Below are 72,089 nucleotides of genomic sequence, written 5' to 3' on the forward strand. Positions count from 1 at the left end.
ATTTTGACAAATTTATTCATTCTCCTCAGACAAACTTTTCTGACTGTGAATCTCCTTTTGTGAACTGTTGTTGCATAACCTAGGAATTCTAGTTCTAACATCTAACATGAACTAATAAGATAGCTCCCTGAGTCAGACCTACTTCTACATGTCATTTCTATAATATGATTTTATGGGACAGGTACTTTATTGATAAAATTAATGACATTTTGATATATTGAAATGTCATCTCCTCCTTATTATCAATCACTTTTGAATAAAATCAAAATACAATTTACCATGTTTCCTTTAATGTAATATAGGCATTCTAGAAGATATTTTGCCCTTCTTTTCTCTAAGCAATCACCTGCCCAGCGTATGGATTTCAATATAGAAAAATCAAAGATAGCAGTGATGGGTAACTTGTTAGGTATGTTATAGTTTCCTAGAGAATAGCATTACTATAATCCTACCTCCTTCAATATGTGAATTGTAAATTGAGGGGGATAGATAACCAACCTGGCAGCAAAGTCATTAACAATGGAATTTTACTGAAAAAGTAAGTTTTGCTGAGGAAAAGGGATTATGGAATGTATAACCAGTGGACTGATTTAAAGCACTGAGGAAAAAAACATTTGAGCTTCCAAGAATATTGATTTATTAAGCAATACATTCCAATAGCATAGCATATGAGACTAGGTCTCCTGAACTTGGGAACAAACACCAAATATAGGAGAGACGGAGTTTTATTCCTTAGAAGAAAGCAATTAACAGGAAAAGAGGTAATCTGAATTCTAATTGGAAGAAATATCGAGAGTTTTCTAAGAATGGAGATAGAGAGCGAATAGTTGTGATTCATTGAAATCTCATGCCACAGACCTCCAAGGGTCTGTATTCAATCAAAGGAATAAGGAAACTGTAAATGATTGTTTAGTAAGAAGTCAGTTTTCAGATATGGCATGTTTTGTGTGAGATGATAATTGTGAGAAAACTCCTTGCATTAGTCATTTTATCTGACTAGCTTTCGGTCAATATAATCTAGATGCTTAGTTAAAGGACCATAAGTAAGAGGTACAGGTGGTTCAGCTTCCTGGCCACCCTGGGCAAGGTTCAAACAATGCAGTAAAATCTTCTCACAATTCCTATCATTGAATAAAATTTCTAAAAAGACAGAAATCGGACTAGTCTCATAATTGAATAGAAAGATAATTGAGTAAGATACAGAATTGAGTTACAAGATGAATTTAGTGTAGTTCTTTTAATTTCCACACTTCTCTCAACTGTGAATGGGTCTAAGAGAACAACTTGAATGAGGGGGTTTTAGGACAATTGGCTAAATTGGAAACACTGAACTTATTAGGAGGTGTTTATATGAGAGGAAAGGAAGAAATGACACTGAGAGGGTATTTATAATATAATTCCAAGGTATAAAATAAACTCCTATCTATCTCTAGCATCTAATGCAGCATATTTTTGATGGTATGTAATTATTATTTGATGAATAAAAATTAAACACTCAAAGTCATGGCTTTACCTTCTTCCCAATATTTTCCAAAGCTCATTCTCATTTCATAGAAAATCCATTCCTTTTTTAGAAAAAGAAAATTAAGATAAATGCTGGCTTTTATTTTGCTTGATGCTACATAGACCTGTTATGCATTGTGCATCTCATAATTTTCTTTAGTACATCCTTAACATCCTTATTCCTCAGACTGTAGATTAGAGGATTCAACATGGGGATAACCGTGGTATAAAATACTGAGGCTACCTTCTCCTGAGTCATGTTACTGCTTGATGGTGGCTTGAGATACATGAAAATAATGGTGCCATAAAAGATAGCAACAGCTGCCAGGTGGGAGCTGCAGGTACTGAATGCTTTAGACCTTCCTTCAGCAGACTGAATGCTAAGGATGCTGGAAAGGATGAAAGCATAAGAAATGAAGATGGCAATAGCAGTTGAAAATACATTGAATATACCAATAACTACCAATAGTAGCTCATTGAGATAGGTACTAGAGCAGGAGAGCTTCAGAATGGGTACAATGTCACAGAAATAATGTTTAATAATATTAGGACCACAAAAAGACAATCTGACCATGCAACTCGCATGAACCAGAGTGGTAACAGAACCCATAGAATATACCCCTGTTGCCAAAAAGGAGCAGACACGTGGAGACATGATGACATTATAGAGCAGAGGGTTACAGATGGCAACATAACGGTCATAGGCCATGGCTGTCAGCATGAAGCATTCAGAAACAATAAAAAAACAGAAGAAAAACAGTTGTGTCATACACCCCATGTAGGAGATGATGTTTTTATCCTCTATAAAATTTACCAAGAGTTTGGGAGTAATGGCAGAGGAGTAGCAGAGATCCACAAAGGACAGGTTGCTGAGGAAGTAGTACATTGGAGATTTTAGCTGGGGACCAATGGCAATTAGTAGAATCATACCCAGGTTTCCCACCACAGTGACAACATAGATGCCCAGGAACAAGATAAAGAGGAAGACTTGGAGCCCTGGCTGGTCTGTTAATCCTTCTAAGATAAACATGGTTACTGTAGAGTGATTTAATGAAGCCATTGTTTTGCAGAGTATCAGAGAGGCTACCCTAAGGAGAAAAGAAGACACACAGTAGACAAAAAAGTATTTACCATTCTTTGACATTCTGGCATTTGAGATAGTAGAGGAAGGAAATAGATTGTTTGAAAATGATAAGTTTTACTGTGTACTCTATCAAATTATCTCATCTGATCCTCACAATAAAACTCATGGGTTCAATAGTGTAGTTATCATTAGTGAGCAACTTGAGAGCAGGGACTCTCTTTTGATTCTCTTTGTATACTAGCCAAAGTACTCACACACTGAATTATTTTTTATTATCTCCTACATCAATGAATGGTTTCTTTATATGTTTTATTTCTTTCTGTAACTCCTCTTGATATGTTAATATCCCAACAATGTTGGAAGACAAACATAGGTGCTTATTAATAGGAAAATGATAGGGAACTAGTCTTACTTATTCATTAGTCTCCCAAAGTTAAATTAGTTATTGCAAGGCTATGTACTTTGGTCATTCCTGTGCAGGATAAAAAGTTTTTTAAACTTGGAGAAAATAATAGAAAATAGACAAAAAGTTTCCTTGGATAACTTGTCTTGGGCCATTTACTATATTTTCTAAAATGTATTTTTCATATTTTCACCAATATTAATAGTAACTAGAAGGGCAAATGTTGGTGAGGATGTGGATAAATAGGTACAATAATGAAATATTAGTGAAGCTGTGAACTGGTTCAACCTTTCTGAGAACAACTTAGAAGTAAGTCCAATGACTATAATATTGTACATACATTGTATAAATGAACATTTATATTGGCTATTGACCTGCCAATACCACTACTAGGTCTATACCTCAAAGATGTCAAAGAAAAAGGAAAAAAGACTAATATGTGGAAAAATACTCATAGTATCACCTTTTGTGTTTGAGAAGATCAGGAAATTGAAGCAATGTCCATCAATTGGCTGAACAAGTTGTTTTATATAATTGCTATGGAATATGATAGTGGTATTAGAAATGAAGAATAGGATGGTATCATGAACACTTAGAAAGATTTATATTAATTGATGCAAAGCAAAGTGAGAAGAACTAGGAAACCATTTTGCACATTAACTGAAAGATTGTGATGGTGATTCACTGAGAAAGATTTATAGTTATACTTATCAAAAAGTTATACTGATCAAAACTGTAATCCAAAAGAATTCTAGTAGGATTCATGATGACTGCTTAAAAGAAACAAAATCCCAGACCTCTGTGAAAACCTTTCCACATCAATCAAAAACAAAGTTGTTTGAGGCGACAGAAAACCAAATCTAGCAACAGGACAAAGTTGGAGGATCCTTCTGCTTGATTCAATTTAAAAGCTACACAGAAAAGCCTGAATTCTCAGGTTTAAGAAAAACGAAGGAAGGTCTTTGGATCCCTCCCCCATCTGCTGATGCAATATCTCAGTTTCAGGAGTTTTCTATGACTGTTCTCCCATGCCCAAACTGTTCTCCTTCATCTTCTCCCACTGCTCACCTTCCTGGCTTTCAGAAAGTCCCAACTAAAATTGCATCTTTTACTTGAAGCCTTCTCTAACCTCTCCTAATTCTAGTGTCTTCCCTCTTGATAATATTTTCTTTCTTTTTTTCTTTTTTCTTTGTTTCTTTGTTACTTGGTTTCTTTTTTTCCTTGTTTCTTTCTTTTTTTCTTTGTTACTTTCTTTCTATGTATCTAATACATATTCATTTGCATGTTGTCTCCTTCATTAAGTTTTAAATTCCTTCAGAGTAGGACCCATTTTTTAATGTACAATGTTTAAAATTGTATCTGACACATAGTAAGTGTTTAAAAAATGTTTATTAAGTGATTGATTGAAAGAGATGGGAAAGTTATGTTGGGACCAGGTGGGATAAGTCTTTAAAAGGATAGGAGGGTTTTTATTTTTTCTTTTGGGCTAGAAGCAGTAGAGAGTCACTGCAGTTGATTGTAATGTGGAGTCACTTGGATATATTTGTGAGGAAGGTCAATCACTTTAGCTGAAGTGTGTAGGACTAGAACAGGAAAAGACTTGAGGAAGGATGAATGAATTAAGAGGTTATTGAAATGCTTTATGTGTTGAATGATAAGGGACTGAATTAAAATGATAGCTTTGTGAATATAGAAAATGGATTGGATTTGAGGTATGATGTGAAGGAAAAGATGACAGATTACACAGGTGATTATATCTATGGTATGAGGGAAGAGTGAAAAGTCTAGGAAAATGCCAAGAAGATGACATTGGAGACACTGTCAAGATAGTGGTCCCTTCAACAGGAAAAGGGAAGTTTGGAAAAAAATTATAGTTTAGAGGGAAAGAAAATGAACTTACTTTTAGATATGTTGAGTTTGAGATGTCCCCAGGATATCTAGTTTGAAACATACAATAGAAAATTAGTGATGAGACTGAAGCTGAGGTGAGAGAGAGAAGTTAGAAATCTAAAGACTACCTGCATAAAAATGATAGCTAAACCTATGGGAAAGGGGGATATCACTGGGGGAGTGAGTATTAAGGAAAAGAAAAACTCAAAATAGGATCACAGGAAAATCCCATAGTTAGAGTATGTGATATAGATGATAAACCATCAAATAAATTTGAAAAAAAGTAGTAACAGGGGTATGAGCTGAATGAGGACAGAGTATTAAAACAAAAACTCAGAAAGAAAATAATGTTCTGGTGGAAAGGGTAGTTAACATTATCAAATGCAGCAGATCCTGAAAAAGACGGACCAAGACTGAGAAAAAAGATGATATTTAGCAAAGAGATCATTGGTAACATTGCAAAGAGCAACCGAATGATGAGATTAGAAATTAGATGAAAAGAAATTAAGGAGTAAGTGAGTGCCTGTGAAGAAATGGAGTCAGTGAGTTTATATAGGACTTTTTCAAGGAGTTTGCCTAAGAAAGGGAGTTGTATAAAAAATATCTCAAAGAAATATCAAAGTCTAGTGAAGATTTCTACAGATATAGGAGAGAGAGAGGCAGGTTTGAAAGCAGTAAGAAGGCATAAAGTTGAATATTTAAGATAAATGATAGTTGATTAAGGATGCAATTAAATATGATGACATAGTATGTGACAGTTTATGAAATGTACACAACCATAGTGCATCACCTTTGCAAAGATGAAAGGGACATATATATATATATATATGTGTGTGTGTGTGTGTGTGTGTGTGTGTGTGTGTGTGTGTGTGTGTATAATCTATTTTCTCAGATCAAACTTGGTCTTTAAATCAAATTTTAACATTTTACTTTATATTATAATTGCTTATATCTGCACTATTTTCAATCCTAGATTTTAAAGTTCATGAAGATAGGTGGTATGTCTTATAAATATTAATTTCCTTTGTAGTAACTTGCATGTAATTTTACCTCAATAAATATCATTTGAATTACATTAAAATAAAGTATGTGAACTCAGGAAATATCCTGATTATATGTGAGTCTGAAACAAAATTGGAAACCACAATATGAACTTATTGGACAAGGCAATTCTATTTTTAAAATCATATATTTGAGTAGCATCAAAGCTAACCTCATTGACCTATAATCTTTTTTTCTTTACCTTCCTTTCTATCATTTCTCCCTATCTTCATTCTTTTCTGGAATGGTTGATCATTTTCTTTCCTCAATCAGTAGATTAGTCCTTCCCTGCCAAATGGATGAATAAAATATATACTTTCCTCCCTTAAAGTCAATTTCACTATCCCAAACTTCCATATGGCAACTCTCCTCAGAGGCTGGAAATCTGGATGTTAGAGATAAGAGGGATTTCCCCTCTTGCAATCAGTGGAGCTAATATGAAGTTAAAAAGAAGTCATGAAAAATTTTTTCATATGTTTAAAGGAACAATTAAAATCAGCTACAATCTGATGTTAGACAATGTCCTAGAAGTGAAAAAAAAATAGAACCATTTGTCATGATACTCTTTCCTTTATATGTTATCTTCCTACTCCTATAGCTTTTTAAAATTAAAATTATCTTCTTGCCATCATTTCCTTTCTCTAATATGTTTCCACTTAACTTGCATTCTTTCATATGTAACCCTGACAATTCCATATCTGTCTTCACGTTTCATCTATACACTACTGTCAGTAATGTAAGATGGCAGATGTATCAAAGAACTTAGACTAAAACCTACATTCAAGTTCTGCCAGCAACACTGACAAATTCATTCTTGATCCATCACTTGTCTTCTGTTTTTTCCACCTGTGAAAGCATCATAATTATAGCCAAAGTATCAAACTCACAGAGGAATTTTGCACCTTAAATGAGAATATATATGGGAAATACTTTACAAACTTTGAAGACACATTTCATTATCAGTTATTATTATTCTCATCATTCTTGGAATGTTGACAATATAGCAAATGATTGAGATGCGCTTAAATCCATTCAAATTTCCTGGTCATACTAGTTTTAGCTATGTTCTCCTGCCTGTTTGGTTACAATACATATTTGGGGATTTATAACTGGAAGATAATGTAGAAATTATCTCATTCAACCACTTCATTTCATGGATGAGTAAAATTCAGTTGAGGAGGGAAAAGACATAATTGGGTTTTCAGAATTAATCATAATTAAAATGCCTCATATCTCCATTAGCTCAAGATTACTTAAATAAAAGTGGAAAAGGGAAGATTTTCCCCCTATTAATGGATAGATTTGGGAATAGGAAAGTAAGAAGAGAATTCATAATGAACACAACTAATGTGTAGAAGTAAAAAAAGTTTCCAATCTATCTCCTCATCCTTAGAGCAAATTCCTTTAGGAACAGTATAGACAAAGAGTATTTCTAGTCTTATCTTGATAGACTCCCTATGACCACTTTGTGCATAAGGAGAAGCTCTGTTGAGGTTTGCTTTAAACTTCAGAATCCACAACTTGTTTTATTACAAATATTTCGTGAAGGAATTTGTTACTCACCTGAGTCCTCTCAAGATTAGAGGAGTCACTGTTCTGATATGACTACTAGGTAACCATGTGGCACAAAGGATAGAACTCTGAACTTGGAGTCAGGAAGACCTGTGTTAAAATCTATCCTCAAGTACTTAGTGCTCTTGGGAAAGCCACTCAAAAGCTGCCCACTTCAGTTTCTTTATCAGTAAAATGGGGGTGATCACAGCACCTATATCCCAAGGTTTTTGTGAGGATAAAAATGAGATAATACATGGAAAGTAAACTTTAAATGGTTATATAAATTTTAGTTATTAGGAGCTGATCTCATAAACATAATTAATATGTGGTCATTTCCACAGAAAATTGTCACTACCTATCATCTGGACAAATCATGCTTAGAGAATGGGATTGTTGTTGTTTGAAAATTAAAATATAAGAATCATTGTGAAAGAAAGAAAGGGAAAAGAAGAGGAACTTCTTACTCTCCCCATAGATACTAGACAAGAGGAAAGAATTGCAACTATAGCTATCGTGAGGAGCCTAATCTAGAAGAAGGGAATTTTTATTTATTTCTTGTTTGGAAATCTTTTGGTCCCAAGAACATTATTAAAGAAAGAGTCCCCTAGGATCTCATCACTTTAGATTGGAGTCCAAAGGGAAAAGGCACCATAGACAATGGTATTCCCATTGATATCTCAGATAAATTGGGTCACATTGAAACTCATCTTTCCCTGAAAACAGAGAACAACAATAATGCTGGAATGGAGGGAGTAAAGCTGACTTCCAGTACAATGATCTGATTTTCCTCATAATGAATTATAGACAATAAAATCACATCTGAAACAATTCTTGTGCTCTATGATTTAATTGTCCTCTGCCATCACCCCTCATTACTCTTCACCAATTCCTTCAATTTATAGTCTAGTGATCTTTACACCCTTAAAACACAATAAAATGCCTCTTGTTCCCATTCTCTCCATCTTGTGGCTAACATCTAGATGCAAACAAGAGGACTTTTGTTGTCAGAAGACCCTTCAAAGAATACCCACAACTTTTAAAATTAATTGCTTCTCCTTCCTAACAAGGTCTTTTTTTTGTGTGTGTTTTGTTTGCTTTAGTGGATGAAGGCTGATTGACTGATGTCAGGTGCTTTTCATGAATACTAATGAAGATACCACATGCCAAATCAAATAGGAGCCCTAAGACTACTTAGAGACAATGATGTATCTATATGTGTGTGTGACAGAAAGAAGACAGACATAGAAGTGTTTCTGTTCTTCCAATACATGAGAAGGTATTGTCTATGTCTCTCCCATCCCAGACCTTTTATCTGGAGTCTCAGGGAGTTCTCTTTTCATGTAGAGCAAGGAGCAGTTAGGTGGTACAGTAGATAGAGTGCCAAACTTGGAATGAGGAAGACATCATCTTGAGTTTAAATTTGACATCAGACACTAACTAGCTGTGTGATGCCGAGCAAGTCACTTAACCCAAACAAGATTTCAGTTTCCTCATTTATAAAATGAGCTGGAGGAAAAAATTGTGAATCACTGCAGTGTCTCTTCCAAGAAATCCTCAAATAGGGTCATGAAGAATCTTACATGACTGAAACAAATATCCCCCCTAAATCCAGTGACAAGGGAAAGGAGAAATCCTTTATGTTGCTTCTTTCCAGAAGACTTCCTGATTTACTTCTGACTTTAACATTCTAGTCTTTGATGAGGAATTAGGATTAACTGGTCAGTAACCAGAGACCAGTGTCTAGAACATGGTGTGAATATAATTTTGGCTAATGAAAGCCTGTTTTCTGTTAATATTAACCTCACTTAGCTAAAATCTGACTCCCAGAATGATCATTTTAAGGGAATGTTTTTTCTGATATTCTTTAGATTGGAAGCTAAGCAAGAATTTTGAATTATTCAAGGTGACTTAGCTATTTATGGATGGATTTTACTGTCTCTGACTTCGAAGTTATCTTTGAGATATGTGTATCAAGGGACAAAGAAGAGTGACAGAATGTTGTCTAGCAATAGCAAGATAAAATGTTTTTGATTATGTGATGAGGAATAACATAGAAGGAAGCTTGTAGGAAACAGGTTACAATGAACTTCTACTTTCCAAATTATGACATGTAGTTGGATCCATCAATATCTGGTTATCTGGACCAGATAGTACAGATGAACAAGAAGTTCAAATTATATTGGAGAAGCAGAGCAGGAAATTGTTTCCAGGAACTTGCAGCATTCCTTTGATGGCCCCAAACTTCTCCAAGAGACAGAAGCTATCTTTTCATATAAATATTCTGTTAAAGATGTTGTGTGACATACTTGTTAGAACATCAGTCTTTAGAGGAAGGAAAAACTAAGTCAAGTCTCTGACACACTCACTGTATGACTCTGGGAACTGAGACAAAATTGTATTGCAGTCCTAATGAATTATTGCTGTCAATCACTAATCAATGATGCATAAATAGAAGAGGAAACTCCAGTTTATTATGATCCAAGTGCAGGCTGCATTAGTCACTTACCAATCAGTCAACCCTGAGCATAAATTTCAGCATTCTTACATAGAAAGTAAATATGCCTTCAGGATGGGTTCAATGAAATTATATAGAAACCAAAAGGGAAAGTTAAGGATTTTCACATCAGAAAGCAGATAGGTGAGAGGATAGAAAAGGATACTTGTAACAAGATGGTAAGAGAACTAGCTTGTTAAAAATAAACATGTGGTTGATCTCTATAGCTTGAGTTTTGCACACCTTAGTAGCTTGCATGACTTGCTTGCTTCAAGCAAATAGTATTATGAAGTTCAAGATAGAAAGCAGTTTTTCTTAGCACTGTGGCTGCAAGGAACTTGGAGCCAAACATTCTTTTATTACCAAACTCTGCCTCTCTGTACCCTGAAACATGTTCTAAGACTTTATTTATTTATTTATTTTATTTTTTAAACCCTACCTTCTGTCTTAGAATACAATAATGTGTCAATCAATACTGTGTATTGATACTAACGCAGAAGAGTGGTAAGGGATAGGCAATGGGGGTCAAGTGACTTGCCCAAGGTCACACAGCTAGGAAGTGTCTGAGGCCAGATTTGAATCTATGACCTCCCATCTCTAGGTCTGACTCTCAATCCACTGAGCTACCCAGCTGCCTCCGTTCTACGACTTTAAATTGAAAATCAGGTGCCAATCTTCATTGGTAAATATGTTTTCTCATTCGAAGTTCCTCATGTCAAAGAAATCCATAGTCTGGTTCCCCTACTCCTTGTGAAAATATTGGTTAATACTGTTATATATGAGATAGGAAGCACAACAGGCTCAAATAAACTGAAAATGAGTATTATACAGAGAAATATGTAGAGTCACATGCTAAGTATCAGCAGACTGAAGCATATAAAAATAGGAATTTCAAAGAAAAGGATTAAAGGAAGTTATTGGGAAAATGTATGATAAAAGTATGGACTAGTAATGATATAAAAACAAGGAATTATAGGTAAACAGAATGAGTACTCTCTTGATATTTTCAAGAAACCAGCAGAAAATTGGGAAGAATTTCATTATGCTAAGTTAATAACTAATGGAATATAAAAAAGGACATGGGCAAGAGTTATGTTGGTGGAGTGAACTAGTCCAACTATCCAGGAGAACAATTTAGAACTATTCCCAAAGAACTCTAAAACTGTATATATCCTTTGACCAGGCAATATACTACTAAGTCTATATCCCAAAGAGATCAAAGGAAAAGGAAAAGAATCTACATGTATAGAGATATTATATCAGCTCTTTTTGTGATGGCAAAGATTTATAAATTGAGGGCATGCTCCTCAAATGGGGACTGTAATTCATTTGAGGAGAAATAGGAATTCTATGAAGTAGCAAATGTTTCAATATTTTATAATTAATATGTTCAGTGTAACTTTCACTATTATATATTCTATTCCAGTCTATCTTTTTCTTTCTTGACACTTTGGTTTAAGTGAAGTATATACTTGCCTGCTTATATTCCTTTTTATCCTCCAATGAAGCACATATTTGGATGCTGAAGGTTGGGGCACCTTTTGCAATTTCTTAAAATAGGACAATAATGAAGTTTACTTCCTTTCATGTGAACACTTAGAGGTCATTGTAAAGTTATTAACTGGCTTAGTTTCAATATTGTTGTGTATCAGGGAATATATGTAAGCAGATCAGTCATTGGAGCAGTCAGAATATACATAATATTTACTGATTAAATTCATCTTCTTATATGAGTGCAGCTAATGGTACCCTAAAACAATTACAGTTGTAACATCAAAGATCATTGATCACAGATCACCATAATAGATAGAGTAATAAGGAAAAAGTTTGAAATATTGTGAGAATTACCAAAATGTGACTGAGAAACAATGTGAGCACATGCTTTTGGAAAAAATGATACTGATAGACTTATTCAATGCGGGGTATCCATAAACCTTCAACTTGTTAAAAATGCAATATGTGGGGGAAGCTGTGTAGCTCAGTGGATTGAAAGCCAGGCCTAAAGACAGAAGGTCCTAGGTTCAAAACTGTCCTCAGACTCTTCCCAGCTGTGTGACCTTGGGCAAGTCACTTAACCCCCATTGCCTGGCCCTTACCACTCTTCTGCCTTAGAATCAAGAATCAATACACAGTATTGATTCCAAGATGGAAGGTAAGGATTTTATTTTTTAATATTTTTTCTTGTTTCCTGCCAATTTATTTTATTTTTTAAATTAATTTAGGAAGGTAAAGATTTTTTTAAAAAAATAAATAAATAAAATTAAAAGGCAATATCTGTGAAGTACAACAAAATGAAGTGAATAAATTGAGGTATGACTATATATACAAAGTACTTAGATGTTGAAGGCAAGGGAAAGTGAAAATAAAAATAAGATGGAATTCTACATTCAAGAAATTGAAATTTTGGAGGGTAGTTGAGATATAAATAAGAACAAATTTAAATATATGGTCATATATGTTTTTGCTTTTATATCTTTGAATTTTGAGAAGCAAATTTCAAAAGATGAAAAATGAAGTGAGCAGAGAAAGAAATGTATGATACATAGTAGTCAGGAGCCATCAACATTAAGATCCTCCACATGTAAAAAGATTATGATTCTCTTAAAGCTCAGATGATGGTTGACATTTTTAGCAATAAAGTATTTTTAGTTAAGTTACATATAGTTTTTTAGACATAGTAATATTATACACTCTATGGTCAACAATAGACTACAGCCAAGGTGGTGAACTTAAGGCACACATGCCAGAGGGGGCACTCAGAGCCCTCCCTAGGGGCACACACACCATCACCCCAGCACACTCCAGAATTTACTAGAAAGCCAGAGGGACTCAGGGGCAGGCTGATTCCCTTACCCCTCTCCCCAGATGTCTGAGGACATTTCTCACATCACCTGTCTCTCTAAAAATTTGCCATCGCTGGACTACAGCATAGTGTAAACATAACTTTTACATGCACTGGGGAAATCCCAAATTTCCTGTGCCTTGCTTTCTTGTGATATTTGCTTTATTGTGGTGCCAAACACATGATATCCCTAAGGTATCCCTAAAGAACTAATTTGAGAAAATTTGTCTTTATGTTATTGTTGATGATGATGACGATGATGATATTATGATGGAAAGGTGAATTCTATCTCACCTGCTTTATTAGGTAACCTTCAAAAGGTTACAGAGCCTTTTAGGAAATCTACAGAATGGGAATAATAATTCTTGTAGAGAAACATATTGTAAAGATAAAATGAAATGATAGAGGGGAAGGCATTTAAGAAAACCTAAATATGACCAAAAAAGAAGTCATTATTATAGGAAAATAGGGAAACAAACTCAGAGAGTCCCTCTTTTCACTTATATCCTGTAATAGTAAAAATCTTTTGTCAAAATTCTCTTTCTCTAAAAGATTTCCTTAATGCTTTCTTTACATCCTTATTTCTTAGACTGTAGATCAAGGGATTCAACATAGGAATCACAGTTGTATAAAATACTGATGATACCTTCTCCTGTTCCATAGACTTGCTAGAAGGTGGTTTGAAATACATGAACGTGATTGACCCAAAAAAGATAACCACAGCCATGAGGTGGGAGCTACAGGTACCAAAGGCTTTGGATCTGCCTTCTGTGGAATGGATACGGAGGATGCTTGCAAGAATGAAAGCATAAGAAATAAGCACTGCCAAGGTGGGCACTAAAGTATTAAATCCAGCAATGACATGCAGCAGTAACTCATTGATTTTAGTGCTTGAGCAGGAGAGGTTAAGTAGGGGAAGGACATCACAAAAGTAATGACTGATGATGTGGGATTTGCAGAAGGAGAGTTTCATCATGAAGCTCGTATGGGCCATGGCTGAGATGAAGCCCAAAGTGAAGGCAGCTGCCACCATGAGAGAGCAGACCTGGTAGGACATGATCGTGTTATATAGCAGTGGGTTACAAATAGCAACATAACGATCATAAGCCATGACTGTCAGAAGGTAGCCTTCTGCAACAACAAAGACCACAAAGAAAAAAAGCTGGGCCATACATTTGAAATAAGGAATAGTATTCCTCTTCCCTAAGAAGTTCACCAACATTTTAGGTGTAATGGCAGAAGAATAGCAGAAATCTACAAAGGACAGACTGCTGAGGAAATAGTACATTGGAGTATGAAGTGGAGGGCTAGCAATAATTAATAGAATCATGCCCACATTTCCCACCATAGTGACTATATAAATACACAGGAATAGGAAGAATAAAGGAAGTTGGAGCTCTGGACGATTTGTTAATCCCACAAGAACAAATTCAATCTCAGTGGAGAAATTTCCTGGAGTCATTTTCCTCAAGATAAATCTGTAGGAATGGAAGAGAAGAGTCACATTAGAAAATATCTCACCTCACCTAGGAAAGACAGAATTCTGCATTCTCTTGAAGGTCAAGGAGTATTTCTGTACCTCTAAGACCCCATGGAAGTCCTGACATTAAAGGTCCTATGTTGAAAGAAAAATCTTAGTTGTACAAAGTACAGTCATACTTCTCTAACTCAGTCACTTTAATTCTTTATGTGCATATGAATCACAGGACACTTTATTTTATTCTGACTCCTCTAGAAAATAAAATTGGAATTCATAAAATCTCAGAGATAGAATTGGCAAGGGGAAATTTTATTCTGCACATAGTTCTTTCCAACAGACAGAACTGGTTTGGAGAGGTGAAAATTATAGGCATTTCCTGAGGAAGTGACTATTATGCCATAATGACATGACAGAAAAAAAAAGTCAGATATAGAAAGATATCTTAGATTTAGAGAGAATTTTAAAGTTTCAGTTAAAGGACACATTGTGTGACCTAAAATTCTAAGGTGGCCAACAATTCAGGGATAATGGTAAATTCTCTAGATTGAAATTCTTTTTTTTTTAATCTTTACCATCTGTCTTAGAATGAATACTAAGTATTGATTCCAAACGAAAAGAGTAGTAAGGGCTAGACAGTTGGGATGAATTGACTGGCTCAGGGTCACATGGATTGGAAATGTCCATGGACAGATTTGAACCCAGGACATTCCATTTCCAAGTCTGGCTGTCTAGCCACTGAGCCACCTAGCTGCATCTCTGGACTGAATTTCTGAGGCCACTAAGACAAAGTTGTAATGAAAGAAAGGGGCAAGCTGAATTGTCTAAAGTGATTGATGTGATTGTACAGGAAACTCATCCACCAATATAGATTTTTAAAATATGTAGGAAGGAAGCTAGGTGTCTCAGGGAATTGAAAGCCTGGCATACCAACTGTAGATCCAGGGTTCAAATCTGACTTAGGTACTTGCTAGCTGTGTGACCCCAGGCAAGCCTCTGAACCACCTTGGGCTTCTAAGCCAAAAGATAAGAGTTATCTATCTATATAGCTATTTATCTATATCTCTTTATGTGTATACACACACACACACACACACACACACACACACACACACACACACACACACACACACCAAAGAGGGAAGATAATGGAAAATGATGAATACAAAAGTTTGGAATGTAATTCTTTGGGAAGAGTGTCAAGGAATGTGGAAAGAAAAGGAAGGGGTGGTCCTACTGCATTGACTTTATTTATGAAAAGGGAAAGATTGAGGAAGGGTGGTGAGGGAGTTATTATAGAAAAGCCCCAGGTAATTTTTCCTTTCAGTTGGCAGAACTTCCTTTTCCAGTTACTACTGTGAGTCATTCAACATAGCCACCTCAAAACACGTACCTTAACATACTGAAACCTCATTTGGCCCAGAGGATATTGCAGCAAACTGACTACCTTTTCTAATACTGAATATGCCTTTTTATCCTCTGCCAACATGCTTGGATAGAAGATGAAGCAGGCAAACTCCTTTTCACTGCTATTTCCAAATCATCCTTCTGTCACTGAAATTTAGGTACTTTTCTTTCTTTGACACCCTAACTTATTGATATCACCTGGATCCATATCCCATTTCCTTTATCTACTGACCCCAAGACCTTTTTCTTTTCTCCAGGAATTCATAAGCTGACTTACCACTCTCTGTTCCATCCCCACCTTGATACTGAAACTTTGGAGCTTCACCAAATATGTCTACCTCCTCTAATTCATCATCCTTCTCAGTTCCCATGATTGATACCTTAATTCCTCCTTAGGCATACCCAAAGATGGTGATACATTGGATTTCATTCTAACCTACAACAGGTTAACTTCTATGACCCTAAAATATGAAATTCTTACCTCAAATTATAATCTTTTATCCTTTCAACTATCCATTGTCTCAATACATATTATTTTCAGTTTTACTTTCAATCATTTGATTCCTTTCTAAGTTTACAAGTTGTTGTCCTCATTCTGACTTTATTTTCCTCCTTTCATAATATTGACCCTTTAATTACCAGATCAATAAACCCAATGCCACTTTTTCTTATAACCACTTTGAAAACATGGGGCCTAGATTACATACACACTTATCTTTTCCATATCTATTTGCTTGTTGCTGATTGTCATTAGAGGAAGTCACATAATTGATAGTCAAGTCCAAGTCCACTATAAATTTATATTATCTAATTTTTGGGAAGCCCTCACTGCTTTAAACTATTCTACTTTCTCTTCCCTCATTGAATTTCTATTATAGTTTTCAAACTGCTTGTTTTAAAATTTCTCTTTTCTCTCTAAGCCACAATCACTTCTTTCCCTCATCTCAACTGAGAACTTTACCTTCTAACTTAGTGAGAAAATAGTTAACATCTGTTATGAGGTCCCTTCTTTCTCTAGTTTTAGGCTTCAGATACTCTTAGGATTATCTGCCATTCTTTCATAATTTTGAGAAAGAGGTGACCCTTATCTTTGCTAAGGCCAATCTTTCTACTTCCATTCTTATTCCCACCCTTTCCAGTCTCTGGGAAATTTCCCCTTTAATCTTTATCTCTCTGTCTCTCAGGCTATTTCTCTGCTTGTTTATCTGTCTCTTAATAACTTCCTTCCAGGTTTCCTTAAAATACTACCTCCTATATTACATCTTTATTCCTTCAAATGTTTGTATTTCCTCCACTAAAGTAACTTTGTATTCTTGTGTTTGTTTGACTTGTTGAGTACATATTGTTTTCTCCAGATAGACTATTAAGTCCTAAAGAAAAGAGTTATTTTCATTTTTTTCCAATTCTATTGTACCTACTGGCTATCACTATTGTAAATAGAGCAATTATTTGAATGAATCTTATTGAATTGGATTGCATTGAATTAGGAGATATTGATTCACTGATGATGAAGAAAAACCTGTAAAAGATAAACAGTATGATGAGGCATAAATTATGGGTTTATTGCCTCAGGTTTTTAGGTCTGTCATATTTTGTTGAGTCTAGAGAACCTGACATTACTAAAAAAGGACTATAGGAAAATGTGATATTGATATTGACTGTAGGATAACTTGTTTCCTCTAGCCAGAACATAGAAAGGATTCTGTAGTTTGCTTGTACAATTTACTGCAATCAATTTTCCATTAATAATGAACTATTTTGTCTGAATATACCAAAGACACTTATCAGGTTCTAAGCCCCATTGATTAAGGCAAATATTTCCACTGACATTATCTATATTAATTAATATTCCAACTTTCTGTACATTATTTATGTCTGTCTTGCATTATTTTGCTTTGGAGGACATATAAGAACCAAAAATAGCAAACTGCTATTTAAAGACTTTTGGTCAAATGGTTATTATGACATGGTGTTCTTTTGCTCAAAAGATAATGATCTAAACTAGGCTGGGGATAGGGTGCCTCCATAAAATAGATTAGGAAGTATTCTAGGTTGGGACTTGGTAATTTTCCATTATTTGTAATTCTAATTATCTTCTGCTATTTTATTTGTAAATTTCTTGGTATGTTTAAATATTTCAGAGTAAACAATGTATACAACAAAGAATTACTTTTTCTTGTAAATAAATATGAGAACACCTATTCCTCCTGCCTTGGATGTGTAGGGTCCTATGGTGGTCCAGAGGAGTAAAAAAAAGCAGCAGCTGCCAGGATCGGCATAGAATTGTAATGGACAGAAGGGGAGGGAAGCTAATTAGATTTTTGTCAATCTTAGATCCCAAAGTGTGAAGCAAAGTCTGCAAATAAGGAATGTTGTGCCTGACAGAGTGGTTTAATCATCAGGGAAAATTTAAATAGTAGTGAAATACAAAAGTCAGAAGGCTCAAGGGAAGGCCTCCTTGCTCTGTTCTGGGAAGGAAGGGACATCTCAGAAAACTGATCAACATCAACAAAGTCTAAGGCTGAAGACTGCATCACTTACAAAAAGGAGAGTAAAAGAGGAATCCAGATACTTACCCTGCTCCCTCTACAGGGATCATCGATGTCATATCTACTTGTACTTTGCACATTAAATAGGGCCAGTCCTATCTATCCCTTTCTAGTTCTCCAAATTCTTTGGTGAGAGCTTTTTGCTGTTGTTAACCAATAAATAAAAATCCATGTGAACCTGGTCTTATGAGCTCCAGGGTCATACCGTAGAATCCTGTGATTTACCTCTAATAACCCCAGGGAAGGAAGATGCAGTGACATAGGTATTATCATTTTACCATCTTAGAGCTCAGGGACCTGATTAGAAAGAAATAAAGGCACCAATCCCTCCAGGATCTGTTGACGCCAGGGACAGATATCAAAGTAATAATGGAAGGATCTTTTTAGTCATTTAAATCAGGAGACAACATGATGTTGAAAAGCACAGGGCTCAATTTAGAAGGCACAAATTCAAACCTTGAATTTTCTACTGTTATCTGTACTTCAATAGGAAATCACCCCAAATTCTTTGGCACCCAGTTTCTTTAACTATAAAAATGAAGGGATTGCATTGAATCATCTTGAATGTTCCTTCCAACTCCAAGTCTACCAGGCTTACATTTTCATAGTCTTGCTTGAAAACATTTCTGGGCCACTCCTTTATTGATTGTTCAGAGTTTTCTATATATGTCTCCTATGTAGAAAATATCTGGAAATATTCTTGATCTTTTGATCCCGAGTTGAGAAGAGCCTCATTCCTCTGTCTTTTAATTTCCTGACTATTCATTGATTCCCTAATAGTTTGTGTTTATATTCTTTATCTTACTTTTGTGTTGCTTAAATGCTAATATTCCTTTGATGAATGATCTCATTAATATTCCTTCTAGTTTTAGATGCATGTTTCACTGGAAATAACTAAAAATATTATGTTATTTACACATTAGTGGAAAGTTTCAGAGATAGGATATGGAATAGTATAGGAACACTGGGCAGGCAATGGAAATAGAAATAGAAATACAGGCTTCTTTAACTAAGAAAGAATATGATTTAGGGTATGTCAGGTAACTTCCATGGATTTTAGTTTATTAATTAGTAAAATGAAAAAATTAGTTTCAAGTGTTGTAGCAGTTAAAATTAAGCTGGACCAAAGCACAAAGTTTCAAACAGAATCAAATTAGAAAAGTGCAAATTTACTAAAAAAAATAGGAATTCATTTCCCTCAGCAATGCTGATTCCAATGAGAAGGATAATTTTCTTTTATAGTTTTGAATAGTACAGAAAATAGGAAGGCTTGCATCATAGATAGAAGAAAATGTGATTGGATGGAACTTGGGAATCAGCACTAGAAATAAGTCCCTCTTTTCCTCCTGTGACTAAGAAATGTCCAAAACCTGGTCCATTTGCATCTGCAAGGATGGAGATAGCAAATCAAATTTTTTTGGGGATAATAAACCATTTCCTTTAAACCAAAATCCTGGAAGGATAGTTTGGTGTTTTAAAAGATACCTGAGCAAACTCTCTGATGTCCACCTGCATCCTTTAAGAGTAAAAGATTTCATTGACACAACACTAAAATAGTGACTAGCAGGAAAACTGGGTTTCTAAACTCATTTTATTATAGGACAGCTAAATTTCTGAACAAAGTTTGGAGGCAAAGAATCAAGAATTGAGGAGTTATAGGACAAAATCAATTAAATGTAAATAGGATCAATTAAAAAGAATCAATTAGATTACCTTAGTGTTCTTAACTCGAATTCAAGTCTGAACTTTTTCTTAATCTTTTGATTATTATATTTCAAAGAAATTTGTTTCTTTTGTCATTCTATGTATTTTATTTTTTTGTATTGAGAAATGTTTATTCTGAGGAAATGAGCATAGGCTTAACCAGCTACCAAAGGTGCTCATTGTACACAAAAATGTTAAGGACTGCTGGCTTCAATATTCGGCTTCAGTTCAGAATTCTTTATTTAAAGACCCTGGGTATAGTAATCAATGAAGACAATTTTAGATCACAATGACAACATACTATGAGTGACATTTTCTATCCATTTTTTCATATTGTATAAATGTATAACATAAAATAATATAATACATGTGATTTATTAAAATATGTAATAAATTATTATAAATATATTTATCCAAAAGAAAAATTCTCCCATTAGCTATGTCCAAAAAGCTATGTCTCATTCTTTTTTAATCCTCCATCCCATCCCACTCCAAGCAGACAGGTAATAAAAATAATACATTGTAGATTGTACATATATCATCATAAAAGACAAATTTCATTATTCATCATATTATGAAACATGAATATATTACTTATACTAGAAAAAATTCATGGAGGAAATAAAATGAAGACTGGTATGTTTTTATCTGTATCTGGACTCCAACTGTTCCTTCTTTGGCAATGGATGTCCCTTTTTATCATGAGTTTCTTAAAGTGATCCTTTATTCTTACGTTGTTGATAGTAGTTGTCATTTAAATTTGACCATCATACATTATTGTTACTCTGTACAACATTCTTCTAGTTCTGTTCACTTCATTGTACATCACTTCATGTAAGTCTTTTCAGGTTTTTTGTGATCATTTTGTTTGTCATTTATTATGACACAATTATATTCTATTACAAATATATGCCACAGCTTCTTCAGTCATTTCCCAGTTGATGGACATCCCTTCAGTTTCCAGTTCTTTGCTACCACAAAAGAGCTGCTATGAATATTTTAGAACATATAGTTTATTACTCTTTTTCCTTGATGACCTTTGGAAATAAACCTAATAGTGGTATTACTGGATGAAAGGTATACACAATTTTATAATTCTACACATCTTTTCACTGAAATTTCTAAAGTGGACTTTATTCCTTCCCTTTTTTCTTTATTCTAAGGTCAAGATGAATTGAAATTATCTTAAAATATTTTAATGAATGTTATTCAGACACAAAAAGGTACTGAGGATGTCCCCAAAGTCACAGAACTTAATGAAAAAGAGAAGTAAACATCAGTATCACAAAGTTTTACATCACTCATATGAATAAATCTAAGGGCTGCCTGTACATGTGAGGAAAAGGACTCTATAACTGAAGCTATAGTGGCCAAGGTGGTCAAACAAAGCCAATTTTTTAAAGGACAAAACCACAGGGGAAGGAAAAAAGGAAGAACCATTTATATACCACCTACATTTGCACTCTTAAAATATTATCTCATTTGATCCTCACAAAAACCTTACAAGGTTTTTATTGTCCCCTGTGGTGAACAAGTTAAATGACTTGCCCAGACAAGTAAACACTAGACAACTATGCCCAAACATAGTAAACACCTAAAGTAGATTTGAAGTCAGGTTTTCCTGACTTCAGGCCCAGCACTCTATTGACTATGCCACATAGCTTCCTTCTAGGAAGATGATACTGAAGTTTGAATGTATTGAGTTCATCTAAACATTTAAGAGGATACTGGCTCATAAGAGGTAAAAGTATTTTCAACTGGGAGAAAAGGAGAAATGGAAAGGTCAAATGAGTCAGTTCTCAGCATCATTTTTGTTTTCATAAAAATAATTTAAATATTCAAGTGTTTATGTTAATTTCCTTGGCCTCACACTGCTCTTTGGAGAGGGAAGAGCAAACATGAGTAAATTAAGCCATATTAAGTGAAATTTTTACCAGGTAGTGAAAGCTAGCAAATGTTTGAAAATATAGCTGAGTGTATAATCTAGAAACTGAATTAGATTCAAATGTGTTCCACATAAGTGTGTCTTAGTGAATTTTAGCTCAATGTTTTTTTGTTATTCACAAAGCTCAAGTGAGGAGTTCTGCAAATCCCTAACTACAAGTAATAGTGTTAAAAATCAGCTACTTATATTTATTTGTGTTTGAGATAGCCTCATGCATAGAGACTACTCCAACAAAAATCTAAAAGTTGAAAATAATTATGGTCAAGAATCTAATAAACCTGGAAGAAGGAATTTGCCCTATTCTGGGACGGTACAAGAAGCTTGCCGATTGCCTCTGGACAATAGGAAAGGGGTAACAGACCAAAGATAGTGCAATTAGTGGCAAACAACCCAACCATCTGGAAGCATGTATAACACATAAGGAGTTTGTATCTTTTGAAAATTAAAGTTGAAACTTCCCTGAGAAAGCATCAGGATGGTTAAGGAATTACATGAAGGACTCCGGAAGATGACAAAAACAGCTACAACTTGTGCAAGTATGGTTGGACTCAGAATGAGGGTTTAGAGCCAAAGAACTCTGAGTTTAGTCCTAATTTGTTCTGAGATGGCCCTGAAGAACCAGCTGAGCTTCAAAGATCCAAAAAGTTCTAACTCCAGAAGGTTAGATGATCTAGTTCAAGATCAAACAGAGGGGGCAGTTGGATGGCTCAGTGGATTGAGAGCCAGGCCTAGAGACAGGAGGTTCAAATCTGGCCTCAGACACTTCCCAGCTATGTGACCCTGGGCAACTCACTTGACCCCCATTGCCTAGCCCTTACCACTCTTCTGCCTTGGAGCCAATACATAGTATTGACTCCAAGATGGAAGGTAAGGGTTTAAAAAAAAAAAAAGACCAAACAGAGTCTGCAGCAACGCTCAAAGGTACCATAGAAAGAACACAGTGTTGTCACAAAAGCCCTTGTTCAAAAACTAATTCAATTAAACTTCATAAACATTTATTAATCACTTATTATCGACCAACCACTGAGCTAAATTCTGAGGTATATATGATACAAATAATAGAAAGAGAAAGCCCTGTCTTCAAAGAGCTCAGAGTCTAACAGTGCAGACAAAATTAAAAGGAAGCTGAAAAGTGGAGAGTATTTTTTTCATGTAGTCAAAGCCAAGAAGAGCTGCTAATGATCAGTAAAAGGAGTTAACCAGGAAGGTTGTGAGCCCTTTATAAAGGAAGGCTCTGGGAGGAGTTTAGTGCTCTGCCTGCCAGCCCTGCCTATGGAGAGGAGAAACAACTAAAGTTGATTTGATTTGATTTGAGATTATCAAACCCTAAATCATTCCTGCTGTTGATAAGATTTCAGATGATACTAAAGCTGGAGATTTGACTAAAGTGAAGATGCTGATCACTTTAAAGAATCATTGTATATCCAGAGAGATCTAAAATCTCATATAATGAGAGAAAACAATTTCATAACACTACAGAGATTCAAAGGAGGAAAAAAGGGCTACTTGAATAACTAGAAAAAATGAAGTTAGATTAAAAAATCAATAAAAAATCTGCAGGAAAGACTTAGAAGTACAGCTTAGAAAAGAAAGTTTTAAACACCATGCAAGTAATGGATCACCTGGAAATTTGAATATCTCAAACAAACCATTGACTCCATGAGACAACAAATATTAGAACAAAACCAAAAGATTAATCAAAAGAGAAGAAAATATAAGATATTTCATATGAAAAAGAATTTATTTTTAAATAGGCAGAAATGTTGTGAAGCTGAAATGAGATAATAGATGTAAGTACTTCACACACCCTGATACTCTAAATAAATATCAGTTATCAAAAAATCCAGCAATTTCCAGTGAAAAAGTACTATAAGAAGCTAAATATTTGAGTACTCAAAAATCACAGTCAAGATCATACAAAGCCTGAAAACTGCTAATAATGAGAGGAATTCTTTGGTATTTCAAAAAACAAAAAACAAAAACCTTACAAGCAAGACTACAAACCTGAGTATAAAAAAAAAATCACCAGGGAAAAATGACCTTTAATAAAACAAAGTGCTTAAGTAATGGAATGAGTCAGTTGACCCACAGTAAAATTGTAACACTAAACTTGTAGCTTTCTACTAAAAAAAGCCTTTCTTTTTGTCAAAAAAAAAATACAGTAAATCAAACCAAAAATGCATTTCAGATAAAGGAAATGATCTGTAAAAGGTAGAAGGTAGACCTTTGGTAATAAGGAGAAAAACATTCTACTCTAGTAGATACTCTAGTATCTCTTGAGAATTAACTAAAGAAACCCTTATGGAAGTAGGTGTAGGTGAATGTTATATAGTTATTGTGCTTAGCTTAGCAATTAATCAGAATGCCAATATTAAGAATTCTGGTTTGGCCAATCCAGCATAGACAATCCTTTGATTGAAGTAGAAGCATCAAATCATTATCCCAATCTGTAACTTCACAAAATCCAATTTTTAGATCTGATTTGCCATTCTTTCTCCAGATAGTAATATTGAAATATGTGGAGGACGTAATCTGTCATATTATGTTCCTCATCAAATATTTAGTGATGGATGGTTGGTTCTTTCTGTGTACCCTACAACTCTCTGGAGAGCTGCCCTAGGAGGGCACGACAAGCCCTCCATACCAGAGATACTACCCCTCCCTGAGCACCCCATACACCCCTTAATCATTTATCATCTCCAAACCATTGTGGACAGGTTCTCCACCGAAACAAAACTGTTTGGCCTGACTATCAGGCTCAGCAAAACAGAGGTGCTGTTCCAACCTGCACCAGGGAGGCCAACGAACCAGCCATGCGTTACAATCAAGGGCACGCTGCTTTCTAACGTCAACACTTTCAAGTACCTGGGCAGCACCATCGCCAACGACGGGTCCCTAGACTACGAGATTAATGCCAGGATCCAAAAGGCCAGCCAGGCACTCAGGCGGCTGCGCTCCAAAGTCCTCCAACACAGCGGTGTAAGCACTGCGACGAAGCTCAAAGTGTACAACGCAGTGGTCCTCAGCTCGCTCCTGTATGGCTGTGAGACATGGACACTGTACTGGAAGCACATGAAACAGCTGGAGCAATTCCACCAACGCTCCCTCCAGTCAATCATGAGGATCCAATGGCAGGACCGAATCACCAACCAGGAAGTCCTCGACAGAGCCAACTCCACCAGCATCGAAGTCCTGGTCCTCAAAACCCAGCTACGATGGTCTGGACACGTCATCCGCATGGACCCACAGCGAATACCAAGACAGGTATTCTATGGTGAACTGTCAGCTGGACTCGGGAAACAAGGCCGACCAAAGAAAAGATTCAAGGATCAGCTAAAGTCCAACTTGAAGTGGGCTGGCATCACACCAAAGCAACTAGAACTCGCTGCCTCTGTCAGAAGCAGCTGGCGAACCCACATTCACCATGCCGCCACCACCTTTGAAGATGAGCGACGTCGACGTCTTGCCGCGTGTGAACGCCGACACCAGGCCACACCCGCACCTCCCGTAACAACTGGCGTCCCATGCCCCATGTGCCACAAACTCTGCGCCTCAGTCTTTGGACTTCAAAGCCACATGAGGGTACATCAATAGATGATAATGCACAAAGACAATAGTCATTCTTGGTCACCGAGAGACTACCACTATTACAATTCTCTCAACACATTCATTATCTGAAGAAGTCTCTTCATTATTTGTAACAATTACTTTGGAGGAACTTAATGAATTTATGTTTTTCAGTTGTAAAAAAGTTTAAAGGTCATATTATATATATAAATAAATCATCTATCTTTAGGATACATAGCTGAAGTCTATACATGTCTATTGTAAGGGGGTGGAAAGGGGGGTCTTTATATAAAAGGTTGGACTGGATTATTTAAGAATAGGGCCGTCAGGAAAGAGTCAGCTCTTTTCACTCACTACGTGTCAGTCAAAGGAAGAGATTCAAGGACAGTCTCACTAAGTACAGGGTCTCAGATCCAGTCAGCAAATTCTTTACCAGCCTCCAACTTGAACTCAGAACTCCAGAAGAAGTCAAAGTCTGAAGTCCCAATCACAAAGAACTCCCAGAAGAAGCCCTCACAGGAAGTTGTAACTTCCTTTTAAAGATACTTTTCTTTTGTGTTTCCTCCTGTGCCTCCTCAACTTTTACATCTACCAATTATAATTGAAGCTTTGCTTAGGACTGCTGAGGGGGCAGTTGGTTTGATTCTGATTTGTCACCATGCACTATCACATAAGTGGGTCACAGACCTCCTCCCCCACTCAATGGTTAAGTGAAACCTTTACACTTTTGGTGATTAAATCTAAAACTGGCCAGGGGAGTTAATTTAATCTTCACACAATAAAGAACTTTCTGAGAAACAGACCTAAAGTTACTATCATAGGGCATTTCAGTTGAATGGAATTCAAAGACTTTTCATTAAGTGATACCTGTATCAATGATGACAGAGTTTAAAAGTGGACTCACTGGGTACTGGTGGAAAGTTCTTTGATGAACTTGGCAGCTGCTTTAGAAGATGTTCATAAGTTACAGCATCCAGTAATTGAAAGCTATTCTCTCCTGCTAAATTCTGCTGATATATTGAATTAGCTACTAAGCTGCAACTGAGGTGCAGTCTTTTCATTCCAATGTGTAGAAATTGAATAGGATGTCACTACTAACACTTTAAAAATTACTGTCATGCAAAACATACCCTCATATTGGTCGTTTTTGTAAGAGCACACTCATATATAACCAAAATAAGACCCAAAATAAGATCATAAATACATTGATGAGAAAGACAACTTCAATAATTCTTTCTCTTGAGGTGGATAGCATTCCCCATCATGTCTTTCAGGATTGTCCCAGATCTTTGCATTGCTGAGAGTAGTCAAGTTTTCTCAGATAATCATCATTCCCATAATTTCCAATTATTTGCCACAACAAGAGCTGCTTTAATTATTTTTGTACAGGTATGTCCTTTCCCCTTTTATATTTTCTTTGGGATGCAGATCCAAGAGTGTTATTACTGAATCAAAGGGTATGCACAAAACTAACACTTCTGAGCTAACTGAGGCCTTGGTTTTGGACTTGATAATAATCCTTTGTCAAGATACTCCAAGTTTATTGACAAGAGTACCTAAAATCAGGAAATCCTGTATCCTGAAGCCACCAACCCCCTTCTTAGTCTGGAGAAGCTCTGGGTTTTTTTTTTTACCGTTTTTTCCTGTTCTAGACAATGACTGGAGTCTTACTCTTTTGTGAGATTCTGAGGTTTCTCAGAAATATAAAGTTTGCTTTTCTCATTTTGTTAGCAAAGACTATCATAGTTCCTAAATAACAATGGGAAAGAAGAATTTGACTAACATTTAGTCCTTTGACAAATATATGTGAAGCATTTATATAAAAGCATATTATAAATACATATGTAAAATATATGTAAAGCCCTGCAAATAAATTGTTGAGATAGAATTTTTAAAAACTGTAAAAAACTTCCTAATGGAAAGACCTGAGTGAAGTAGGAACTTCAAAATGCAAAAATGAAAGTCAAGAGTTAAGAGAAAACTAGAAAGGTAAATTTAGTGGGGCAGTTTGCATGGATTGGATGATGATGTAATGTTAACAATTTAATAGGGGAGAAATAATAAGTGTCCCTTCAGAACCCTGATTTCTTCAGAGTTTTGATGAAGTTAAATAAGAAAAACAGTAGCTGGGTTGGGTTGGTTCTATTGTGAGGATTTGAAGAGTGGATAGAGAAGAAAATATATTAGTGTAAATAAAAGGAAGATGGGGCAGAACTTGCTATTTCTTAAAATTGATAAACATAAAATGTATATACATAATGATAGAAGGAGGAGGAAGAGAGGTGGGCAATAGACATACCTCACTTTTATCAACCAGACACACATGAACGCACAGACACACAAATAGTTTTGCATAGAAATGCGTCTAATTCAACAGGTAAATAAGAAGGGATAACAAGACTGAGTGATAATAACAAAGGGGAAGCAATAATCATAAGTAAAACCAAAGTCCTGTTCCTTAAGTGGACATAAAAGGAAAAGAAAATGAAAAGCCAAGGATGCCCACCAGTTAATTGAACAAACTGTAGTATATGAATGTGATATATTTCTGCACTGAAATTATGATAATTTCAGAGAATTCTGGGAGGGTTTTAGTGATGTAAAGTGAAGTAAGTAAAGTCATTTATACAAAGACAACAACATTATTGAAAGATGTATGAAATTTCCCCAAAGCAGTGACAAATTGTGTCTCCACAGCATCTTACCTTCCTCCTAAAAAAAAGATATGTAGGTTCAGGAGGAGACACAGTTATTGATATGGTCATCAAATCTATAGTGAATTAATTATATTTATGGATTACCCAGTTTCAAAATATTATCTTAATGAAATATTTACTTCTGTCTGTTACTTGGTTTATGTAATTCACTCTAGAGAACTACTTAATAGTGTCTAAAATGCTTGAAAGTAAGTTGTTAAAGTCACCTCTTAATTGAGAGAACTATTGATAGTCTTAATAAGTGATGAGGTGATTGAAATGATAACTCTTTTCAAAAGACAATTTGTAATAAGGAAGATATGTATTGAAGTCACATGCTATATAAGTTAGCTGTATATTATATAGTAGTTATTTGTGTTTTTGTAAGTATACTTGAATGGAAACCCCATAAGGGGTAGGATAATATCTACCCTAAATGTTGTTCTTTCCCCAGTGCCTAGCAAAGTGTCCTTCATATAGGAAATGCTTAATGAATATTTGCATTAAACATAAAAAAAGAGAAATGTATACGAGGAGGGAAGGAAGGAAATGCCTGGAAATGTTAATATATTAAACTAATTAAAAAATTAGAGATGACTTAGAAAATTCTTTTTCTTTTTTAATCTTTAGCTTCTTCAAAATTCAGATCAGGAAAGCAGATTTATTTTGCTACAGTGTTAATATTTCTTTTATTTACAAGAGTTTCTCTACTCCTTCCAAATGGACAAAAACTCAATAATGCAAGATTGTTTATGGTATAATTCTTTGTAGTACCGTGTGTTTCTTTGATTTCATTCTACCAATCTTCTGCTGTACCTGCACTACCATGAGGGTAGTAACTTTTTTTCAGTTAAAACTCTACAACTTGGCCCCTTTCTTCTTTTCTAGTCTTTGTGCAGATTTCTCTCCCCTTATTAACTCCATGATTCAGTTTTATATTCCTGAGATGGAACACTTCTCTATACCTCTGCACTGGCTATTCTTCAAACTTGAAATGCACACTCTCTTTATCTCTTAGAATCTCTGGCAATCTTTGAGACTTAGTTCAACTACCACCATTACCCTTGGCTATAAATGCCATTCCACTTATATTCATGTATGTACATATATTTTTCCATTAGAATTTAATCTCTTTGAGGACAGGAACTCTTCATTTTTGTCTCTGTATTCCTAACCCTTGGTGCAGTGCCCTGACACAAAGCAAGCGCTTGATCAATGTTTGTTTGATCAATTGGTTGATACTATAATTATTTTTATTTTAATAATGATTAAGTTGTGGTTCAAAGAGTTGAAACCCAGATGAATACTCATTCCAGAGCTAGGATGCTTTTTACTCTGTCATTGCTGTCTCAAGCAAAGTAAAAACAGAAAGAACACTAAAAATCAGCATATTAGATAATTACATTTCCTCTATATTTTCTTTGCCCCCCCCCCCGCAACAAAAATGAAAACAAATTTTTTGAGTCTCCTTTGTCTCTAATCGCCATCTCTACAATGACTTGAAAATTTGACAAAATGTATATATTTAAGAAGGAACTTGTTAGGAATACATTCTTGAACTCTAAAATTCACTCTGAACATTCATTTCCAGACCATAAGCCAGAAAGAGTCAATGGCTTATGAAAGAGAGGAACAGGACTTAATCTGCCAGCAGAAAAGAGAGAAACAAATCTGGCAAGCTGGAGAATTCTGCAGGAACAGAGGAAAGGCAGGAAGGAGAGAGAATTCTGGGAAAGGAGAGGAAGTGAGCTGATCTGAACAGTTGGAAAGATTCTCCTCTCTGAGAAGCTACCAGGAAGGTGGGCTGGGTGGATCTCTGAACCAGCACTCCTGTGAAAGCTTGACCCAATACCCCAAGAAGACAACTAAGTGAATAGGACTTTGACTGGAAGCTGTTCACTAGAAGAAAGATTTCCTCCAGATCCCCTAAAGTCCTGGACTGGTTATAGTTGCCAAGGCAGCTAAAGAGTCAGGGCTTCTTCACTAACTGACCCCAGGGGGGTCAGATCAGCAAAGACTGATCTGCCAGACTTTGGGGAAAAGGGGTTTCAGTTATTCTAGGGACTCCCTGCTCCCTGGTCCCTTCTGCTTCATTCCTAAACTCATCTGCCCTATCCCTTGCCTTGTTCCCTTAGAATAAAACAGTTTTAATAAGAACAAGTGACTGACTCCATCCCATCTAGAGAGAGACCTGGAAGTTGGGGGGAGGGAAGTGACATTCCTCTCCCCAGGGAGAAAGAAGCTAACCATATCAAGCCTGTTTAACCAAGGTCTCTGAGGGAACAGAAGTTAAAGTCCTGAAAGACAACCAGAATGGGGTTTGTCAGGGAGAGCTGAGAGGGAAGACAATCCATTCTCTCTCTCTCTCTCTCTGACTCTACACCATCTTTACCTCACTTTGATCCTGACCCAGCAGGGAGGAAAGACTCTATTCTCTCCCTGACCTCATTTTACAGTTATATTACACTTATCTTAATGAAGCCTATTAATCCCTATCACTGGGGAGCAGGCACCAATGGCTTCTTCCCAAAAGAGTTAAAATCCCTGGCGAGAATCTTCTTAAATCTTTTTTCAGTATTTCCAAACAGGTCCTAAGATTCTCTTCCCAGGAGATAACACTCATTTCATATATATCTGCAACTCTGGTGTCATTAATGGGTGATATTTTCTCCCCTAAATTTGGAGTGAACCTCCCAGAAATAGTTATAATCATAAAATTACTATAAGGGAAACATAGACAAGGAGATTCATACAATAGACCATGCTTAGCATTAAATGGAATGGAAGAGAGAGCACTAAAGATTATTACCATTGACCTTGTCAAATTAATTTCTCTTCTATGGTATTATGAGGGAAGAGCCATATATATATTCCGAAATTTAACGGTGAGTGCCTGACCAATCTGTCCTCTTTCTAAAACTACAGTCATGGGGTCTTAGGGCTCTGGGAAACATGGTCTCACCATCATATACTGTCCACAGTAGATCCTGACATGGATTAGTGAAGAGTCACAGTGCAATGGGAGAAAATTCAAAGGTAATGGTTGTCAAGGAGCCATTCTTTCCATTTCTCAAGATCCTCTCATTGAATAGAGGACCATAGTTCCACTGATATTTTTACTTTGTGACCTCAGGTGGTCTTTGAACAACTGTTTGTAAAATGTTTCTTTAATTTAGGAATCATGGCACCTGACTCAGTCTAGCTGCATTTGAAGGTCAGTAAATTCTTAGTAAGATTTTTAGAAAGATAAACAGGTCCTGGAGAATACCAAGGATGGGCCATCCTTTCCCCTGAATCGCAATCCTTCAAATCACTAGTTGTTGAACTCTGCCCCAAGAGCAAAGTCATTTCTAGCCTAATTTTAAAAAAGAAGGAAAAGGTCATTTTATTATGTAAGTCTAAATAATCCATATCCCAGGAAATCTGCCAACATTACTGAGTATCTAGGGGTGACGTTAACACATAAAAAAGAACCTGGAGGGGGCAGCTAGATTGATCAATGAATAGACAGCCAGATCTAAAGATGGGAAAACCTGGGTTCAAATATGGCCTCAAATTTTTCCTGTGTGATCCTGAGTAAGTTACTTAGGCTCAATTGCCTTAGCCCTTACTATTCTATCTTGTAACCAATCCTTAGAATTGATTCTAAGACAGAAGATAAGTGTTTTTAAAAAAAGAATATAGGGAACCATAAAATCAATCTCCTGTTCTTTATGTGACTCCTCTGGGTAAAAGAACTTACAAGAACTTTCTTTTATGTACTGTTTTGTTCTATCCCTACAGAGCCCAGAGAATGGACACAAGAAACAATTCTGCAATGACTGAGTTCATACTTGCAGGTCTAACATACTGGCCAGGGCTGCAGATTCCTCTCTTCCTACTATTCTTGAGTATTTATGTAGTTACCATGGTGGGAAATTTAAGCATGATAACACTGATTGGTGTCAGTTCTCACCTGCACACTCCCATGTACTATTTACTCAGCAGTTTATCTTTCATTGATCTCTGTCATTCCACTGTAATTATCCCCAAAATGTTGGTGAACTTTGTGTCAGAGAAGAACATTATCTCCTACAAGGGGTGCATGACTCAACTCTATTTTTTTCTCATTTTTGTAATTGCCGAGTGTCACATGTTGGCAGCTATGGCATATGATCGTTATGTTGCCATTTGTAGGCCTTTGTTATATAATGTTATCATGTCCAATCAGGTGTGTATTTGGTTGGTAATCGGGGTGTACATAATGGCCTTTGTTGGTGCCACAGCTCACACAGGCTGCATGCTTAGAGTGTTCTTCTGTAAGGACAATGTCATCAATCATTACTTCTGTGATCTCAATCCCCTCCTAGAGCTCTCTTGCTCCAGCATCTATATTAATGAAATGATGGTTGTTTGTCTCAGCGCATTTAATATTCTCACTCCAATTGTGACCATTCTTAGCTCTTATATTTTCATCATTGCTAGCATCCTCCGCATCCGTTCCACTGAAGGGAGGTTCAAAGCCTTTAGCACCTGTAGCTCCCACATGGCAGCAGTTGGTGTCTTCTTTGGTTCTGGTTCATTTATGTACCTACAACCATCTTCAGTCAGCTCAATGGAACAAGGGAAAGTGTCCTCTCTGTTTTATTCAATCATTGTCCCCATGTTGAACCCTCTCATCTACAGCCTGAGAAACAAGGATGTCAAAGTTGCCATGAAGAAATTCATAGAGAGGAGAATCTTCTGGTGAAGAAAAGAAATATCAGTGATAAAGCTGGATATTGTTCTGAATATTGTGTTACATTTTGTTAGAGCAATTATCCTTTCTCAGATGTTGGAATACACTGGTAATACTTCGCATTTCTCTTAAACCTTTTTCTATTATCTTTTACTATTATAGAATCCCCTTCCCTTCATTTTCTATTATAATGATTATCTTGGAGAAATCATAATGATTAGATCAAATAATGGGAAACATCCAAACTTCATGTCTCAGTTTTTATGGATTACTGTTTCTTTTAGAACTGATGTATGACATAATTGCCAGATTGCATATAGCTTAAAGATTTCCAATTCTCAAGAGCTCCATCTGCATATAATTCCCTTTAACCATTTGAATGGGATCCTTTTGTAGTTGCACTGTCTCTATTCTCTCTCTAGCTTAGCTTATATTAGGTTATTTCAATCCAATGTTTTTTCAATATGTATTTGGTCCATTTACAAAATACATTTAAATATTGGCTTTTGACCTAGACCATGCTTTTCCTATCATAGTGACCAGACATTTTCATATCATATGTAAATTTCTCACTTTTATTGAATATTGAATCCCCCCATTCTGTTTATTGTACTTGTCCTCACTCAGTCATCTTCAGATTTTTGTTGCTGTTCAGTCATTTTTCAGATATATCTAACTTTTAGTGGCTGCATTTGAAATTTTCTTGCAAAGATACTAGAGTGGTTTGTCATTTTCTTTTCTAGCTCATTTTTCATATGAAGAAACTGAGGCAAACTAAGTTAAGTGATTTGTCCTGGATGACACAGCTAGACCACATTTGGCCTTTGGAACATCAATCTTCCAGACTCCAAGCCCAGTACTCCACCCATTATGCCAGCTGGCTGCGCCTTACCCTCTGATAGCTTAGTAAAAAATTTCAGTTTCACAGCAACCCTATTTTTCCTAATATCCCACACAGGAGGTTGAAAGTAAGAATATAAATATTAGCTGAGGAATTATGGTTTAATTGGACAATATGCTTACTAGATGATAGCAGGGATATCAAAAAACAACTGTATTGTGTGAGGAGACTCCCACTTACTAGTTCTTATAAAGACATCTCATCACATCAACTTGAGGCTAGGATTCTAAACAAATTATCTCTTTGCATTTCAAATTGCAGCACAGTGGTATTGTCAGAGATTTGCTCCCAGGCCCCATAGCCATTCCTATAGCTGCTAAAATCTTTGAACTAGAAAATTGTCACCTCAGATTACCTGGAAAATACAAGAGGATTTCAAATGGTGACCTTTTTTATTGAGCAAGCAAATGTTGCAGAGGTGTTCCTTCCAGAAACAAAGAGGAGAATCATCAGGTGCAGTGAATTTGCTTCAAAACAAGGAAATAGAGTAAGTATAAAAGAGAGGCTAGCAGCCATCATTATAGAGGTGGATCTTTTCAAAGGTGCTCATTCTGGTGTTGGTTTATGCCAAACTTCTTCACAGTCAGGGTATGGAATCTACTAGATCAGATTGAACAGCAATAAGCACTGAAAAGCAGATTCAATCTCAAAAAGCATTACATAAATTAGGAGAACTGTTGGGATTTCCTTCATATTTTCCTTCCCGAATGAGAATAAATTAGAATGATTTGAGTGAGATGAGGGTTTAGATGATAAGAAGACTAACAAAGGAAGGGGAAAGTCATTCTGCACTCTTTCTTCAGATCAGAATGTTTAAAGGAGGATACTGACAAGTTGCAGCAATTTTAGGTCATGAGAACCAGAATGGTAAAAGTACTAAGTCTAGGTGGTATGAAACTTAGTTGAAGGAAATGAGGATTATTTTCCTTATGTCCAAAGAACTAAGTAGGGTGTGAGGGGGAATAAAACTTCCTAACAATTAGAATTATCCCAAAATAGAATTGCATAGCTACAAAAGTAAATTTCTCATCTCTGGATGTCTTCAAGAAGATGCTGAATAACACAATTTAAGTGTTACTGAGAGAGAATTCAATTCCTGTGTTAGCTATCAGCTGAACTACATTAGCTCTGAATTTCTATCCCACACTGTGACCTTTTTATTCTTGTTAGAAAATATATGGGCATGAGACTAGAAACCAATGCTGTACTGAGAAGATGGATTATGGAGTATTCTAATTAAAAATCTCCACTGTTTTCTCTGATAGGGTTTAGATTTAAAAAATACAAACAAGGATTTGTAGACCTATGAAATGGCAACCCAACTGCCTACCGCATCTCCCAAGATTTTACTTCCTTCAGAAATGAAGAACCTGTCTAAAGAATTCATATGATAAGGGGGTTTTACTATTGTTAAAGAAGTGGTCAGCATGTTGGCAGTCACTTGAGAAGTTAGATATTTATTATGTCTCCCTGCAGCTGTGTGCAAGAATGTTTTTAGAGAGGACACCTAAAGAGAAGAAAGGACTATTAAAGCTTACCAATAAATAGCCTGTTCATAGTTAAGCATGTAAACATATTTAATGTCATGTCAAGGTAAGACTTCTGAAGGAATTCCATTATTTGGAGGCACCAAATTAGTCTGATAAAGATCCTTGGCACGGTTATGGGTAGGAAGTTAGCAGCAAAGGGACATGTGCAGGTGTGTGTGTGTGTGTGTGTGTGTGTGTGTGATTCTGTGATTGTGTGTGTGTGTGTGTGAGAGAGAGAGAGAGACAGAGAGACAGAGAGACAGAGAGACAGAGACAGATACAGAGAGGAAGAAAGAGAGACAGGCAGAGTCAGAGACAGAGCTAGACAGAAATAGAGAGAGGAAAAAAAAAGAAAATTCCATGGCATTGAATAGTACTGTCCATGAGGTAAAGTATCAGTTTTCTGCTAAGGACTTGGACTCAATTTGTTTTTTTGTTTTTGTGTTTTTTTCAGTCATTATTCTTTAATCAAATCTTATATATTCACAGTAGCCTTGTATTTATACTAGATGGATTGTTTTTCTTTTTTTTAATTGAAAATTTTTATTTAATTAATTAATTTAGAACATTTTTCCATAGTTACATGATTCATGGTCTTTCTCTCCTCTCCTCCCCCAACCCTCCCCTTTGCTGTAGCTGATGCGTAATTCCACTGGGTTTTGTATGTGTCATTGATCTAGACCTCTTTCCATATTATTGATATTTGCACTAAGGTGATCTTTTAGGGTCTACATCTCTAATCATATCCTGATCAAGCAGTAGTTTTTCATCCTTGTTTCTATTCCCACAGTTCTTTCTCTGGATGTGGATAGTGTTCTTTCTCATAAGTTCCTCAGAATTGTAAGGACTCAATTTGTGACAAGACCGTGGTAACATTTCTGAAACATTGCTTGCTCTGAGACTGTATCTCACCCCATAACCTTAAGGATGTATTTGAGAGTCAAAATGTAACTGTTCTATTGGAATATAGGGCAAATCATGATTTCTATCATTATGACTCTTGAGCATCTAGTACATGTGGTTCACAGATTTAGAGAATAAGCTTAGAAGAAGCATACTATGAACAACAACAGGTTATTTTTTCAGTAAGAATAATCTATTTGTAATATAGTAGTTGTACCTTCAGTGTATCTATGTTCAGACAACCACCTTTTATCTTAGTTAATTATGATATCACATATCTATCTTTAAAGGGAAGCAGAAACAGATATTAGCTTCTCTGGACTAGTATGAACTTACATTTTAGTGTCATGTAATTACATTGAGTGTCATTTCTATTACACAATCAAGAATGAGTAATCATTTTCATAGGTAATTAAGAGAAGTTCTTCTGCATTGAATAATAACTGGTGGAAGAAAAGAGGCAACTAGTCAAAAGCAATCAGAAGTTTAGGACAAATGGAGATTTAGAAGTATTTTTATTCCTAACACTGTATAGCTATTTATTAGCTTATATAAATAAAAGTTACCAGTAGAGATCCATACGGAAATAAGAGAGCCATTAATATTGGAGTTATTTTATGAGAGTGTATATGAGAACTGGAAAAATAACCTTGAACATACATAGAAACTTGATGACCTCCAATGAGATGGCCATGTACTTTTCTGATTGCCTAGAGGATAGTAATGTGGATAAATCTCAGACTAAAAAATATTTTGTATTTATAGAGAAATTTGTTATTTGTAACGTGGTTTCATCACCAAAAACCTATGAGATTTTTTTTTTACAAATAGTGAAAGTGAGACCATAGGAGGTAAAGTGATTTGACAGTGGTCACAAAGTTAGTAAATGCCTGAGCCAGTATTCAAATCTATGATGCCCAATTCCAAGTCCATTACTCATGCTACTATACCACTTTCCTACCTAAAAACTAAGAATAGATAAATTCATTGGGGTGACCAGAAAGTTTCATAATCAAGTATACTATATATAGTCAGAAAATATAGCTCTGTTGAGTTAGAAGTACTATTATTTCCACAAATTTTGTTTTTAGAAAATATCCTTGATCATCTATCCAGTTCATACCACTATCTTAAGGACTATATAAAGAGACTATTAAGAAGAGAAGAGAGTCCTAAAACTGATTTGGGAGATAGTTATGGGACCTATGGCAAGTTGGAGAGACTACCAAGAGAAAGTCTTCTATAAGGTGTCATATCTTTATGGAAAAAATCATAGGTCCATTGTGGGGACCAGTCACTTAGCTACTAGTATATCATATCAAGGAGAAGAGATTCATTGGCATTATTGAAAGAAGCCCCAAGGGCATGGCAAAGTGGTTTTCCTGGTTATGCTGGATTAAGATTTTACAAAAGAACAGAGAGAAGAAATGATTAGACAAACTATCAAGGCTGGGTTGATAGGACATTAGATGTCTCACATTTCAACTGTAAAGTGGGATGTGCAACTCTGGAAGATTCTTCCATGGTGTTCATTAACACTTGAATAGATAATTCTGTAAAGAGAGTTGGTATGGCTGATAGCCATTCCGCCAAATTGACAGACAATGACTTTCTCTGGTTAGAAAGTTTGGGAAATAGTTAACATGGCACCTAGAGGAGTGTACAATTCCTTAGATGTTGATTAACTTAAGATTATGATAGACTGAGAAAGGAAAGACAAAGGAAGGAAATAAGCCCCTTTAAAGCAGTTACTATGTGCCAGGAACTCTCATAAGTGCTTTACAAAGATTACTTTCAATTGATATAGATGTAAAAGTGAGAGTCATTATTTTACCCATTATACAGTTGAGAAAAATGCTTTTGACACAGGTGATGTGACTTGATTAGGGTCACACAGTGAGGAAATTTCTGAGGCTTAATTTGAGCTCAAATTTTACTCACTCCAGACATAGCATTTTATCCACTAGGTCAGATAACTGCTCCTCTTCACTACCTATCTGAGAATAGAATAGCTGCTATAACATAAATGTCATTCCATTTCACACTGAAAAATCTCTCCATCTAATATTTTAATCCATTTTGTGAAATGAAATCTCTATGTCTGTCTTCACTCTCCTTCACCCCTCTTTTCCTAAAATCAAAAAGTCTTTCCCATTTTTTGCTATACTCAAAAAAAATGAGGTAGATTGTTTATAATAAAAAGATACCTTCTGACATTAAAAGGATATTCCACACCTTTATAGACTCTTCAGCTTCTTTGGAAAGAGGTCTTGTATATCTAATTGACCATGTGGAAAAGTAAAAAAAAACAATAACTTTATCTTGCCATAATATTAATGATTTCTAACATCTAAAACTATTTCTATGTTCCTTCAAAATAGATAATACTAGATTGTTGAAAGCTCAGATATTTGTACTTAAAATTACCATCATATTGAAGAACAAAACAAAATAGTGCTAGTAAATGTCTTTTATTATAGGAACTATGTAAAAATCATTTGGATAATTAAAGTCCTACTCCATTATATCAGAGAATTATGAATCTATACTTGGAAGTGTGCTTATAGACTGACTTGTCCATGCCCTTAAATTTATAAATGAAGACACTTCAGAAGTATTAAAGTCACTTAGCTCAAGTCACATTGGCAAGTAAAAGGTAGAGCTTGAATTCAAACTTGGGTCTAAGGACACTAAGTTCAATACCCCCAAATCAGCATTCCTCTGTACCACAATGCCATAGTGTAGTCTAGGTTCTAGAAGAAAATGCCAAAGAGCACAAGATCTGTCTTATCTTGCCAAGCTTGAAAAGTCTGGAGTATATGCACAGAGATTACTTTTCATCTAAAGAGAAGACTAGCTAAATTTAGAAGTTCATTTGCCTTCATGACCTTAAGCAGGTTCCTTACTTCTTAGGTTCTCATGTTCCTCCTCTGTAAAATGAGAGGAATAGACTAGTTGACTTTTAAGGTATTCTCCAGCTCTATATTTTTATGTAGGAGGTTGGCTACAAGTTGACATTTTTTTTTGTTCTACAGCATCTCCCAGATGAGAGATAGGCTGAACTATAGAAAGATAGAAGTCTATAGGTCGAAGGAATATCCATATTTCTGGAATCATAGATGTTTGAAGTATTGTAGCATTACCTAGTGAAACCATTTTTATAAGTGTAATATACTAAGCAATCATTTTATAAGAAAATCAAGTTATGACTTCCGGTTAAGATGGCGGCTTAGAGAAAGCTAAAGCTCAGATCTCCGGAAAACCCTTCCCGACCAATCTCAAACGATAAGCTCCTAAGGCGCCGAAATTCAAAACGATCAACAGCACAGACCCTGGGAACCCTCCTCCTGGACCTGGACCCAGTTCAAAAGGTACGGCTCCCCTTAAAAGCCAGAACCCGAGATCACTCGGACCTCAGGGGTAGGAGCGCAGAGTCCAAGGCTCCCGGAACAGAGAGCAGGGTCCTCGGAAACAACAACCCTCAGGGCCTTCTACAGTCCCGGTGAAAGTTACTGCCTGGGGCTTCCGCTGCAGAGAGCTGGTCAAAACAACAGCAACCCTCAGGGCGGGCAAGACAGCCTCACGGGCTGGATCCTGCTATCCAAGTCTCAGTGAAAGTCTGTGCTCTCGGAGCTTGGGGAAGCGGCAGCCCATCCCCCCGCAGGCCGACGAAACAGCCTCACGGCCAGCGATTCTGAAGGCAACTTCCGGAAAGCGAGCCGGGGGGAGAGTGTGGCCTTGTGGTCCGACCCTTCCATTCCAGTTCCAGTGAGGCATATTCAGTTTAACCCAGGGAAAGCCCATAGAACTATCTGCCCAGGACTGCCTCTGAACACCAGAAAGAGACAAGAAAAACTAATCCTCCACATTCAGAGATGACAAACTCCACAGAACCACAGAAGCCCCAAAATACCAAGAAAAATAAGAAGAAAGGGGCGACTTTGGACACATTCTATGGAGCCAAAATACAAAATACAGAGCAGACAGAAGATAATATAAAAGAAAATGCTCCAAAACCTTCCAAAGGAAATGGAAACTCTCCACAAACCTATGAAGAATTTGAATCAGAAATGACCAAAAAGATGGAAGCCTTCTGGGAGGAAAAGTTGGAAATAATGCAAAAGAAATTCACGCATCTACAAAACCAGTTTGACCAAACTGTAAAAGAAAACCAGGCTTTAAAGGCCAGAATCAGGCAGCTGGAAGACAACGATCGTGTAAAAGAGCAAGAATCAATAAAGCAAAGCCAAAATACCAAGAAATTAGAAGAGAACATAAAATATCTCACCGACAAGGTGATAGATCTGGAAAATAGGGGGAGAAGGGATAATTTAAGAATAATTGGACTCCCAGATAAGCCAGAAATAAACACCAAACTGGACATGGTGATACAAGATATAATCAAAGAAAATTGCCCAGAGATTCTAGAACAAGGGGGCAATACAGCCACTGACAGAGCTCACAGAACACCTTCTACACTAAACCCCCAAAAGACAACTCCCAGGAATGTAATTGCCAAATTCCAAAGCTATCAAACAAAAGAAAAAATCCTACAGGAAGCCAGAAAAAGACAATTTAGATATAAAGGAATGCCAATCAGGGTCACCCAAGACCTTGCAAGTTCTACTCTGAATGATCGTAAGGCATGGAACATGATCTTCAGAAAGGCAAGAGAGCTGGGTCTCCAACCAAGAATCAGCTACCCAGCAAAACTGACTATATACTTCCAAGGGAAAGTATGGGCATTCAACAAAATAGAAGACTTCCAACTTTTTGCAAAGAAAAGACCAGAGCTCTGTGGAAAGTTTGATACCGAAAATCAAAGAGCAAGGAATACCTGAAAAGGTAAATATTAAGGAAAGGGGAAAATGTTATCTTCTTCTTTTACTCAAACTCTCTTCTATAAGGACTACATTTATATCAACCTATGTATACTAACATGTGGGGAAAATGTAATGTATAAATAGGGGGTAAAGAAAGACCAAATAGAATAATCATTCTCACACAAAGATTCACATGGGAAGGGGAGGGGAAGAAAACTCCTATAAGGAGAGGAAGAGAGGGGGGGGGGTTACTTAAACCTCAATCTCAGGGAAAGCAGCTCTGAGAGGGAAAAACCTCCAGATCCATTGGGATCTTGAATTCTATCTTACCCAACAAGGGTAAGGAGAAGGGAAAACCAAGGGGGGGAGGGGGAGAGGGAGAACAAAAAGGGAGGGTAAGAGAGGGGGGAGGGGGAGGGAACAAAAAGGGAGGGACTAAAAAGGGAAACATCAAGGGAGGGGACAAGGGGGACTGTTTCAAAGTAAATCACTGGACTAAAAGGTAGAGCCGAAGAAGAAAAGGTTAGAATTAGGGAAGGCAATCAAAATGCCAGGGAGTCCACAAATGACAATCATAACTTTGAACGTGAATGGGATGAACTCACCCATAAAACGTAGACGAATAGCAGAATGGATTAGAATCCAAAACCCTACCATATGTTGTCTTCAAGAAACACACATGAGGCGGGTTGACACCCACAAGGTCAGAATTAAAGGATGGAGTAAGACCTTCTGGGCTTCAACTGATAGAAAGAAGGCAGGAGTGGTAATCATGATATCTGATAAAGCCAATGCAAAAATAGACCTGATCAAAAGGGATAGGGAAGGTAATTATATTTTGTTAAAAGGGACTATAGACAATGAGGAAATATCATTAATCAATATGTATGCACCAAATAATATAGCACCCAAATTTCTAATGGAGAAACTAGGAGAATTGAAGGAAGAAATAGACAATAAAACCATACTAGTGGGAGACTTAAACCAACCATTATCAAATTTAGATAAATCAAATCAAAAAATAAATAAGAAAGAGGTAAAAGAAGTGAATGAAATCTTAGAAAAATTAGAATTAATAGACATATGGAGAAAAATAAATAGGGATAAAAAGGAATACACCTTCTTCTCAGCACCACATGGCACATTCACAAAAATTGACCATACATTAGGTCACAGAAACATAGCACACAAATGCAGAAAAGCAGAAATAATGAATGCAGCCTTCTCAGATCACAAGGCAATAAAAATAATGATTAGTAATGGTACATGGAAAACCAAATCTAAAACCAATTGGAAATTAAACAATATGATACCCCAAAACCGTTTAGTTAAAGAAGAAATCATAGAAACAATTAATAATTTCATCGAGGAAAATGACAATGGCGAAACATCCTTCCAAACCTTTTGGGATGCAGCCAAAGCGGTAATCAGAGGTAAATTCATATCCCTGAATGCTTATATTAACAAACAAGGGAGAGCAGAGATCAATCAATTGGAAATGCAAATGAAAAAACTGGAAAGCGATCAAATTAAAAACCCCCAGCAGAAAACCAAATTAGAAATCCTAAAAATTAAGGGAGAAATTAATAAAATCGAAAGTGATAGAACTATTGATCTAATAAATGAGACAAGAAGCTGGTACTTTGAAAAAACAAACAAAATAGACAAGGTACTGGTCAATATAGTTAAAAAAAGGAAGGAAGAAAAGCAAATTCACAGCATTAAAGATGAAAAGGGGGACAGCACCTCCAATGAGGAGGAAATTAAGGCAATCATTAGAAATTACTTTGCCCAATTATATGGCAATAAATACACCAATTTAGGAGAAATGGATGAATATATACAAAAATACAAACTGCCTAGACTAACAGAAGAGGAAATAGAATTCCTAAATAATCCCATATCAGAAATTGAAATCCAACAAGCCATCAAAGAACTTCCTAAGAAAAAGTCCCCAGGGCCTGATGGATTCACCTGTGAATTCTATCAAACATTCAGAGAACAGTTAATCCCAATACTATACAAACTATTTGACATAATAAGCAAAGAGGGAGTTCTACCAAACTCCTTTTACGACACAAACATGGTACTGATTCCAAAACCAGGCAGGTCAAAAACAGAGAAAGAAAACTATAGGCCAATCTCCCTAATGAATATAGATGCAAAAATCTTAAATAGGATACTAGCAAAAAGACTCCAGCAAGTGATCAGAAGGATCATTCACCATGATCAAGTAGGATTCATACCAGGGATGCAGGGCTGGTTCAACATTAGGAAAACCATCCACATAATTGACCACATCAACAAGCAAACTAGCAAGAATCACATGATTATTTCAATAGATGCAGAAAAAGCCTTTGATAAAATACAACACCCATTCCTATTAAAAACACTAGAAAGCATAGGAATAGAAGGGTCATTCCTAAAAATAATAAACAGTATATATCTAAAACCAACAGCTAATATCATCTGCAATGGGGATAAACTAGATGCATTCCCAATAAGATCAGGAGTGAAACAAGGATGCCCATTATCACCTCTACTATTTGACATTGTACTAGAAACACTAGCAGTAGCAATTAGAGAAGATAAAGGAATTGAAGGCATCAAAATAGGCAAGGAGGAGACCAAGTTATCACTCTTTGCGGATGACATGATGGTCTACTTAAAGAATCCTAGAGATTCAACCAAAAAGCTAATTGAAATAATCAACAACTTTAGCAAAGTTGCAGGATACAAAATAAACCCACATAAATCATCAGCTTTTCTATATATCTCCAACACAGCTCAGCAGCAAGAACTAGAAAGAGAAATCCCATTCAAAATCACCTTAGACAAAATAAAATACCTAGGAATCTACCTCCCAAGACAAACACAGGAACTATATGAACACAACTACAAAACACTCGCCACACAACTAAAACTAGACTTGAACAAATGGAAAAACATTAACTGCTCATGGATAGGACGAGCCAATATAATAAAAATGACCATCCTACCCAAACTTATTTATCTATTTAGTGCCATACCCATTGAACTACCAAAATACTTCTTCACTGATTTAGAAAAAACCATAACAAAGTTCATTTGGAAGAACAAAAGATCAAGGATATCCAGGGAAATAATGAAAAAAAACACATATGATGGGGGCCTTGCAGTCCCTGACCTAAAACTATATTACAAAGCAGCAGTCATCAAAACAATTTGGTACTGGCTAAGAAATAGAAAGGAAGATCAGTGGAATAGACTGGGGGAAAGCGACCTCAGCAAGACAGTATACGATAAACCCAAAGATCCCAGCTTTTGGGACAAAAATCCACTATTTCATAAAAACTGCTGGGAAAATTGGAAGACAGTGTGGGAGAGACTAGGAATAGATCAACACCTCACACCCTACACCAAGATAAATTCAAAATGGGTGAGTGACTTAAACATAAAGAAGGAAACCATAAGTAAATTGGGTAAACACAGAATAGTATACATGTCAGACCTTTGGGAGGGGAAAGGCTTTAAAACCAAGCAAGATATAGAAAGAATCACAAAATGTAAAATAAATAATTTTGACTACATCAAACTAAAAAGCTTTTGTACAAACAAAACCAATATAACTAAAATCAGAAGGGAAACAACAAATTGGGAAAAAATCTTCATAGAAACCTCTGACAAAGGTTTAATTACTCATATTTATAAAGAGCTAAATCAATTGTACACAAAATCAAGCCATTCTCCAATTGATAAATGGGCAAGGGAAATGGATAGGCAGTTCTCAGATAAAGAAATCAAAACTATTAACAAGCACATGAAGAAGTGTTCTACATCTCTTATAATCAGAGAGATGCAAATCAAAACAACTCTGAGGTATCACCTCACACCTAGCAGATTGGCTAACATAACAGCAAAGGAAAGTAATGAATGCTGGAGGGGATGTGGCAAAGTAGGGACATTAATTCATTGCTGGTGGAGCTGTGAACTGATCCAACCATTCTGGAGGGCAATTTGGAACTATGCCCAAAGGGCGACAAAAGAATATCTACCCTTTGACCCAGCCATAGCACTGCTGGGTCTGTACCCCAAAGAGATAATGGACACAAAGACTTGTACAAAAATATTCATAGCTGCGCTCTTTGTGGTGGCCCAAAACTGGAAAATGAGGGGATGCCCATCAATTGGGGAATGGCTGAACAAACTGTGGTATATGTTGGTGATGGAGTACTATTGCGCTAAAAGGAATAATAAAGTGGAGAAGTTCCATGGAGACTGGAACAACCTCCAGGAAGTGATGCAGAGCGAGAGGAGCAGAACCAGGAGAACATTGTACACAGAGACAAACACACTGTGGTATCATCGAACGTAATGGACTTCTCCATTAGTGGTGGTGTAATGTCCCTGAACAACTTGCAGGGACCCAGGAGAAAAAAACACCATTCATAAGCAAAGGATAAACTATGGGAGTGGAAACACCGAGAAAAAGCAACTGCCTGAATACAAAGATTGAGGGGACATGACAGAGGATAGACTCTAAATGAACACTCTAATGCAAATACTATCAACAAAGCAATGGGTTCAAATCAAGAAAACATCTAATGCCCAGTGGACTTACGCGTCGGCTATGGGGGGTTGGGGGGGGGGAGGAAAAGAAAATGATCTATGTCTTTAACGAATAATGCTTGGAAATGACCAAATAAAATATATTTAAAAAAAAAAATAAAATAAAAAAATAAAAAAAAAAAATAAAAAAAAAAAAAAAGAAAATCAAGTTATATATGTGTACTATATAATATATAGTCCCATAATTCTATATACATGCAATAGTATATGTTTATATTATATTTATATATGCACATATAAGTGAACTTAACAATAAAACTGATATTTATATTAATAAAATTTCATAACAATCCTGTGATATTATCTCTATTTTATTGATAAAGAAATTGAATTCAGAGAGATTATTATTTTTGATAGTCTTGCATAAGTACTTGTTATAAAAGGGAATCATAGTCAGGTCACAAAATACTCTAAGACTTATGGTCCTTCCACAGTAGCATGTGACTTTAACAAAAAACAATTAAATAAAAATAGTATTACAAGCATTCCTATTTTTCCAGTTTCCTTTTTATTATAGTAAAAGTAGACAGGGAAAGTTTGGTATCTCTTCTAACACCAAATATCAGACTGTATATCTAGGCAGAGGCATGTGAAATACTTGCTTTAGAACACTGATACTTGAATACATTAAACCTTTCCCTCCAGACCATAAATCAGAGACTTGGTCTAAGGAAACCTGTTAATGTGAGAGAAAGAAGGGTTAAAAAACAAATGCTGGTGACTTCACAGAAGTATTATATCCCTAGTGAGATAAATGAGAGACTTCAGGGACCTCTTTATTTACTTCTAATCAAATCCCAGGACTTTCCAGTTCTAAGTGATAATTCTCACATCATATAAACCAGCAATTCTGGTTATATTGATGAGTGATATTTTCTCCCTTCCCTCTGGAGTGAACCCTTCCCCCAAAACAACAATCAGAAACTGAAATCTCTAGTTCAGTATTCTAAGAGAAGCTGTGTGTGTGATACATGCTCTGAATTGGACTGAGCATAAAATGGTATATGAGGGTCAGTTTGTTAGATTGTCACCATTAACCTGATTGATGTCATTTACCATCTAGAACACTGGGTAAACTGACCCAAGTTCCAAGGCTGAAGGGTGAGTAAATGGCCACCTTGATTTCCTTGCAAACCTAGACTCACAGGAATCCATGGCTTTGTGAAACTTAACCTAACCAGCCTATTTGGTCAGCAAGAGAGCTTAACATAAGGTTAACAAGTAGAGTACTTTGAGAGAAAGTATAGCTATATAGCCCCATCATCTTTCAGTAGTCTCTCATTAAGGAGAGGATCAAATTCCATTGGATGTCTAACTTATTTACTTTAGTCAACAAATGAAAATCTCAAAAAAAAATATTTCTGAAATGGGTACAGAAATCATTATTCCTGGCCATATATGAATTTGTATTAGGGCTTTAGATACAAATCTGGATATGGAGAGAGACAAGGATAAATCAGTGACCACAAGGAAAAACTGGTAGTCATATTTTTTTACAACAGTTTCCTCACTATTTCCCATATTGTTAACATTGTCTGACCAAATAGTACTCACTGGAGGAAAACCAGGTAAAGCAAATTTCAGTTGTTGGGCAGACATGTCTCATAGCCCTGTGAGGATATTAGAGACACTAGATGTTCAGACAACAAGGAAATACTAAATGATGGCCAGAGTCCTGGGTTCAGTCTCCCATTCTTTATGAACCTCTGAAAAATCCTGAAGATATCTTCTGATGTGCTACTTTTCTCCCATTCTCACAGAGTATCCCTTTCAAATGGACAAAGAAAATAATTCTGCAGTGACAAATTTCATCCTTGAAGGGTTAACAGACAGGCCAGAGCTCCAGATTCCCCTCTTACTCCTATTCTTGAGCATCTATGTTGTCACTATTATGGGGAACCTGGGCATGATCACACTGATTGGTGTCAGTTCTCACCTGCACACTCCCATGTACTACTTACTTAGCAGTTTGTCTTTCATTGATGTCTGTCATTCCACTGTAATAACCCCCAAGATGTTGGTGAATTTTGTGTCAGAGAAGAACATTATCTCCTACAACGGGTGCATGACTCAACTCTATTTCTTCCTCATTTTTGTAATTGCTGAGTGTCATATGTTGGCAGCTATGGCATATGACCGCTATGTTGCCATCTGTAGCCCCTTGCTATATAATGTCATCATGTCCCATCAGGTCTGCATTTGGTTAGTGGCTGGTGTATACATAATGGCCTTTATTGGTGCCACAGCTCACACAGGCTGCATGCTTAGAGTGTTCTTCTGTAAGGACCTTGTCAACCATTATTTCTGTGATCTCAATCCTCTTCTAGAGATCTCTTGCTCCAGCACTTATGTTAATGAAGTGCTAGTTCTTTGCTTCAGTGCATTTAATATCCTCACCCCAACTCTGACCATTCTTAGCTCTTATGTCTTCATCATTGCCAGTATCCTCCGCATCCGCTCCACTGATGGAAGGTCCAAGGCTTTCAGCACCTGCAGCTCCCACATGACAGCTGTTGGTATCTTCTTTGGCTCAGCTGCATTTATGTATCTCCAGCCCTCTTCAGTCAGCTCCATGGAACAAGCTAAAGTATCCTCTGTGTTTTACACAATCCTTGTTCCCATGTTGAACCCCCTAATCTACAGCCTGAGGAACAAGGATGTCAAAGTTGCCATGAAGAAATTCGTAGAAAGAAGATGGTTTCAGTGAAGAAAAGAAAGTCCAGGGTAATGTTTGTAGTTCGTTCTGTAAAATGTGTTCCTTTTGGAATAATGAGTTATTTTTCTCAGATTCTGAGATTCACTGACATACACTTTCCTCTCACAACCTCTTTTTCTGAAATCTCTCCATGATTCTATATCTTTTCAAATGGATTGCTCTTGGAACAGTCATAATGATCAGGTATATCAATAAAGAACATCTAAATATTGATCTTTATTTTGATGAGCCACTGCCATTTTAAGAACTTCAGAGTGGTGTAGCTGCCATGCTACCCCATCTACTCTAAAGATTTCACTTTTCTCCAGATTCTGATCTTTGTGAAACTGATATTATCATCACAAGAAACTGCTTATGTATTTTTTTAACTTAAACTCTTGCATTCTGTCTTAGAATTGACACATTTCTGTTCCACAACAGTAGGATGGTAAGGACTAGGCAACTGAGGGTAAGTGACTTGCTAGGCAATTGGGGTTAAATGATTTGCCCAGGGTCATACAGCTAGAAGTGTCTGAGGTCATATTTGAACCCAGGACTCCCAATCTTTAGGTCCAACTCTTTTTCTACTGACCACCTAGCAGAACCTGCTTTTGTACTTTTAACAGCTCTGTCTTATCTCTAGGTTTGACTGCCTTTTGTTATATAATTCAACTCAATCTTCATCTGTTTCCTTTAAGTCTGTACTTGATCTACTCAACCAACTGATTGGTTGGGATTGTGGCTTAAATCTATTCTTTCATATACTGCTAATGTGGTATTTCTTTCTCTTTGGTAAATGTCTCATGTTTTAGGATTATAAACTGCTCCAAGCTATGGATGTCTTTGTGCTGTGCAGTAAGCTGGGTAGTCATTAGTCACTTACCTGGATCACCACTAGTTTGCACTAATCTTGACAAAGCCTAAAGTTCATAAAAATCCAACATTGATCTCTTCAATTTTGTGTGCTCTAAAGCTCTGTAAGTGTGAGGAAACAAATTAATCAGACTTTGGAAGAAGAGTTATATTCCATCAAAATATAAGCTCAGCAGCAGTTAATAGTGTTATTGGAGGTAACCCATTTACTTGTGCAGATGTACGATACCTTCGTCACCTCAAAGTGTGTGAAGAAATTCTCAGTATACAATTCTCATAAACAGCACACATTACAATCATTTGAAGGAAATAGTGATGCTCAGGCTCAGGAAAAGAGACATTTAGAGACTTTATGAACTTAAAATACTGGTATTTGCAAGAAAAATTGGACCACTAAGACAATCATACAGACAGAAAGACAGTGACAAAGTGCAGAATCATAGAGAGAAGAAAGAGAAGAGATGGAGCTAATCAGAGATAGGTATAAAAAAGGATAGAGGGAAGGAGGGAGAGTCAGAGACAGAGAATTTCTGTTCTTGTCTTTGTGTCTTTTGGGTCATTATAGCATATGATACTAACGCCTGTGTTAGGGAATAATTTTAGATAAAGTTGCAATGTGAGATAAGAACAAATATCAGACAGCAGAGGTTGCAATGTGAATGTAATTAAGCATTGCTCTAAAACTGTCCATTAACCTAAGAGTATGCTTGAAAACCCACACATGATTATTCCCTTGGAATATCATGGAAGTCTTCTTTCTTCCACTATTTCCTTTGATGACTTGGTACATATGGTTTAAAAGCTCAAAGTACAAGCATAGGAGTAGCAGCTTAGAAGTAATTGATTGGCTTCACAGAAAGATAAACCCACTCCTATAATCCCTTTCGTACAATGCTCCAGTATATTCATCCTCACTAAACTCAGTGTAATAATTCACATAAACACATATCTTTAAAACACAACAGAAATAAATACTGACTTCTCTTGTTCAGCGTAAACTAGTTTTTAAAATGATGACCCATTTTTTTCTGCTTCTCAGACTATGACAGCCTCTATGACAAGGAATTAAGAAATACCATCTTGGAAAAGAAGAAATATAAGAGGAAGAAAGACAAGCTGGTACTGCTTAGCTATTAGACAAAGTTTAAGGCAGGAAAACTAGAGGTTTTTTAGTTATTCTAAAAGAGAGGCATTAAAAAATCATTGTTTATTTATGTAAGTGAATTTTGCAAGCTGAAACCCATACTAATCCAAGGAGAAAGGGATTATTTTCAAGGAATCAGGGGACTGCTACAAATTATGTATCCTATATTTGGAGCTTTGATTATCTTCAATGATGTGGTTAATGACTGCATGGAGTAGTGTTCTTCACAACTTTCTAAGCTTGTACTCTTAACATTTTTGAGCTTGCATCATCAATAACTATAATTATTTATTTAAAAATGAGATACTTATTATTATCTACTAATATAGTATCCAAGCCAACTACAAGAAAGTCAACAAGGATTTATTAAGTGCCTGTTATGAGCCAGGCACTATGCTAAGTGCTGGGAATACAAAGAAAGATTTTTTAAAAAGTTTCTGTTCTCTAGGAGCTCTCCATCTAATGGGTAAGACAACCTACAAACAACAATGTACACATAGTATATATACAAATAAACTGAAAATAATTGATAGAGAAAAGAAAAGATATTTGCATTTAAAAGAATCAGGAAAGGCTTCTTATGGAAGGTGGACTATATCATATCCTTGCAGGAAAATCGAGGAAGCCAGATGCTGGAGATAAGAAGGGAAAGACTATCATGGAGATAGTCCATGATAGTGCATAGAATTTACTGTCCTGGAGGGCAATTTGAAACTATGCCCAAAGGGCTCTAAAACTGTATACACTTTGATCCAGTGATGCCACCACTAAGATTGTCTCCCAAAGAGATTTTTTTTTACAAGGAAAATTACCAATTTGCAGAAAAAATGTTTATGGTAGCTCTTTTCATGGTAGCAAAGAATTAGAAATTGAGAGACTGAACATCAATTGGGGAATGGCTGAATGAATTGGAAGATCATTATAAAGACAGTGGATTATGGAATGGAATGGGAGAGATTTGAGGTAGGGATACCAACAGAAAGGTTATTTCAATAGCTTAGGAATGAGATAATGAAGGCCACCCCCAGAATGGTTACAGTGTCAGAAGGGAGGAGGTATATATGATAGATGTTATGAAGATGATATTGATAGGATGTGGCAAGAGATTATATATGGGGAGGTAAGTTGATAGTGAGGAACAAGTGATGACACCTACATTGTAAGCCCAGGTAACTGGGAGGATGATGGTACCCTCAAACATAATAAGAAAGTTAGGAAGAGGGGAGGACATGAGGAAAATATGATGAATTCAGTTTTGGACACATTTCATTTAAGATTAAGTCTATAGAAAATCCAGTTCAAGATGTCCAATAGAAAGTTGAAGATGTTAGAACAGTGTTATGGAGAGAGGTTAAAAGTGGATAAATATATTTGAAACTCATTGGCATAGAGACAATAACTGAGAACTGATGAGCTCACTGAATGAAATAAATCATAGAAGGAAGAAAGAGGGTCCAGAACATTATAAAACATACATAAAGCTGAAGTTTAAAAGAATGAGATAAAAATTAAATAACATTTAAATAATATTGTGTTTTCATTGATGTGCAAAACTAATTTGACTTGAAATAAAATAATATTAAAATTATATTAAATAAATTAATATTTTGATGAGAACATGATTGATTGTGTTTCATTATCTTTGGAAATGGTTAGACACTTTGTGATAAAGTGTTTAAAAAACCTGTTTCTAAATTCAATTTATTTTGATACTAGGTTTTAACTGATGCCATAGTTAAAAAACAACCTCCACCTTAAAAAGTTGTAATGTCAAATGGAAGAAATTCATCATTGGTTGCACTTGCTGAATCATAAAACTCATTTTTCAATCCCATCCACCAATTATAGAAAGGTTTGGCTGAGGTTTGGCTAGAAAATTTCTTTTTTTCCTAATGTCATTCAATTTTCTTTGAACATTAATCATTAATAAGCATTATCTTTACCATATATTTAATATGGGGTACAGGAGAGAGGTGTGTGATGGCTGTGAAGACCAATTGTAAGGAACTATCCCAAAAAACCAGCCTCCTGATGAAAATGCCAGAATCCAATGCCTGAGACAGGATTCAATCCCAGGTTTACTGACTACAAGTCCAGGATTCAACCTGCTACTATTTATTGACTCCTAAAAAGAATATATTATCAAATTATTTGGTCATTAGAAAAATACCCAACTCATGAATCTAGATCAATCAGGGAAGGAATATTTGATATGTATTTCAGTTCAGGACTTGTCATAAACTATGTTCTCAATGTAGTGTTTCTGAGCATCTGATCTGGGTATTCCAGTGTACCTGGGACATGTACTATAGAAGGTTTTTTAAAAGCAAATATGTAGTATGATTGACTTGGTTTTGTATCACAGGAAGTTAGATTGCCCATAGCTTATCTATGAAGTGAGATGGGTCATAATGAGTGGTTACAGTTGAAGGGGAAAATCTGTAGATAGAGCTGCTATGGCAGAAATCACTAATTAGTACCTATTGGGTGCATTTTATTTTACATATAATAAGTTTCCACACGTTTTCTTAAATTGTATGATCAGATTTATTTTCCTCCCTCCCTTTTCATCCTCCTCTAAGTACTGGCAGGCAATTCCTACTGGGCTATACATGTGATCATGAAAAACACATTTTCAGATTGTTCATTTTGGTAAGTGAGTAATCTTATACAGCCAGAACCCCCAAACATAAACCCAAATAGAACAAATGGAGAAGTGTTTGCTGTCATCTTCATTCTGACTCCAATAGTTCTTTCTCTGGAAGTGGATAAGCATTCTTTGTTATAAGTTACTCTGAATTGTTCTGAATCATTTTATTGCTGATTACAGGTAAGTTTATCACAATTATTCTATCCATGATATTGCAGTTTCTGTGTAGCATGTGTTCCTGTTTATGCTTATTTGCATCAGTCCATTAAGATCTTTCCAGCTCTTTCTGAAATCATTCTGTTCACTTCTTACAGCACAATAGTATTCCATCACCATCATATACCACAATTTGTTCAGTCATCTGTGGGTTTTTAAATTAATATTCAATAACTAAGTTTCATATTTTAAAAGTTTTATTAATGACAACTAGAGTAAAAGCTACCTAAATAACCCAGCCTGCTCACAAAAGAAGAGATATTGTGAGGAGTCACAGCAAACTTAAATACAATCACTTAAAAGGGAGGACACAGGAAAAGGATTCTAGGTAATACAGAAAGGAATTCTGGGTAACGTAGTTTTTAGGAGTTCAAGAATTTCCATCTGTACACATCCTCTAATTGATGGACATCCCTTTAATTTCTAATCTTGGTTACCACAAAAAGAACTCGTATAAATATTTTTATATAAACATGTCCTTTCCCACTTTAAAAATTCTTTTTGGGATACAATCTCAGAAGTGGTATTACTGGATCAAAAGGTATGTATTTTTTAAATAACCCTTTGGGCATAATTCCAAATTGCCCTCAGAATGGTTGGATCAGTTCTAACCACCAGCAATGCATGAGTGTCAGAATTTTTATTGGGTTTTATATTGATAAGCTTCTTATCTACTCCTGTGAATTGTTCCAACTCTGAAAGTTTGACCTATGTTAAGAAAATGCTCAAATATTTATCTTCTTTGGAGTAGAAGTACAATTCTATTGTATTTAAACTAAGAAGGGCAAATGTAGAAAGAAAGTTACCATATGCCCCTAATAAAGTTATACTAAAGATTTATTTAGTAAGAAACAACTGGTAAAAATATATATACATCAGTTAGAGGCTAAACAAATTGTATTATCTGAATAGAAGGGAGGGTAGATTTGCCATAATAAATGAACATGACAAGTGGGGAGAAGCACAGAAAAGTAGATGAACTGATGCAAGCTGAAATAATGAGAAACAGAAAAACAATATTCAAACTGATAATAACAAATATAAAGAATAGCAACTAAAACCATAAAGATGAAAGGCTTCATAATTATAATGATGAAGTTTAGATCTGAAGAAGAAAATTGGAAAGACACTTCCCTTCCCCCTTTGCAGTGATAGGAGACTATTAAAACACTACACATGCCATTATCTATGGTTGATTTTTTTCTTAGTAATTTTTTCTTCCTTTTTCCTATGTTTTTGTTTTTCTTTTTGTGGATGGCTTTCTGAATGTGAGGGATTTTATTATAAAAGATGGCACAAAACCAAAATATAGCAGTACAATTTTTTTAAATGCATGAGAGACTTGAACTTCTACCAAGATCTAGTTTTAATGATTCCATGTGCTACCTAGGTCAGGCTTTTGCTTCAGACCAAAAATACCTTGCAATGCAGCCAGTTACCATGAAGATTACTCCAATTAGAGTAAGATCTTAGATCTCTACCATTGTTGGCTTTAGGTAATCTGATCAGGTGGCCAATAAATAATGACAAATTGGACTCATAGTGTTGATGGTCATTGCTAATACTCCAGAAATCTTTTTTTTTTTAAACCCTTACCTTCCGTCTTGGAGTCAATACTGTGTATTGGCTCCAAGGCAGAAGAGTGGTAAGGTCTAGGCAATGGGGGTCAAGTGACTTGCCCAGGGTCACACAGCTAGGAAGTGGCTGAGGTCAGATTTGAACCTAGGACCTCCCATCTCTAGGCCTGGTTCTCAATCCACTGAGCTACCCAGGTGCCCCCCATTGCTAATCCTCCAGAAATCTTAAGGAATGAAACTCGTAGAATTTAGAGTAATATAGAAGTACAAATTTGTATCTAAGGTAATAGATTCCAGTATTCAGGCTGGAAAGATAGGATGGGTTTTCCTGGAGCACTGAAAGCCAGGAACCAGATGCAAAATAACAAACCTGGGGCTATCAATATCTTATCTAAAGGCAGAATTTAAAGGAGCATTGACACAACACTGTCTTCCCAAATCTTCAGACTTTCAGTATAGCTATGTTTATTCCTTGCTCTTACCCTTGGCTTGCACTGATGTGTCAACATGGACTTAGACTTTGTCTGTCATGAATTAGCCATACAATTAATGTTTTAAAGGTTGGCAACAGAAATGGAATGGTGAAATGAGAAAAGTTGTTTTGTTTCAAGATTACCTAAAGATGTCTGTTTGGCTAGGAGAATCATGGCACTACTAGTTTCTCTTTCCAGTTCAAATTTTACCAACTTGGTAATCTTCAGTAGGTTAAACCTTAGTAAATTTAGTAAAGTAAAACTTCAATGTATTCATCTATAGCACTATCTGTTCTTGGGTCTATCCTTCAAAAATGCATCCAGAAGTCAAATAACCCCAAGCACCCTGGGAATAGGAAAGACTGGGAAAGGAGCATGTCTTAGGATGATGTACACTTTACTCTTTACAAACATACTCTCCACACCTTTTTTTCCTCAAAGTTGTATATCTTAGTGCTTACAGCTAAGCTTTCAACAGGAACAGAAGAGCTTCCAACTACACTTAGCTGGGATATCTCTGAGGATCCTTTTAAGGACCAATTCCTTTCCCATTAAGCCTTGAAGTCACTCAACATAGTGAAACAGGTAATGTGAGAGGATAGAAAAAGCTCCTCTCCTATCTAGAGTCAGTAATCAAGTATTCTGCAGTATAGAGGCTTAAACATTCTGGATTTTAAATTGGTGGTCTTTGTTATAAATGTAAAACATAGCTTCTGTGAATGTAAGTGATTCATTAATATTCACTCAATTCAAAACTATTTTAAATGAGACTGATTTTAAGTGGATTTTCTAGTTCAAGGAAAGGAGACACTAGAGACAGTCATGATGTATAATGTACACACCTGAGTACAGTTTGCACTCAATGTATAACCTTTTTTTCCCCCTGCAATGGAGATTGTTTCCTTAGAGAGTTATATAAATAAATAGCCTAGGGTGTTTCTAACATGAACTCAAAGGAACTTTTCCAGCTATTGCCCCAATCAAGTCCCTCTAAGGATTCTAGAGAAAGTAAAACTTTTAAATTAAACACTAAGGTTTCCTTTTCCCTAGAGGTTCAAGAAAAGTTTGCCTTATGGGATTAATTTCAGTGTTGGTTTTGTAGATGAGTTATTGGTCCCTGTACACAGGGACATAAGTAAACAGACTAGAGTTTGGGAGTTTTAATGACTCTCCCTACAGTGAAATTGGTATAGAGTCTTTATATTGGAATTTTAAAAGGAAGGAAACAATTATAGAAGAAAAATCAAGAGCTCATCTAATTTAACCCCTTGAGGCTGAATTCAGCCTTATCATTTGAAATATTTCCTAGCCAAGCCATTTCACATGTGCACTATTCTGGGGTCTAAGAAGCTTTAGAGGTGTGATCAAAGTCTTTCATCATATATTTTAGACTTATTTCTACTTTGTCTTATTACCTAACTAACACACACACACACACACACACACAATGAACCCACAACCATAGGGAAGAAACTGGTATTGTCATTGATATTTACTGAAAAATAACAAAATTATAATAGAAATCACCCATTTGCACATATATGCACTCATAAAATCAATCAATGACCAAGCAATTATTAAGCATTTACTATGCTTCCGGCATTGTCATAGATACTAGAAATACATAGACAAAAATAGCTCCTTATTTCAAAAACAACTTTCTTGAGATAAAATATGTACATATTTAAGTAGGCATATGCATTTTTACATTTGGCTCAAAAATGCAGAAAAACCTCCTCATTCGGTTGGATAAACTTGGGATCCAGTGGATCAAGCTAATAAAGCGAATTTAGAAATAGGTAAAAGTAGGGAAATTTTAATTCCTAATTATTTGTTTGCCCATCTCCCTCTTACTGGAAATATTTTCTGGTTATAATATGTATATATATGAATACATATATATGCTATTCTAAGGTATTAGATATTATATATGTTATTATACAGTTATTATTATATACCTCATATCTGTAGGAATTTATCTCCAGAGTTATTATTATAGATGGCCATGACAATGCATATTAGAAAACTTTTGCTAACCATCACACACATAAATACACACACACACACACACACACACACACACACACACACATATATATATATATATATATATGCTCTCTCCTTTCACTCCTGCCCTGTGCTCAGCCCTCTGTGGCCAAGCACCCTCTCCCCTGAAAAAAATAACCAAAAAATTAGTTAGGGGTAGATCACTATAGCAGATAGATCTCTAGCACTTCTGGTTAACCTCAGGTAATGGAAACTATAAATATCAAGAATAACAGAGCCCTACTGGGTATTTTTCTAACCACCTAGATGGCACAGCATATAGAGTTTCAGGTCTGGAGTCAGAAAACTTCATCTTCCTGAGTTCAAATCTCATCTCAGACATTTACTACCTATATGACCCTGGTCAAGTCAATTAACCCTGTTTGCTTCAGTTTCCTCATTTGTCAAATGAGACTGAACTTTGGTTGTAGCTGTTTTGACATCATCTTCTAAGTTTGTGTCTTGATCTTCATTATCACCCTAGTAATTTATGATTGAGTTCTTTTTTTCTGTTTTTGTTCATTTTTCTAGTCTATTTTTTACTTTGTTGGGTTAAAATTGAGCTCTGTTTCTAGAATAGGATTATAATAAGTTTCAAGTTTTTTTTTTTTCCATTTTGCATGTTTTCAGAGCTACCTCTACAGGTTTGAAAATTTTCAATAATTCCAGGGTAGTTTGATCTGGGGAAGGATGTGGTAACTATTCCCTTGTGTCTGTCAGTGATAGTATTTCTGAGGACCCCTGCTTCCTTATGAACTAAGAGATACCACTCTTCAGGTTTCCTATTCCCATGAGGCAGCAAGAAATTTTCTTTACCTTGGAACTAGGAAATGAGTATAGGCAATGCAGTTCTAAGCATCTCTGGTTTGAGAGCTACTGAAGCTGCTGCTTTGACTGCTATTGCTACTTTCAAGGCTAGCAGCTGATGTTGCTGTCAAATAGGATCCATTTTAAGTACCCACCAAGGGCCACAGACCTCTCCATCTGACTTCCTAAATTGTCTTCTGCTGAAAAAGTGCCTCCACCCATGTTTTTGTTGGCTTTGCTCTTCTAAAATTGGATTGGGCAGGGTAGAGTCAAGATGGTGGCAGAGTAGCAGGAGAATCCTAAAGCTGCTCTGAATTTCCTTCTAAACCAGTTATTAAAAAACATTTCAAAAGAACAGATGTCAAGCCAAGACAAACAAAAGGGCTCTTCCACTGGACACATCATGAAAGATAAGCCCTGCAAGATAGAAATGACCAACAACATGCAAGACTTCCAGTACTTAGCAGGAAAATGAGTAAACAGCAACAAAAAAGCCGAACCCTAGAAAATTTCTATGGAGGAAAAGAGTAAAAAACCAGAAGTGACAAGAAAGGCTTAGAAACAAGCAAACACTGGCAAATTGTCCAAAATAATGGAAACTGTTTGCAAGCTCTTGAGGAACTCAAAAGGGAGTTCAAAAATCAAGACAGATAGAAGAAAAATAGGAAAAAGAAATGAAAGTATTGTAAAAGTGAAACAATAGCTTACAAAACAAAATTAGACAATGGAAAGAGATACAAAGAAATCAAATGAAGTAATAAGCATATTAAAAACCAGAATTGACCTGCTGGAAGAAAAGACAAAAAATTCCAATGATGAAGAGTGGCATGAAAAACAGAATAGACCAAATCAAAAAGGAGAATCAAAATATCATGGAGAAAATTCAGTCTTTAAAGACTAGAATTGGGCAAGTAGAAGCTGATTTTATTAGACATCAAGAAATAATAAAACAAAACTCCCAGGAATGTTATAGATAAGTTCAAGAGCTTCTAGGCCAAGGAGAAAATACTGCAAATGGCCAGAAAGAAACAATTCAGATATCATGGAGCTCGAGTAAGGATTACATAGGATCTGGCAGCCTCCACACTGAAGGACTGCAAGGATTGAAATATGATATTCCAGAAGGCAAGAGAATTGTGTCTACAAACAAAAATCAACTACCCATCAAAACTGATCATATACTTTCAGAGGAAAGTATGGAAATTTAATAAAACAGAAGATTTCCGAGCATTCCTGAAGAAAAGACAAGAATTAAATAGAAAAATTTATGTCCAAATATAAAACCCAAGAGAACCATAAAAAGGTAAATAAGAAAGGGAAAAAATCAAGGGCTTCAAAATGATCAAATTGATTATACTCCTATATGGAAAAAATGATATCTATAACACTTAAAATTGTTTTTATTATCATAGAAGATAGATGAAATATATGTAGGCAGAGGGTGTAGCATTAAGTTGTTTAGGATGATATGTAAAAAATTAATTAATGTAAGAAATTGCCATTTCCCCAAATGACAAATGGTCAAGGGATATGAGTAAGCAGTTTTCAGATGAAGAAATCAAAACTATCAATAATGTCATGAAAAAAGTGTGCTAAATCCCTACTGATTAGATAAATGCAAATCAGCACAACTCTGAGCTACCAACTCACATCAAGCAGATTGGCCAATATGAAAGTAAAGGAAAATAATAGATATGGGAGGGGAAGTGGCAAATTTCAGATACTAATACATTGCTGGTGGAGTTGTGATTTGATCCAACCACTCAGGAAGGCAGTTTGAAATTATGTCCAAAGGGCTTTAAAAGAATGCCTGCCCTTTGATCCAGCAATACGACTACTAAGATTTGTACCCCAAAGAAATAATAAAAAGAATTATATGAAAATATTCATAGCTGTGCTCTTTCGGGTGGCAAAAAATTAGTTAAGAGAAACACATGTTTAGGAGGATTACCTAGTAGTGGATCAAAGGATATGCAGTTTTCTGATCCTTTGGTCATAATCCCAGATTGTTCTCCAAAATGGTTGCATCAGTTCACAGCTCCATAACAGTGTATAAGTGTTTGAATTTTCCCACATCCTCTCCAATATTTATCCTTTTTCTCTTTTGTCATGTTAACTAATCTAATAGGTATGAGGTAGTATCTAAGAGTTATTTTAATTTGCATTTCTCTAATCAATAATGATTTGGAGCATTTTTATATGGCCATAGTTATAATTTCTTCCTCTGAGAACTGTCTACTCATATCTTTTGACCATTTTTTCAATTGCAAAATGTTTTATATTATTATAAATTTGAGTCAGTTCTCTCTATATTTGATAAATAAGGCCTTCATCAGAGATACTTGCTATACTCCCTCCCCCCCAAATTTGTTGATTCCTTCTAATCTTGTTTTCATTGAGTTTGTTTGTAGAAAACCTTTTTAATTTAATGTAATCAAAACTGTCCCTTTCATTTTCACAATGCTTCTATGTGTTATTTCATTATAAATTCTCCTCTTATTCATAAACTGACATAAATGATTTCATGTTCCTCCAATTTATTTAGGGTGTCAACTTTTATTTCTAGATCAAGTATCTATTTTAACTTTATCCTGATGTTTGGTCTGAAATGTTTGGTCATCTATGCCTAGTTTCTGCCATACTGTCTTCCATTTTTCCTAGTAGTTTTTCTTAAATACTGAGTTCTTTTCCCAAAGGCTTGGATCTTTGGTTTAATTATTGTACAATATGTACACATTAACTACTAGGTTTTAGTTACCAAATATATTCTATTGATCTACTACAACTCTGTTACTTAGCCAGTATAAGATTATTTTGAGTACCACTTTATAGAATAGTTTGAAATCTGGTATGACTAGGCTTCTCTCCTTCATATTTTTTCTTTGATTCCCTTGATATTCCTGACGTTTTGTTCTTACAATTAATTTTTGATATTATTTTTTCAAGTTCTATGAAATATTTTTTGGGAAGTTTTATTGGTATGGACTGACTAGGTCAATTAATGTAGGATTGTCATTTTATTATATTGACTTAACCTATCCATGAGCAATTAATAGTTTTGCAATTGGTTAGGTCTGACTTTATTCATGTGAAGTGTTTTGCATTTTTATTTATAATTGTATTCATATAATTGATGTATTTGTTTTACTAGATATACCCCGAAGAATTTCATATTGTCTATGGTGATTTTGAAAAGAATTTATTTTTCTATCTTTCAATGTTGGACTCAGTTGGAGGTAAATAAAAGTGCAAATGATTTATGTGGATTTGTTTTGTATCATTTGACTTTTCTAAAGTTGTTAATTATTTCTACTAGTTTTTTGGCTGATTAATCTAGGATTCTCTAGTTATACCATTATATTATCTGCAAAGAGTGATGTTTGTTTCTTCACTGCCTATTGTAATTTCTCCAATTATTTTATCTTCTCTTATTGCTATCATGAACATTTCTAGTGCAATATTAAATAATGGTGTTGATAATGAGTATCCTTACATTACCATTGATCTTATTATAAAGTTTTAATTTATTACTACTACAGATAATGCTGATTGATGATTTTAGATAGTTGCTACCTATCATTTTAAGGAAGATTTATTCCAATGTTTCTAATATTTTTATAAGGAATGGATGTTGTATTTTGCCAAATGCTTTTCTGCATCTATTGAAATAATCATATGGCTTCTTTTAGTTTTGTTAGTGATATAGTCAATTATGCTGTGGTTTTCCTAATATTGAACCATCTCTACATTCATTCTATAAAATCCAACTGATCATGTTGTATGATTTTTGTGATATAATGTTGTAATCTTCTTGCTATTGTTTTATTTAAATTTTTCATCAATATTCATTAGTGAAATTATTCTATAGTTTTCTTTCTCTGTTTTAGCTCTTCCTGTTTTAGGTATCAGTATCATATTTGTGTCATAAAGAGTTTGTAAAGATTCCTTATTCCCCAATTTCTCCAAATAGTTTATGTAGTAGTATCGGATAATTTTTTGTTGACTCTTTGGTATAATTCACTTATGAATTCATTTGACCCTGAGACCTTTTTCCTATGGAATTCTTTCATAGTTTCTTCAATTTGTTTTTCTGTGATGGGGTTTTTAAGTATTCTGTTTTCTCTTTTGTTAATCTGAGTAGTTTATATTTTTGTAAGTACTCATCTATTTCACTGTTAGTTTTATTATAATATGGTTGGGCAAAATAACTTTCATTAAGCACTTATTGCTTTAATTTCTTGTTCATTGGTTGTGATTTCACCCTTTTATTTTTGATACTGGTAATTAGGTTTTCTTCTTTCTTTTTAAGTCAAGTTAATGAATTGTTTATCTATCTTATTTTTTCATAAAATCAACTTCTTGTCTTATTTATTAGTTCAATGGTTTTCTTACTTTCAATTTTATTTATCTCTCCCTTGAATTTCATGATTTTTAATTTGGTGATTAATAGGGAAATTTTAATTTGTTCTTTTTCTACATTTTTAATTGCATGTCCAATTCACTGGTCTTCTTTTTCTCTATTTTATATAAGTAAACTTTTAGAGAGATATATGTTTCCCTCTAAGTACAGTTTTGACTGAATCCTATACATTTTGACTTGTCTCTTCATTGTCATTTTCTTTAAAGAATGTATGGGTCATTTCTTTGATTTGTTCTGTGATTCATTTGTTCTTTAGGATAAAAACATTTAGTTTCCAGTTAATTTCTTGTCTTTCTGCCAAACATTATTGAATGTAATTTTTATTTTTGTGTTATGAAAGGATACATTTAATATTCATTCTTTTCTACATTTAGTTTTGAACTTTTATGCCCTATTATATGATCAGTTTTTGTGAAGATGCCATGAACTGCTGAGGAAAATATGTATTCCTTTTTGTTTCCAGTTTTCTCCAGAGAGCTATCATTTCAAACTTTTCTAAAATTCTATTTACCTCATTAATTTCTTTCTTATTAATTTTTTCATTGGATTTATCTACTCCTGAGAAAGGAAGGTTGAGGTCCCTTACTAATAATGTTTTATTTTCTATTTCCTCCTGTAACTTGTAACTTTTCCTTTAAAAATCTGAATGCTATGCCATTTGGTGCATATATATCTAGTATTAATATGTTTTCATTGCCTATGATGCCTTTTAGCAAAATGTGATTTCCTTATCTCTTTTGATTAGATTGATTTTTACTTTTGCTTTGTCCGAGATCATGACTGATACTCCTGCTTTTTTTTTTTTTTTAACTTTAGCTGGGGTATTCTTTTCCAGCCCCTTTTTACTCTGTGAGTATCTTATCTGTGAATAACTTTCTAAGGTCAGGTTTTTTTCTTCATCTTTTATTCTCTTTTAAAGTTACCCCCCCCAGTCCCATTGCCTTAATAATTTGTTAAAGTTTTATGTTCCATGGGTATAAGGGGCACTGTTCCAAACTTGGCAGAACACTCTTCTCTGATAGTTGGGTTAGGCCTTTGTTCCTCAGAGTTCATTGAGGAAGTGACTGATAGAGTGCTGTAGAGTGAGTTGTAGCTCTTTTGTTCAGCTTGATTCAGCATCCACTCTATGTTACCAGTTCCCTAGCTATTCTGTGATTTGGATTAATCCCAGATCTGCTGCTTCCCTCTCCTGTTATATAGCTTGGGCTAGACAGATTCCATGTTCTGGGCTCTGCTGCCTCAGGCATTCTATTGCTTCATCACCTTGGGTCTTCTGCTACCATGTGGGAATTAGTAACTTTCCTGGCATTTCTGACTTCACTGCCCATGTTGAGTGACTAAGGCTGTACCATTCCTCCATCCTGCCCTCTCTGCCTTCTAAGATTGCATCTAGTGGCTCTTGATAGAGTCATTCCTATTTTGCAGCTTCACTGGTCCAAATTCTGACATTCCCACACATGCTGTGCTACCTGAGCTATTTTCTCTTCTTATGCCAGTAAGATGTGTTCCTCCTGCTTTCCTTTGTTTACCAATGATTTTCTCTCTCTGTCTCTCTGTCTCTCTCTGTCTCTCTCTCTGTCTCTGTCTCTGTCTCTCTCTCTGTCTCTGTCTCTCTCTGTCTCTCTCTCTCTCTCTCTTTCTCTCTCTCTCTCTCTCTCTCTCTCTCTCTCTCTCTCTCTCTCTGTCTCTCTCTCTCTCTCTCTCTCTTTCTCTGTGAGGATCAGAGGCACAAGCATCCTTCACTCTACCATCTTAACTACCAGTATTCAAATGATTTTTCTCATGGTAAAGACTCAAGGCCTTTAATTATCCTGGGAACTCACTTATGGATTAATTCCAGCTTATTAATTCCCTTTCTAAAATGTGGCCTAAAATGACCCTAAGCCTGCAGACCATAATGAACATAGTACAAATATGACTTTGACTTAAGGTGTCAACGTTGGTAAGAATACTTCACCTCCGGCTTCCCATATTTGAAGGTTTGTGCTTTATTCTAAATCTTTAGTCCTAACTGGAATAATTAGGGCTTTAGAATCACAAAGAGATAGAGGACCACCAGAAGGGTGAAGAATAACCTTTGGATATTGGTGCCCTAAAAGGAGGAAATATCTCCCTATTCTCCTTCCTCAACTCCCTTATCTTAGTTGAATTATTCCTGAATGAGAATATAGAATGCCACGTAGAATGTCTGGGATCAGCTATGATGGTAGCAGGTTCTTATCTCAGGATGCATTGAGTTTATGGCTTGCCCTCTCTATCTCAATTTAAATAAGTTTTACTCAGTTAAAATAATTTTCAGTTAAGATTCTTTTATCTAGTCTACAGTACAATGAATATTATTTGTCCTGTTCTGGGCAATGTCATCTTAATGTAGCCTAATGACACATCAGCTTTTTTTTAGTTGCTATACTGTATAGTTGACTTATATTTAGATTTTAATTTGCTAAAATCACAAGATTTTCTTGATCAACTGCTGTCTGACCATATCTACTCAATATCTGATTTTTGATCTCTAGTGAAAAATTTTATATTTATCCTTATTCAATAGATTTCATTATGTTTGACACAGTGTTGTAGTCTATTTGGAAAATATGCCATCTATATTTTTATATAGTTAATTGATTAAAGTAGAACAGAACCAAGGGTCAGATCCCTTCAGTGCTCCACTAGATATCTTGATTCATGTCATATATTATTGATTAATGACTATTTTGATTTAGGTAGTTCAGTCATTAGTGAAACCACATAAATGTATTTTCACCTTCCTGCCTTAGAATCCATTCATTTTTTAAAAGAATTTCACTGGGAATGGGAGATATTGCCAAATGTTTTACTGCTATTCAAGAAAACTGTACCTCTACCATTACTCTGATCTATTAAGGTAGTGATCATATTAAAAACAAATGGCATTAATTTTGCCCAATTTATTTTTTTACTATGTTTTCATAAAGAGGAAATCATTTAATTCTTTCAGTTCAACATTTAGAAAAGAGCATTAATACAAGGACTTGAATAGAAGTTAGTATGTGGGACTACCCCGAACTTACCATATTAGATATCCTTAATGCTCATCAGGTTTTACCATAGGTTCTTAGCCTAACAAAATAGCGTAGCTTGCTAGTTATTATTCAAACAATACCTCAGCACCACTGTATTAATATTAAAGATATTTCTATGGGATCATGGCATTTAGAACTGGAAGGAACCTAGCCAGATAATGAAGGTGATTTAGAGAGAACAAGTGATGTATCCAAAGTTGCTCAGGTAGGAAATACTAGTAGAATTGGAGCTTTTAGTACTTTACACTAACCTATACCACTTCATACTTCTGGGATAGTGCATATATGGTGTCTTCAAAATTTTCCCAGGTGACCACTTTTGGTAAAATTCTTTGTTATATTGGTGTTCTAACTCTAAAATGTACTATATGATCATAGAGATATATGTGATTATATGTGATCAGTCTTAACCTTTCTGAGCCTCATTCTCATTATGTTTAAAGCAATGTCAATAGAACAGTACGCTCTGAGTCAAAAAAATCAGGTTTGAAATTTTGCTCCAACCACTTACCAATTGTGTAAAAGTGGGCAAATTACACAATCTTTTGGGGTTTGTTTTCTCATTCACAAAATTAGACAGAGAAGAGGTAATCACTCTTTCATCTTCCCTCTATAATTCAGACTCAGTTCTCATTTTAGATGCTACCTTCAGAGCCATGTGTAATTTAGTCATCTATATACTGAAAGTTCTATGCTTAGCAAACCATGCCCTAGCAGAAGAATTCTACCATTTTCTTCAGGCAATATTATAAGTCAATAACAATGCACTTCTCAATGTCAATATAAGTCAATAACAATGCACAATAACAAAATTGCACTTCTCACGGGTTTCTAAACCAACTAGCATTGTGTTTTCTACAGATATCCCAGTCATTTCCCACATCTAATGATTAAGAAGGTCTTCTCACTTAGACTACTCCAAAAGGTACAGAAGCACGGAGCAAAATTATCTGCCCTGTGACCTCCTTTAATTTATTTTTAAATCTAAATTTATTTATTTATTTGTTCTATTATTTTTGTTCATATTAAAATAACCAGTTAATTTTGTTTACCTCTTCTCTTCCCCTTTAGAGAAGGTGGCATTTGACAAAAAAGATAAACTGGTGTATAAACTATGTCTTATCTATTTCTATTCATCAGTTCTTTCTCTGGAGGTGAATATACACATCATCCCTCAAACAATATTTGTTACTGCATATAATGTTCTCTTGGTTCTGCTTTTTTTTACTCTTAATAATTTCATGTAGGTCTTTCCATATTTCCATATTTCCATATTTTTCCAGCTACTTTTTTGTGGGGGAAAAGAATTGAGAGACATTGTGAAAAGAAAATAGTTTTAAATCCATCCCAGAAATTTTCTGTCCTATGCAAAATAGCAACTGTGGTGTTGACTAGAGAATTCTGAAAGGATCTTGATCTTTGTCTGATAAACATCATAGTCTGTTTCCTCTCCTTCTCTCCCTTCCTCCCCATTCCCTCCCTCTCTTCCTCTCCCTCTCTTTTCCTCTCTCTCTGACTCTGTCTCTCTCTTTCTCTCCCACCCTCTCTGTTTCTCTATCTCACTGCCTCTGTCTGCCCCTTACTCCTTCCCTTCTGTCTCTCTACTTCTGTTTCTGTCTCTGTCATTAATAATAAGAGTTATCTTAATAACAGACTCATTTTTATTAGTCCATTATGGCTCTTAATGAGCATCACATTTATTGCAGAGTGTGACATGAGTGGAAATGAGAGCTGCTGAATCTCCATGACACTCCTACATTACTGCTTTTATCTTTTTTTTTTAATTTTAAACATTATTTTATTTGGTCATTTCCAAACATTATTCACTGGAAACGAAGATCATTTTCTTTTCCTCCCCGCCCCCCCTCCCACCACCTTTCCCTCTCCCATAGCCGACGCACGATTCCACTGGTTGTCACCTGTATTCTTGACTTGGACCCATTTCTCTGTTGTTGGTATTTGCATTAGAGTGTTCATTTAGAGTCTCTCCTCAGTCTTATCCCTTCAACCCCTGTAGTCAAGCAGTTGCTTTTCATTGGTGTTTTTACTCCCACAGTTTATCCTCTGCTTGTGGATAGTGTTTTTTAGATCCCTGCAGATTGTTCAGGGACATTGCATTGCCACTAATGGAGAAGTCCATCACCTTCGATTGTACCACAATGTATCAGTCTCTGTGTACAATGTTTTCCTGGTTCTGCTCCTTTCACTCTGAACCACTTCCTGGAGGTTGTTCCAGTCTCCCTGGAATTCCTCTACTTTATTACTCCTTTTAGCACAATACTATTCCATCACCAACATATACCACAATTTGTTCAGCCATTCCAAATTGATGGGCATCCCCTCGTTTTCCAATTTTTGGCCACCACAAAGAGTGCAGCTATGAATATTCTTGTACAAGTCTTTTTCCTTACTATCTCTTTGGGGTACAAACCCAGCAGTGCTATAGCTGGATCAAAGGGCAGACAGTCTTTTATTGCCCTTTGGGCATAGTTACAAATTGCCCTCCAGAATGGCTGGATCAATTCACAACTCCACCAGCAATGAATTAGTGTCCCCACTTTGCCACATCCCCTCCAGCATTCATTACTTTCCATAGCTGTCATGTTAGCCAATCTGCTAGGTGTGAGGTGATACCTCAGGATTGTTTTGATTTGCATCTCTCTGATTATAAGAGATGTAGAGCATTTTTTCATGTGCTTATTAATGGTTTTGATTTCTTTGGCTGAGAACTGCCTGTTCATGTCCCTTGCCCATTTATCAATTGGAGAATGGCTTGATTTTTTGTACAATTGATTTAGTTCTTTGTAAATTTGAGTAATTAAACCTTTGTCAGAGGTTTTTATGAAGATTTTTTCCCAATTTGTTGCTACCCTTCTGATTTTGGTTACATTGGTTTTGTTTGTACAAAAACTTTTTAATTTGATGTATTCCAGATTATTTATTTTGCATTTTGTAACTCTTTCTAATTCTTGCTTGGTTTTGAAGTCTTTCCCTTCCCAGAGGTCTGACATGTATGCTATTCTGTGTTGTGTTCGCCTAATTTTCTTATGGTTTCCTTCTTTATGTTCAAGTCACTCACCCATTTTGAATTTATCTTGATGTAGGGTGTGAGGTATTGATCTAAACATAATCTTTCATACACTGTCCTCCAATTTTCCCAGCAGTTTTTATGAAATAGTGGATTTTTGTCCCAAAAGCTGGAATCTTTGGGTTTGTCATATACTGTCTTGCTGAGATCGCTTGCCCCCAGTCCATTCCACTGATCCTCCTTTCTGTCTCTTAGCCAGTACCAAATTGTTTTGATGACCGCTGCTTTATAATATAGTCTGAGATCTGGGACTGCAAGATCCCCTTCCTTTGTATTTTTTTTCATTATTTCCCTGGATATCCTTGATCTTTTGTTCTTCCAAATAAACTTTGTTATGGTTTTTTTCTAAATCAGTAAAAAAAATTTTTGGAAGTTCCATGGGTATGGCACTAAATAGATAGATGAGTTTGGGTAGGATGGTCATTTTTATTATATTGGCTCGTCCTACCCATGAGCAGTTAATGTTCTTCCAATTGTTCAAGTCTAGTTTTAGTTGTGTGGAAAGTGATTTGTAGTTGTGTTCATATAGTTCCTGTGTTTGTCTCGGGAGATAGATTCCTAAGTATTTTATTTTGTCTAAGGTGATTTTGAATTGGATTTCTCTTTCTAGTTTCTGCTGCTGAGCTGTGTTGGAGATATATAGAAAAGCTGATGACTTGTGTGGGTTTATTTTGTATCCTGCAACTTTGCTAAAGTTGTTGATTATTTCAATTAGCTTTTTGGTTGAATCTCTAGGATTCTTTAAGTAGACCATCATGTCATCTGCAAAGAACGATAACTTGGTCTCCTCCTTGCTTATATTGATGCCTTCAATTTCTTTTTCTTCTCTAATTGCTTCTGCTAGTGTTTCTAATACAATGTCAAATAATAGAGGTGATAATGGGCATCCTTGTTTCACTCCTGATGTTAATGGGAATGGATTTAGTTTATCCCCATTGCAGATGATATTAGTTGATGGTTTTAGATATATACTGTTTATTATTTTTAGGAATGACCCTTCTATTCCTATGCTTTCTAGTGTTTTTAGTAGGAATGGGTGCTGTGTTTTATCAAAGGCTTTTTCTGCATCTATTGAGATATCATGTGGTTCTTGTTGGTTTGCTTGTTGATGTGGTCAATTATGTGGCTAGTTTTCCTAATATTGAACCAGCCCTGCATCCCTGGTATAAATCCTACTTGATCATGGTGGATGACCCTTCTGATCACTTGCTGGAGTCTTTTTGCTAGTATCCTATTTAAGATGTTTGCATCTATATTCATTATGGAGATTGGTCTATAATTTTCTTTCTCTGTTTTTGGCCTGCCTGGCTTTGGAATTAGTACCATGTTTGTGTCATAAAAGGAGTTTGGTAGAACTCCCTCTTTTCTTATTATGTCAAATAGTTTGTATAGTATTGGAGTTAGCTGTTCTTTGAATGTTTGATAGAATTCACTGGTGAATCCGTCAGGCCCTGGGAATTTTTTCTTAGGAAGTTCTTTGATGACCTCTTGGATTTCTTTTTCTGATATGGGATTATTTAAGAAATCTATTTCTTCTTTTGTTAGTCTAGGCAATTTATATTTTTGTAAATATTCATCCATATCACCTAGGTTGGTATATTTATTGCCATATAGTTGGGCAAAGTAGTTTTTAATGATTGCCTTAATTTCCTCTTCATTGGAGGTGAGATCCCCCTTTTCATCCTAGATGCTGTTAATTTGCCTTTCTTCTTTCCTTTTTTTAATTAGGTTGACCAGTACTTTGTCTATTTTGTCTGTTTTTTCAAAGTACCAGCTTCTAGTCTTGTTTATTAGCTCAATAGTTCTGTCACTTTCAATTTTATTAATTTCTCCCTTAATTTTTAGGATCTCTAGTTTAGTTTTCTTCTGGGGGTTTTTAATTTGTTTGTTTTCAAGTTTTTTGATTTGCATTTCCAATTCATTGATCTCTGTCCTCCCTAATTTGTTAATATATGCACTCAGGGATACGAATTTTCCTCTAAGTACTGCCTTGGCTGCATCCCATAAGGTTCGAAAGGATATCTCGCCATTGTCATTTTCCTCAACGAAATTATTAATTGTTTCTATGATTTCTTCTCTAACTAACCAATTTTGGAGTATCATATTATTTAATTTCCAATTAATTTTTGATTTGGCTCTCCATGTACCCTTACCGATCAATATTTTTATTGCCTTGTGATCTGAAAAGGCTGCATTTATTATTTCTGCTTTCCTGCATTTGAGTGCCATGTTTCTGTGACCTAGTGAATGATCTATTTTTGTGTATGTGCCATGTGGTGCTGAAAAGAAGGTGTATTCCTTTTTGTCCCTGTTTATTTTTCTCCATATGTCTATTAATTCTAATTTTTTCTAAGATTTCATTCACTTCTTTTACCTCTTTCTTGTTTATTGTTTGGTATGATTTATCTAAATTTGATAGTGGTTGGTTCAAGTCACCCACTAATATGGTTTTACTGTCTATTTCCTCCTTCAATTCTCCTAGTTTCTCCATTAAAAATTTGGATGCTATACCATTTGGTGCATACATGTTGATTAGTGATATTTCCTCATTGTCTATACTCCCTTTTAACAGAATATATTTACCTTCCCTATCCCTTTTGATCAGATCTATTTTTGCTTTGGCTTTGTCAGATATCATGATCGCAACTCCTGCCTTCTTTCTATCAGTTGAGGCCCAAAAGGTCTTACTCTAACCTTTAAGTCTAACCTTGTGATTGTCAACCCACCACATATGTGTTTCTTGAAGACAACAAATGGTAGGGTTTGGGGTTCTAATCCAATCTGCTATTTGTCTACGTTTTATGGGTGAGTTCATCCCATTCACGTTCAAAGTTATGATTGTCATTTGTGGATTCGCTGGCATTTTGATATCTTCCCCTAGTTCTGACCTTTGTTCTTTAGCTATCTCCTTTTGAACCAGTGATTTACTTTAACTCAGTCCCCCTAATCCCCTCCCTTGAGATTCTTCCCTTTCTAGCCTCTCCCTTTTTATGCTCCCTTCCCCTCCCTCTTCTCCTTCCCTCCCTTTTTATACTCCCTTCCCCATCCCCCTCCATAATTTTCCTTTCTTTCTTGCCCTATTGGATAAGATAGAATTCAGGATCCCACTGGATCTAGATGTTCTTCCCTATCAGATTTGATTTCACTGAGAGTAAGGTTTAAGTAATTCCACTTCACGCTCTCTTCCTCTCCTTCTCATATGAGAGTTTTTCCCCTCCCCTTTCCATGCGTATCTTTATATGAGAAAAATTATTCTATTAAGTCCCCTCCTATTTCTTGAAGTAAATCTTAGCGTTATCGATGGTTTCCCCCCTTCCTTTTCCTTTCTTTGCCCCCACTTTCCCCAAATCTTCTTAATGCCCCAATCTTTCCCTATGCATTTTTCTTCTAACTACTCTTATGAT

At 35.7% G+C, this 72,089-nt stretch overlaps 4 protein-coding genes across 4 annotated transcripts; 2 read left to right on the top strand and 2 right to left on the bottom strand.

The window, feature by feature from the left end:
- Positions 1–1,486: 1,486 nt before the first annotated feature.
- On the bottom strand, positions 1,487–2,563 carry LOC100016235 (olfactory receptor 8D1). The gene has a single exon (XM_001370092.3). The coding sequence runs from the start codon at positions 2,561–2,563 to the stop codon at positions 1,619–1,621; it is 945 nt and encodes a 314-aa protein (XP_001370129.3). The 3' UTR covers positions 1,487–1,618.
- A 10,777-nt stretch (positions 2,564–13,340) lies between these two features.
- On the bottom strand, positions 13,341–14,273 carry LOC100016274 (olfactory receptor 8D1-like). The gene has a single exon (XM_001370122.3). The coding sequence runs from the start codon at positions 14,271–14,273 to the stop codon at positions 13,341–13,343; it is 933 nt and encodes a 310-aa protein (XP_001370159.3).
- A 17,676-nt stretch (positions 14,274–31,949) lies between these two features.
- On the top strand, positions 31,950–32,885 carry LOC100014414 (olfactory receptor 8G1-like). Its single transcript, XM_001368685.3, has one exon. It carries the CDS (start codon positions 31,950–31,952, stop codon positions 32,883–32,885), a length of 936 nt encoding a protein of 311 aa, XP_001368722.3.
- A 14,526-nt stretch (positions 32,886–47,411) lies between these two features.
- Positions 47,412–48,344, top strand: LOC100016349 (olfactory receptor 8G1-like). Its single transcript, XM_001370175.3, has one exon. The coding sequence runs from the start codon at positions 47,412–47,414 to the stop codon at positions 48,342–48,344; it is 933 nt and encodes a 310-aa protein (XP_001370212.3).
- Positions 48,345–72,089: the final 23,745 nt, after the last annotated feature.

This window comes from Monodelphis domestica, chromosome 4 (genome assembly GCF_027887165.1).
Source record: "Monodelphis domestica isolate mMonDom1 chromosome 4, mMonDom1.pri, whole genome shotgun sequence".
NCBI classification, from domain to species: domain Eukaryota; kingdom Metazoa; phylum Chordata; class Mammalia; order Didelphimorphia; family Didelphidae; genus Monodelphis; species Monodelphis domestica.

Excerpts from the sequence above, each read along its gene's own strand:
- LOC100016274 (XM_001370122.3), bottom strand. The coding sequence starts at position 14,273 with ATGACTCCAGGAAATTTCTCCACTGAGATTGAATTTGTTCTTGTGGGA.
- LOC100016235 (XM_001370092.3), bottom strand. The coding sequence starts at position 2,563 with ATGGCTTCATTAAATCACTCTACAGTAACCATGTTTATCTTAGAAGGA.
- LOC100016349 (XM_001370175.3), top strand. The coding sequence starts at position 47,412 with ATGGACAAAGAAAATAATTCTGCAGTGACAAATTTCATCCTTGAAGGG.
- LOC100014414 (XM_001368685.3), top strand. The coding sequence starts at position 31,950 with ATGGACACAAGAAACAATTCTGCAATGACTGAGTTCATACTTGCAGGT.